Here is a 71,706-nt window from a genome sequence, read left to right on the forward strand (position 1 = left end):
TTGAGCTAGAAATTAATTCTATAGGTGAATCAGAATCTCCTTCAATCATCATTCTATTGTTTGATTTCTCCATGTTTTTATGAAATTTGAAGATTTGAATTCTCTGAAATTTGAGGAAATGAAGTGGTTGAAATTCGATGAAATGAAAGCGTTCGAAAATTTCAGTGAATGACGGCGCTCGAAATTTTATGAAAATGATGAAAACGAAAAAATTCAGACAATTTATAAAATGGCGCGCGGGCTTTGGTCGGGTTGATCAGGCCCTCGGCTTTTTAATTAAGGAGCCCGGACTCACGTGAGTCCAGTCTCACGCAAAATGCTTTGAGTTCGACAGAAATCCAAATGATTATCAAGTAATTTTGCCCAAGGCATGTTATCATAGATTGAACACATTTATATTGTGGTACGAAATTTGATTAATTAAAATGGCAAATAATGTATCATGAAAAAAAGTTTCTTGCTGCCTTTCAAAAAAAAAAAAAACGAAAAAAAGTTTCTTGCTTTTATATAATTATTAAACAAGTGTGTGGCTCGGACGTTGCATCGGGTTGTTACTTTAAATTATAATGTATGTTAGGCTTGTTCATTTCACCTTATTTTTTGTTGAACTTAAACTATTTTTATTGACTGAAATTCATTTTGTTGAACTTAAATTTTTACTAAACTAAAATAATATTTACTGACTCTTTATTTTTTATTGAAGAGACTAATTTTTCCTGAACTAAACTTATTTTAATATTTTATTGGATTAAAATTAATTTCAGTGAACTGAACTTATTTTTACTGAATTGAAATTATTTTTACTTAATAATATTTTTAAGGTGAAGTAAACCTGATCTGTAAAAACAAAATTAAAAAAAATAAAAAAGAAAAAAAAAAAGAAAGGAGAAGAGGATTTAATAGACTCTATGTTGTCTTGAAAGTGAACATAATTATTTAATCCTTTTTTTGAGCTTTCATAAAGATATACTCCGTATTTATTTATGTGTATATTTAGAACATTAATTACTATTGGCTAAGATGGTAGTAAGTGTGATCTTAAATCCATAAGTTTCAACGTTCGAAACTTGCGGTATGTTTTTCTTAATGTTGCAATGTCAGTGGTGATGTGGCACAATAAAATAATTGTTGCAATGTCAGTGGTGACGTGGCACAATACTAGTGCATATTTATTAGGCATATAAACGTTTTTAGGAATGCTTTTTTTTTTTTTTAATGGTAATGTTATATATAGCCCATAGGACTACATATAAGCATTAAATATATTCTAGAAAATTGTATAAAATTGAGAATTCATGACAAAACACGCGTAGATCAGTGTAATTAGTGTATTTTTGTCATGATTTTCTAAATTAAAACAATATTCTAGAGTATATTTAATGCTTATATGTAACCCTAAGGGCTATGTATAGCATTTTCCTTTTATAAGTAATGTATAGTTTAATAAGCGCTTTTTAATATATAAAAGGATTGATTAATAACTAATTACTAGCCCTTTATATTGCGATGCGTGCGGTATATTTATTTTAACTATCTATTTCCATTTCATCACACAAATACAATGGAAGAAAATACCTATCTATATAATCCCTCCGTATTTTATTACTTGCTCCACTTTCCTTTTACGGTTGTATCTAATTAATTGCTACATTTCCTATTTTTGGCCTGGAAACCTTATACAATATTTTACTAATTAATTCTTTTTTAGTGGGCCTCCAACTATCAAACTTATATTCTCTTTCCTCCAAACTATAATACTTTATTTTTATACTAACCCCACTTTTTTCAAATTTTATTACTTTTTGGAGAAATGAAGCAAATAATAAAATATGTAGGGTATATAATACTAAAACAGACACCCGTCACTTTTTGGTCATGTTTCATCCCTCCAGAACCTTTTGTTTTTTTTTACTAATGCTATTAAATACTTATTGTAAACTATACACAATATATCTATCTACCAAATCATATAATTGTGATACTCCCTCCGTGTTTTTTTAAGTGTTACAATTTGACCGACACATAATTTTAGACAATTTAATTGACTTAAATAAAATAAGAGGTTAGTGGGGGTAGTTGGAGTATTAAAAAATTGTAAAAGAAAGATGGTGGGGTTAATAGTTTATTAAAAATTTATAAATATGAGAGGGAAAATATTATAAAAAAGTAGTAGTGGGCTTGGGTGGGGGCCATGAGATGAGAGAGATATAATATTTTAATGTAGATTTTTGCCAAAAAAGGAAGTGTAATACTTATTAAAACACGGCCGGATTTGGTAAGTGTAACACTTATTAAAACACGGAGGGAGTAATTTTGATTGACGTATTTTCCATTTTCATTAAATAACATATTTGTCATATCTATTACCTCACATTTCGTATATTAGATATATTATTATGCCATATCTTTAACTTAAACACGTGTTATATCCATATTAAAAATTTCTGTCTTTTTTCATTTTCTTTTTTGGTCAAATTTTCATGCCATTATAAACTACAATATTTTCTTTCTAATTTCTATTTTGAAAATCATATTTAAGTTATATACACTTTACTAGAATATTTTTCTTATTAAAAAAAATTAGAATATTTTCACATTTTTTATGTACTATAATAGGTAATTATTTTTTTCAAAAAAAATAATACTAACATATATCACGCACTATATTAGAATAATATTTTATCCAAGATTATTATAGTACTAGATGTAAATCTGTGCGATGCATGATTTTTTAAAATAAATATCACGAATATAAAATTTTTGTATAAATTTTGATTAATTTATTATTATTTGTTAAAGATAAGTTCTCTTAATTTTAGATAATTTATTATGCTTGTGTGATTTTTTTTTGTTTTTAAATAATTTAAAACTCCCAAGTCTTAGCTCATGTGGTGATTAACAGGATGATTAATAGGATAAAAAATTTAATGTGAAAAGATGATTTTTTTTAAAATTTTAAAAATAATTTAAATGCTAAATCACTATTTATAGATTTATTTTAACCTAATTGGCGTGTAAAATTAGATAGATCAAATCTCATTCTATAATTATTTTTTTCACATATAAATTTGTATAATTTTAGTTTTTAAATATTTAAAATTTTAATTTTTAAAGATATATTTTAGTTCTTTTAAAAAATAGACATTTTTTAATTTTTAAATATATTTGATGTTTTTAACTATCTATGTGGCCAAATTCTTAAATCTATCTCATACGTCACTTTTGCTTGGATGGTAAGTGATTTTTTTATTCTAATTTTTAATTGATCAAAATAATATTAATACCTTTGCTTATGTGGCGCGCTAAATGTTTTTAAAAAAATGTCTGCTTTAAATATAGGTAAGTAGTATTTTTAAATAAATAATAATAAAAAAAACATGTATATTATTTAATCATCGAATCGTCAACTTCGTTCACAACCATACCTACTACATCTAACAAAAGTGGATAAATAGAGCACAAATATGTTAGCAAAAGCAAAGTTGATATAAAATTAATCTTTACAATTTTATAAAATAAATTAATATGTTTACCAGGAAGAGAAAAATCATTACGAAATTGATCTAAAAATTATAATTGTACAAAATCAAATCCATGCATTGGAATTTTTTCCTATCATCCCCAATCACCCAAAAAACTATTTTGGAAAAATTGAATTATAATTTTGTTGACAACGCGATATTATTTATTATTTAGATAGATTGACGGAAAAGTATCTAATGGAGTAAATTTTTCCTTCAATCAATTGGACGAAACTACGAAAGTGTTGAACAAAGTTGTCTTTAATTGAGGCATGAACTTAATCACACTGTAATTAAAAATAAGAAATTAAGTTTATTTAATAACTTAATTAAGCACACAAATCACAAAGTTTGTGTTTTTTTCCATGAATTTAATTAATAAAAAAACTACAAAGGTTTATAAACAAATTTAATGAACACTAACAATTTATAAAAATATAATACCTCCTCGTCTAATAAGACCATATCCTATCTTATTAAGCTATATTGTTTGAGGAAGTTTGTGCGTCAAATAGGTTAGAAACTCGCACTTTGATTTTCTAATCACTTTTGCTCAAATTTAATTCTTTAATCAAATTAGATTTGTATGTAAAAACAAATTTAATAAACAAACCATAAACATATTATCGTTAAATACGTTAATAAATACAATATAATTAGTAATGGAAAATGGCAAATAAAAATTTAAATATGAATTTGAAAATTAAGCTAAGAATTACCAACCGTTAATGATCTAAAACTGATACAAAATTACTAACACAAAATTTTTTTGATTTGATTTTGTATTCATTTGAAATTTAGTTGGTGTCGTATAATACGTCAATTTATAAAGGTAGGTATCACAAATTTTAGTTTAATTATAATTAAGTAACAATTTTTATTAATTTTATCCTAAACACTATCAAACTTTGTCTTATAATGGTTAGTATCTAACTTTATTGTATTCATTTACTCCCTTCGTTTCATAATGTTAGTCTCATATACTATTTTGGGCGTTTCAAAATGATCTATCCATATTGAATCTATTTTTTTTTTTTTTTATGTTATTTTAGTTTCCTAATCCGGTCTTATAATTTCTAATCCCATTAGTGGATTGATGACATGGCAGTAATTAAAAATTTTGATTGGTCATCAATCCACTTAGTGGATTGATGACATGGCATTTGATTGATATTCCTCACCTTAAACAAGCATTGTAATTGATGCTTTCCAAAGAAAAAAATCAGAATATTTAATAAGATAGAACTAATTAAGCAATTTTTGTACTAAAATGTAAGATTCCAAATATTATTCATTCTCTTATTTTTTGTAATTGATTCCATATGGCACTTACAAAGTGAAACGGAGGGAGTATCATTTAAATATAATATTATTTGTGATATGATTTTAATCTAACATTTAATTATCAACTCAGTCATAGGATGTTTAAATAAAACCATATATATATAAATATCAAAAGATAATTTTTATTTTTTTAATAATTTAAATTCTAATATCAAAATATAATTTACACAATTGTTTTCATATAATTTAAATCCTAATATCTAAAAATGATGTTTTGTCTCTTTTTTTTTTTAATTTTTTTATAAAGATAATATTTTGTTTTTTTGAATAATTAAATCCTAATAAATCACCATTCGTTGTTTTTTTAGCCACGTGGCAAAATTCTTAAATCTCATTCGTCAATTTTGCTTAGGTGGAGAGTGATTTTTTTTTTAATTCTAAAATAAAATACAATTCTAATTTTTAATTGTTTGAAATAATACCTTTGCTTATGTGGAGCGCCGAATACTCTCTAAAAATGCCAATTTTGATATAGATAGTGTTATGTAAAAGGTGTATATCCCTTTTGATTAAGGATATTTTACGTCGAATACCATTAAGAAATAAAACTCTAATCAACTTTTCTATCTAAAATTCAACTTTTTTTATCTTTAAAATATATCTTAAATTTTCTTATCTAACGTCAGAGGTATCGTATTAAATACTATATGTTGCTTACGTGGCACGACACTTGGTGAAAAGTTGAGACGTCAAATGTTGTTGTCTCGTGGCCTGACTAAAAGTTTAGGTTTATATATTAGTTATATGATATTAGATTATCAATAATAAATTTTTTTTTCTGCAGCTTCATTAATTTGACAATATAGCATATTTCAATTAAAACATGAAATAATTTAAGTAGGAGAAAATACAAGTTTATGACCTTGATAAACAAGAATACTTTATCAAGGGGTGTATATATAAATTACATCTAACTTCCCATCAAAAAAAAAAAAAACATCTACTTTGATTAATTTTTTTTTTCTCTCTCTCTTATTTCGACCTTTTGGTATTTTCTGGTTTTCTCTCTCATCCTCCAACCTTTTGTTGTTTTTACTCTTCTCCTACAACCTTCACTTTCAATGGTGAAAAGTACACCTTTGCACTACTTCCTCCGTGTTTCAATTAGTGTTACACTTACCAAATCTGGTCGTGTTTTAATAAGTGTTACACTTCCTTTTTTGGTAAAAAGCTACATTAAAATATTATATCTCTCTTCTCTCATGGTCCCCATCCAAACCCACTACTACTTTATTTATTTATTTATTTTTATTTTATCTTTCCTCTTACATTTATTACTTTTCAATAAACTATTAACCCCACTATCTTTCTTTTACAATTTTTTAATTTTACAACTACCCACTTACCTCTTATTTTATTTAAGTCAATTAAATTGCCTAAAACTATGTGCCGGTCAAACTGTAACACTTAAAAAACACAGAGGGAGTATATAACGTTGAACAAGGCGAAATCAATGGAAGGGGAAATGCTTATCTACCTTTTAGGGTTAACCATGCCCGTTATTTTCGCTTTATTGTTTGGGTTTTCGTTCGCCACCGGAAACAGTGGTGCGAAGTCGAATTTAATGGAGGAAGGAAAACTCAGCTACCATTTAGGGTTAATCATGCCATTAATTTCTCCTTTTGTTATTAGGGTTTTCGTTTAATTTCATCAGCGGAAATGGAGTCGAACGGACTTGAAAGAGAAGGTGAAAGTGGGCAGAGATTGGAGGGAGAAGATTAATGTAACACCCTAGAAATTTCTTTCCTTTAAAATACCTGTTTTGCTCTTTTAAAAACTCAAAATAGGAAATTCTAAGATATTACCGCCACCGTGAAAACGGCTAAGGCAAATATCAAAGACACACAGCGGAAGACTAACTTCAAAACCATCCAAAACAAGTCAACTCAAAAGCCAACCAAACGAAAGTAAAGTTAAAACCAAAGTCAAACGAAATCAAATAAAATCAACCTACAACTTGGAACCGTTAGGCCCTTATTAAAACCAAACCAAATCCAAAACTTTGCGTTGGTTTCACACATAATAATAATATCATAAATAATCAAAGCAATAAACACATCATAAACTAATGGAAACTAGCATCATTCGCTCTTCACTCATGCCCCGTCATAAATATGCTTCAATACCTGAAAAGCTTATCCCTACTTGTTTCCACTACTCTCCACTAAAAATGGGTCATGATAGGGCCAAGGTAAAGACATGGCCAAAACACACAAACACACACAACCAACAAAGCTGAGTACATAACCGTAATTAAACACACTAACATGCTTTCACCTAATCAACACACACTTACCTCAATGCACTTGTATACAAGCACGCACAACATGCACTTGTACCTTAACTAGACACTGAATAATTCATATAGCGTTGATTACGCATTGAACGGGTTTCCAACACTATCTCCCCCAAATAAATTGAGGTTAACTGACACGGGAGCTAACCGTGCCAGCGACAAAACCACACATAGGTGGCGGAATTCCAGTGCATAATAATAATAAAAAGGAATGTACAACGTCCTGTACTCCGTTATAAGTTATGATCAAATATAAAGTCACATAACTCCCCCCATATGTTCATACTCAAGGTATATACGTTCCAAGAGTTTTGGTGCGTAATCTCTTTCACTTTATGTTATTTACATATTATTAGACTTGGTGATGACTCTCAAAGCATAATAATTCAATCAAAAATAATAATTCAATCAAAAATAATTATTCAATCAAACAAACATACCAATTTAATTCTTGAATAATTAGTGACAACATAATATTTAATGTTGAACCCTTTTTAAATCTAGCTCAGTGTCAAAGACACCTTAAACGCATAAAGCACCACAAATCCTATCTCTCGGTGTTAAAAACACCTTAAGTACACTAAGGCACCAACATACAATTTATTCTTCGTGTACATAGACACTTCTATAGCTCCTTTCCCATTCTTATAGCATCAATAAAAATTATATGAACCATAATAAAATTCATTTTCAATATTCCAAGCCAAATTAAACATGTAGTTTAATTAAACTTGCATTCTAACATGCCATAAATAAAAGTGTAGTCCATATAATCATGCCAAAATATAACTTTCCAATCCATAAACCATTACAAATAAATCATGCTTCACTATTCAATCACCAACATCAATAATCCACAATTCCAAACTTATACCTTAGCATGATACTACTTGTAATTGATTTAAATCAAGCCTAGCATGATACTACATCATTAAAATATTCTAAGTACGCGAACGTACCTCAATTAAGCCATTAAAATAACCGAGTACTCTACAACAATTCCCGAACCAAGTATCCTACATAAAGGGACAATAATACTAAATTAATTACCCTTGTATACACAATTTCCAGCAACTTAAACTCACTTTAAACTAGTTAAAATAATCTGAAAATTATTTAAAAAACCCCTAATTAAACTCCTTTTTAATGAGTAATCCCACCCTTTTATTAAAATCACAATTATACTACTTTAAATAAAATTCCAGCATTTTAAACTAATCAAAGACCCTTTAAAACTTCATCAAAATACATCTTTACACTTCAATTATCCATAGAAACATTAAATTATCTCTTACCCTTTAAACTCAAGGATAAAAGTTAAAGCATAAAAAAAAACTTTGTTAAAAATCAAAAACTGGCCGAAAATCATATTTAGAGGCTGAATTTGGCCACGAGAGGGTGGTGCACACTACCAAAGGTAGTGAATCTTTCTTAAAACGTTGTTTCCACATGGAAAACACTACTTTTTTTTTAAATCAAAATCGGATGAGTTCAGAATCTGGTCGGGATTAAAACGGGATTAATATTAAAGAACGGAAATCTAAAAATTAAAACATGAATTTGCGTGTTCAAAATAATCTGAAATTAAGTTAAACTAATCAGTAGTTATAATCACCAAAATTTCAAAACATTATTACTATAAAAACCCTAAATCAACTGTTCATAAAAACCCTAAAATCATGATTTTCAATAATTAAAAACCCTAGGTTATAAAATTTACAAAATCTGAAAATTATGACATTTATTAAATCTGAAATTATAAAGTTTAATCATCAAAAATACAATTTGATACTAATTAAATTAATTTTAAACAATAAAATCAAAACCCATAAATCAATAATTATAATTACACAAATTAATAAAACAAAGGAGAAAGAAAATAAGACGAATCTTTTGTGTGGAAAATTTTGGGGATTCATGGGATATTTATAGAGTAGAGAGTGTAGGGTTAAATTTGGGCTTATAAAAATGTAGGCTTAAATTATAGGTTTTGGAATGGGTTATTCCAATAAGAGTATGTAGGAGTAATTTACATTGCCCAATAATTAATAAACGTTTGGCCCAAAATATATATTGCTTTTATAAAACTTTATATTTAAAATAGTTTAACCCTTTAAAATATTTAATTAAAATACTTGAGCCCTTAACAATACATTTTAATAATACTTTAATACTTTATAAAAATACATAAAAATACGGGGTATTACAATTAAGGTGGGTGGGAAGAAAAAAAATTTGAATTAGAGGAAGAAAATGAACAAGAAGAAGAAGAAGGTGGGAGGAAGAAGATGATGAATATATAGTAGCTAACGGAGAGTTAACAGTGTTAACTTTGAAAATCTGTTCAACTTGTCATAGTGTCCCACAAACAGTACAAATATATACTTCCTTTGTTCTTTTTTACTTGACCCGCTTTGACTTTTACACTATTCACCACTCCTCCTTTGATTATGTTTTGTGAATTACATGTAAGGAAAAACATATTCATGTAGCATGTTTTTGAATTCATCTTAATAAGTACTATAATAATATATACTCCTTCCGTGTTTTTTTTAAGTGATACACTTTGACCGGCACATAGTTTTAGGCAATTTAATTGACTGAAATAAAATAAGAGGTAAGTGGGGTAATGGAGTATTAAAAAATTGTTAAAGAAAGATAGTGGGGTTAATAGTTTATTGAAAAATAATGAATGTGAGAGTAAAGATATAATAAAAAAGTAGTAGTGGGTTTGGGTGGGGACCATGAGAGGAGAGAGATATAATATTTTAATGTATTTTTTTGCCAAAAAAGGAAGTGTATCACTTAAAAAAACACGGCCGGAAATGGAAAGTGTATTACTTAAAAAAACACGGAGGGAGTAACCTTTATAATTTTTACTTATGTAGATTTAAAGTTATATCGTTAAAATTGTGCATTGGCAAGCGTGATAAAAGAAACATATCAAGTAAAAAAAACGGAGGAAGTATTTTTTAATCAAAAAACACAATTTTCAATGCAACTTATTTACGTACAAAAATGTCATTTGATAAACATAATTTGTTTATTTAGGTTTATAAACTGGGGCTTCCTCTTAAAGTAGCATATGTAAATGTATATACTTTATTATTCTACTCTTAAAATTCATACTAATAATATAGCACTTCAGTCTTCGTTCCCTCTAGGTTTTCTCCCTGGGAAGGTTTTTTAGTTCCTTAGGAGGGTTTTCCTAGTCTCCATTACTAGGTTTTATCATTTTTTTTGTAAGGTTTGCTACTCTCTTCTCCCTTTGCTTTCCATATATACCATCTCTTTTCTTCTTGCTCTCAGTTGTGAATCTTTGTAAGGGCTTTCACTGGTGTTCTTACTGGTAATAAACCCCAAAAACCTTTTAATTGCTTTTAATAAATAGATCTCATCCTTGTGATCATGATTTTTCTTGAGTTTATTTATTTATTTATTTATTTTAATGTTTGTATAGCGAGAATTGAAGATTTAGGGTTTCATAATCACTACAAGAATCTGGAGGACCACATGAGTATTTCACTCAAACGGCTAAGCATCAGTGGATTTCAAGTCGAATCAGTGTGAACTCACAGATTGTATTGCTTCGGATGAAGTTTTTTATTAATGCGATTGTTGATCAAATCTACAATGTATTTAGTTTAAGGTGTTATGTACTCCCTCCGTTTTTAAATAGTTGCTCCATTTCTCTATGCGCGGAGTTTTAGGAGAAATTGGAGAAAGTAATAAAATATGGAGTGGGGTAGTTGAGAAAATAAAAAATTGTAAAAAGCAAAAGTAGTAGAAGAATAGGAAGAGAGAGAATATTATATTGGGTCCACCAAGTGTGAGAAATGAATTAAATATTGTAAAAGCTTTCCAAAAAAGGAAATGAAGCAATTATTTAAAAACGGTCAGAAAAAGAAAGTGGAGCAAGTATTTAAAAACGGAGGGATTAATTGTGTTGGAATTTTTGATTTCTTAGGAATTATATGTAAGTGCCGTTTGACTAAATAGTATAGATAGTACTTTGAAATTTTATTTTATTTTTCTCATGCAATACTTCTCATTACACACTTGCCAATTCGTGATTTCAATCATTAATATCTTATATTAATAACATGTAAAAGTTACAAAAATTTGATATTAATAAAGTATAAATTGAGACGGAACTAACAAAATCCAACATGACTTAAATCATTCCTTAATTATAAATCATCAACAAAGTGGTATATATGAATAGTGTAAAAGTTTAAGTATTGCATTTAAAAGAAAACGAGGGAAGTATATTGGAGACACTTCGTATTTGAAAAATTACTTTTTCGTATTTTCAATTAATATACTTCGTCCATTCCAAATTAGATGGCATGTCAGTGCAAAAATTTAATTGAAAATATCTTAAATAATACTACTGTAAAAAATGTTAAAAATTGAACGTTAAGTACACATTGAAACAAATGTAACAAGGTCCCACATTAGTATGTATTTTCATATCTATAAATCACAAATGTTATTATGTTACATACTCAAAACAAAGTTTATAAATAGTGTTAAAGTCAAAATGTGTTATCTAATTTATAACGGAGTAAGGACCTGTTCATATTTACTTAATTTCAGTTCAGTTCAGTTCAGTTTAGCTCCAATCAGTTTAGTTCAGCTCAGTTCAGCTCTAATCAGTACAGTTCAGTTCAGTTCAGCTCCTAATTTCCTTCTCTCATAAAATATTTATTTCAGCTCAGTTCAGTTCAGCTCTAATCAGTTCACTTCAGTTCAATTCAGCTCAGTTCAGTAAAATGTGAACATGCTCTAAGTATATAATATGAAAAAATAAACTTATAAAATGCTTAAATTCCTTACAAAATTGGAGTATTTCACAAACAAAGAAAATTGAATACGTTGCAGCCTCTTTCTGACTTTTTTAGTTGTTGTCGTTGTAGTCTTCATTCTCTTCATTTGTTCCTTTATCAAAAATTAACTATTGATGTCAATTTTTTTTTTTTTCATTTTTTAAAAAAATAATTAACTAAACATTGGATTGTATTCAATCCCTCTCCTTAAACAGTTGAACCAAATAGTAGAGATACATCTTGTCAAAAAAAAAAAATAAAAAAAAAAATAGTAGAGATACATAATTACTTTTTTTCTATCCTTCCCTTGGTTTCTATTCCCTTGTCTTTTCCTTCACCAAAAAATATGCAATATTCAACTATTTGAAGGGCAAGAGAGGATTGTCTTGATGTTAAACATGTTTTATTAGGTTTAAAGATGTTAGGGTAAGATGGTTGGATCGGAGACATGCAAAATTATAGAGACGTATAAAGTTTGGCGAGAGGGAGAAGAGAGTAGGGATCCTATCCCTAAAAATATGTCCGAGAGAAGTTGTGATTTCAAGGTCACAAATTCAAATTCTTAGTTTAACTTAAATAAGAACAATACGAAAATAACCGGGCACATAATACTCCAAAAACGTATATATAAATTATACCTAAACTTAGTGAAATCTCTTAGGAATTATGTTGTAGCTCCACGCCTCCACTCATCACTCCCTTCTTCATATTTATTTATTAATTAGCCTACTCTAGTGTTAGTCAAATGCATAATAGTCTAGTTCAATGATGCAAATAAAAAATTATAATGGAAAAAAAATGAAACATTTGGCATCAAATACACGACGAACTACAGTACATAATATCAATAAGTGTACATGTTGAAATGCATGTGACAAATCCTTCCATCCAATATTATTTGACAAAATTCTCTAAACATGGGACACTCCTCTTTCACGGGCCTTCAATTATGTAATAATTGCACACCCATTAATTTAACTCACTAACTACCAAATAACACTGTTGAGATCCATCTTATTTTTAACACAACGAAATCTCACAATTAGGGGTTCGTACTATATCACTATTCATTTTTTAGGTTTTGGACTTGAGCAATACTCTTAATTGCTGTAAGTGTATATGTGGCTGGCTACACATTGTGTCCAACCATATTAGGGGTTACTTTCGGTCAGTGTTGTAGGGGTTACTTAGTCAGTGTTATAGGGGTTTACTCAGTGAGTGTTGTAAGGGTACTCAGTCAATATTACAGGAGTTTTCCGGACAATGTTATAAGGATTACTTTGTTCTTTTATACCGGCCACTTGGTGTGGCTAGCCGCACACAAAACAGGCTGAAATCGCTTTTATTTTATACACATCTTGTGTATTTTTAATCTGAAAGAGGTTAAAATTTTAATGTTTAAACCATATTAGTTGTTAATGTTATAGGCAATATAAAAATCATGTATATTTTAAATTTTATTGTACACATACATAAAAAAAAGAAATGTAAACTTAAGAGTCTGCTCACATTTACTTAATTTCAGTTCAGTTCAGCTCCAATCAGTTCATTTCAGTTCAGTTTAGCTCCAATCAGTTCAGTTCAATTCAGCTCTTAATTTCATTCTCTCATAAAATAATCATTTCAGCTCAATTCAGTTCAGTTCAGTTCAGTTTAGTTCCAATCAGTTCAATTCATTTTAAATTAGCTCCAATCAGACCTGTTCAGTAAATGTGAATAGGCCCTAAGTGAATTTAACAAAATCTCACATGAATCCAAAAAAAACCCGAAAACGAACCGGACAAAGTATATGGAGACTGTTTTCATTCAGTGACAGAAGCCCCCCCTTTCTCCTGCTAAGAATTTATGTCATTTAAACCGCCCTTTGTCTTTGCTCATCCAAAACACAACTATAACTCAACCACATATCCCACTCTTACTCTCTCCATCCTCCACCATGGGGTGCACATGTTAACAATACTTATGTGCTAGAGGCCTTTTTGGTAGACTCGGAGCGCGCAGCGCGCAGTTGTCAGACAGACACTAATCCGAAAACCCTGCAAAACCCGAAAACAAGGATACCATACTAACAGTAGATGGGGGTGTGTTCGAGCAGGCCGAAAAGAGGGAACTATGCATGGGAGAATGATCCAAGAATGTTTATACAGAAAATGAGGCTACTGCAGCAGGAGATCAATGCAATATTGAAGCAGAGGGAGGAAGAGACCGAGGTTTACGAGAAGGAACTGATGGTGTTTGCGTTCAGGGAAGCGGAGTGGAAGAAAGAGCGAAAGAAGCTCAAGGAAGAGGTAAAAGGGCTAAAGAAAAGCTTAGAAGAGCGCGAAGAGAGGATCAGACAGATGGAAGAGGAGGCCAAGGGATGTATTGGTCTTGTAAGAAACAGCGAAATTTCATCTGACGGAGTGTCAACAGATTGTCGTAATAGTAGTAATATTGCTGCTGCGGCTGCTGCTACGAGCTTGTCGCTGATGGAACAGATGAGGGAAGAAAGAGCAAGAAGAGATGAAGCTGTTGAAAAATGGAAGATGTTGTATCTTGCTATTAAGCATGAACTTGATGATCTGATTCAAAGGACACATGAAGGTACACTTTTTGTGTCTTAATTAAGCATTCTTTCTTATCATATTCTGTGAAATTCACAAGCCTAATTAATGTTGGGTTCACGAAAACAAAATTAGTAGTAATAAATTAGCCTGATCCTCTCAATCATTAGTTATTTATTATATAGTGAGCTACAAAGGGGGTGATTATGATGAGATTTGATTTCGGGTTTTGAGTACCAACTCGCAAGACTTTACCAATAACATCCACTGCAATGATAAAATTGATAATGGTTTTAATAAATTGTTCTGTTTATATGATGAATGTGAATATCATGTCCAACTCTAAACTTCAATTTAACTTGTTAAAATTTATATTTTGAAAATCAGAAGTTACAATTTTACCTGTTACAATTTATTTTGGTTTTATCAGACTGTAAATTAACAGTTCTTAAATTGTGAAGCAGGGACACTAAACTGGAGAGCAGACGAAGAAGAATTGATGGAAGATCTTCAACGGGAGTTAAAGGCGAGGGACGAAACGATTCAAGTGTTAAAAGCACAATTAGCTTCAATGGAAGATGAAGAATACAAGAGGAAAAGGGAAGTGGACATTCTCAGACAAAGTTTAAGAATAATGAGCATTAATAGTAATAACAAGGTAGCAAATTCTTCTGCTCGTGTCAACAACCTCTCTAAGCCCTCAATTCGCTTTGCTAAGCTTGCATTTGTAAACTAGAACATTATATGAATTTTGGAATGGAATGTCTTAGATTGTATCCAATCAAAGCGATAATGTTTCTGTTAATACTAAACTTTACTCATTTTTCGGTTTTTTCATCTGTAAATCTTTGTTGCTGTTTGCTTAGCTACCTTTCAAACTCCTGAATTCAAATAAAAAGTACAATATCTAGAAAATTAATGGTCAGAGTGGTGTAATACGAAAGTCAAAATGGTGCAACTATTTCTAAACAAAGTACTTGAAGTTTCAAGTATCCATACTCGTGCTGCCATGTTAGATTATCGATGAATAATATACACGGGTACTTAAGATAAATTGAAGAGTCAAGTGAAATCAATGAATAATTTGCATTCCCTCATTTCCAAGAGAGAATTTCTAAGAAAATGAAAATAAAAGTGGGAAGGAACAGGGTGATAGATTTGCTTAATCAGAAGTCAAGAATAAAATAATGTGACAAGACAGAAATAAAGTACAAGGCCTTTAAAAAAGAGATTAATATGAGAAACACCTGTTTTTGAGCTTAACCATTGCCAGATGGACATTCACTCAGGTTATATGAACACAAGGTTGCGCAGCTCAGAAAACCACTGAAGCAATGCAGTGCCGAAAGCAACTCTGATTATGCTGTTTGAATTTATTTATTAATCTATTTGTGTCGCTTACTTTTTTTGTTACTACTATTATTGGAGGGAGATTACTAAATGACAAACAACTTAATGTCAAGGTGATATTCACTTTTAGACTGTGTTGCTCGGACTTGGTCGGTTATCCATATCTGACACGGTGTCGTATGTGCTTATAAGTGTCCAACTTGGCTATTTTGTAATGTAGGTGAAAAAAAATATGAAGGGTCAAATGTCCTACCCATGTCTGAATGCCAAGGATCCATAGAGGTACTTAAGGTAGTGAAGAATTCGAGTAACATATGTTTGAGATGAGTGAAATAGAATGGTTTGGTTAGATTACTGAATTAAATACATCAAGAAAAGAGGATTACTGAATGAAAGTAGTGTTCAAACTTCAAAGAATAGTAGCCACATTCCTTCTAAAAGCAGTTGCTTAAACTATTTTTCTTACAAGGGTGGCATATCATCTGAGCAGCAATTTTACATTCAGAACATAGACCGACAGCAGAAGGATAAAATACGTCATAATAAGCAATATACAAGGACAGACACCTCGAAAGAAGTTGGCTCAAAGAGTCGAGAGCAGAGACATAGACTGTTGCATAATTATTTCACAACAAAAGAAGTCACTTATATTTCTTAAAGATACATGATATTTACTACGTGCAATTGATATATACAAATATCTTAAGTTAAATAAATATACATCAAGTAGTATATTTACAGAGCAGACATGAGGAGGATGATACTAAATGTCAAATGCTCGAGAAAGTTGAGATGCAAGACAAAGGAGGAACAACATCCACACTCAAATCGTAAGAAAACAGTTCAAGTGAAAAATCATTTACTGGGTAGCCACTGAACAGGACCACATTCTGATAGTTGGATAGCCAAGAACCATGTACAGCCGAACAGCACATATACAGAACTTCTATTTGTTGTTCTATATAATCGCATAGATATGACCCCTCTTGCTCTTGCTGCTCTGGTGTATTTTAGAATAAATTCTAAATACCAATATTCTAGATAGCAAAGTGGAAAAACCAATGTCAATTTATGAGGTTCCTGCAGACACCATAGTTTTGGAGTATTTGATACAATGATTCATGAAAGTAGGCTAATTTGAAACTTGACAGTTACCAACCATCAAACAATGTGCTGTTTCAGCTGACAGATAAATCATCTCCTTTCTTCTTCACAGGCACAGTAGCAGTCTGATAATTTGACTTCACACTCTGTCACATATAAGGAATTAAACAGCAGCATTATATTTCACAACCGTTACCATCACAGCAAAAATGATCAAAAGACCAAAAAATAATGATCCAAAATGGATCCCACTATTGGCCATGATCCTGGGAGGCTTTTAATAACTCATAAAAAAACCCTGGTCTAATAAGCAATGAATGGGAGCAGGCAGGGAGGATATTTCTCAAAGAATAAAATTTGAGAAAAGAGCATCACAATAGTACATATCTGAGGACTAAAAGGAACACAGGTAAAAATAGCTCGCATGGGTTTATTAAACCCTAAAATCTAAACTATCTAATAGATACCATAAAATCATCCAAGTACCATATTAAAAAAGAATAGTATTGTACTCAATCTATTCTTTTGTGTTTAACACAATTGTAGGTATCTCAATTAAAAAAAAAATTCATATAAAAAGAGATTGCATGTAAATGTAAGAAAAGATGGGTGATTGTAAGAAAAAGTGAATAAAAGATTGTGTGGAAAGGTTTAAGTATTGTGTAATAAGAGGAAAAATATGGAAAATGAGGCATGCCTAAAATAGTACGAAGTATAAAACAATGTGAGTAGAAAAAGAAAGGGACAAAAATGAAAGCGAGTAGAACAAAATAGTAATAGATGGAGGGATTTATTTTCATTTGATTATTCAAACATGCAAAAATAAGATCAAGATCGATTATAGTTGTACTGGTTCATGCTATTAAATCATCAATGATGGATTAGATAGAAAGAAATGGAATAACGGAATAATTGCCTCCCTTTTAATCTTTCTAATTCTAACAAATTGCTCTTATAAGCCTGAATTTCACTTAATACGAACCTTACCGACACATTTAAGCTACATTCCCCAAATACCCTTCCCACATAACTATATCGAGCATAGGCCATCCTCAAACTACGGTTGGGTGGGGAAAGTTGATGCATTATAGTGCTCGTTCATATATGAATTTCTTACCTCCATTTCAAGATTTTTACTAACTCCGTCAATCCCAAGCCTAGATAAAGGAGGGGGGTTATGGTAGGCCAGGGATAGCCAGTGTAAAACTTTGTCACATCGCTTGACTTGCGCCACAATGATTGAGAGTAGTACTAGGATGCGTGACCTCATGGGAAGTTCTCATGTTGGTTTATGTAGACAACCCCACTTATGGAATTAAGGCATGGATTAAGGCATTTAAGAAGAAGAAGACGTGTTTTACAACTTCAAGGTTTTATGACTTCAAGTTTTTACATTTTTTTTATTTTTTATTTGAAAGAAAGGTTTTACAGGAAAAGAAAGTCCCTAGTACCACTATTAGTGCACCATATCTCTAAGTAAATATTTTAGCTGATGGTAATTTCGAACCATGGATAGCCTCTAGTATTAATGGGCTTGTGCTACCAAAGCTGATCTATTGACAATTTCCTCATATCTTTAGCTCACACGAATTACCTTTCAATAAATAAATTTAATCTTTTCATTCCACTTAAGTGGAAGTTCATTGGTTACACTTGAAGGGAATTTGTTAGGTAAAATATTGAATTGAGCTTTTTGTAGCAGTATATAAACATTTTCGCTGGCCTTGTGCCACCCATTTGTTGGTGATTTCCTAAAAAAATTTGGTTTATAGCCAAATTTTAGCCTTCTTATGGACGTAGCTCTTAGAGTTAATAGGGTTAAGGGAATTCCTTAAGCTTTTTGCCAAGGAGGAGCTTGGATCATATTCGAAAATGCAATACAAGCAATGTTAATCATTGTCATAACTGTGACAGGAAAGTAGTAGTCTATAGTCATACAATTAGGACTGTTAACAGCCATTTCACATAAAAGTATAAAACATGGGGTGGAAGCCACAATTGACAGGATACATAATTTAGTACTCGAGTAATCTAGCTGGATTGGATAATGATAAAGATAAAAGGGAGTGATTCAAAAGTCTGTGTGTTTGGGGGGGGGGGGGGGGGCTTTTTGCGTTCCACCTTTTATGTTTATCCAGGATTTTCTCTTTATGGACAACTCTTTTCATGGCCCTGTCTATGAATGATTTGATTTACAATCAAGCAATGTCTTAAATTTGTTTCTACTTCTGATTTTGCACATTATTTTAGTCATGAAGGTAAAATAATTTCCTTACACTAAAGAATTTTAACAAGTCAATCAACACTTAACCATATCCATAACAAAAAATTCAGGCTTATATAATTTTGGCTTGATAATTGCATATATTTTCAGAAAATATTTTAATTTTGGCTTATTAACACACAAATCAAGGACCAATTGCATTCTACATAGTTACAAACACGAATACATGTATTTCTATCATGCAATTAAGATTTATCTAAGGTAGGGCCAAAAGAATAAAAACATATGATGCATGTTTGTACTTACATCCAAGTACTGCCTTTCATCTTTCAATCTGATTACGAAAAAAAGAACTTCTTTATCTTAAAAGTACTGACTGCTTAAACTTTATTTTTATGAATATTACAGGTTACTTGCATTTAACAAATCAGAATGATTCTTATATTTATATAAAACATAATGAAAGACATCCTTTATTATCATGTAACAGGTTTCACCAAGGTCAACTCCTGATTATATCATTCCCTATAAATACGATTAGCTAGGTTGATATCTATCAAGTATAAACCTTTACTCTTCCAAAGAAAAAAAAAAAAAATCAGCATCAACAATAGCTATACATGTTTTAGCTTTCAGCTAAGGTTTTATCTTTATTCTAGCTCTTCTGCCATGAACAATCAAAACCTCTAAGCAATTAACACATTACATCCCGTCAAAAAAAAAAAAAAAAAAAAAGAAGACCAAACAAACACACACACACACACACATTACACACACCAAACATAACCTCGCTTTCAATTGAACTCACACAAGTGACACAACTTGAGTATAGATCAGTGGCGATTCCAGTATGGGTTCAGTGGCAGCTGAACCCATACTGGATCCGAAAAAAATCGTATAGGTTTTTTGTACAGAAAAAAAGGTTAAATATAAAACAGTGTAAATTATATCTGTATATGCACAACAGCCTAGTGGTTGAGGTCTTGACTTTTTAGACAAAGGCACTGGGTTCGAAACCCATTAAATGCTGAAGTACTCCTTCCCCCAAATCCCAATGCTACATATATACTAGCTTTTTTTTTCTTCTTTTTTGACAAGATACTACTTCTAGCTTATTTCTCTCTCCTCACTCTCATTCTCATACAAGAAGATTTGATTATTTCTCTCTCCTCACTCTCATCCAAGAAGGTTTAATTTGAAATTTTTGAAGTTTTAAAATTGTTAGTTAAGCTTGTAAAAATGTTGATATTGAAGACTTGAGGTTGTAGATCGAATTGTTGAGTGAAGTTTTCATATACCAATATTGTTGATTGAAGTTGTGAAATCATTGATTGAAATTGTTAATATATTTATTGATTAAAGTAGTTAATTTGTTGATTGAAGTTGTAAAATTGTTAATACTTCATATTAAATTATTTAATGGATAGTGTGTAAATGACGTGAAAAAGTAAATGTCAATATTGATATATTTTGGGCTTTTTATAGTTTGGAGATGAAAGGTTTAGAGTTTTTTTTTTTTTGGAAAAATCGTGAGTCAAAATCATAAAATTGTACGCTTATTCCTCCCCAAATTAAATTCAAATTGATATCTCCACCTTAAAATGAACCTCAAACACTTCAAATTGAAATGTATTATGCACACCCGAATTATCAATGTATACGATTGGAAATTTCGAACCCATAACAGCAAAGTCCTGGAATCGCCACTGGTATAGATCCATAGTAGACTAATCTACAACAATTAAAGTGCTCAGCAAAGAAACTACCTCCAGCAATGAGATATAGTAGAAATCCTCCATATGTTGCATCAATGCGCTTCCATCTCTAATGGCCCGGAATAAATTTATCTCCGTCTGCAGTATCCTGTCCACTAATTCTCTCTCACCTTTCATCTGCATAATATGCAAAAATATAAATAAAGGGAATAAAAGAAATTGATCAATATACAAACAAAAGAATATTGGGTTAAGATGGATTTTGTAATTTTGTTTTCTCAAGCAGGTTTTATTAGTTCCATTAAAGTGTGTGCATATAAGCTAATAGTACCACTTCACCACACACACAATAACATCAATCAATATATACTGTAAAAAATAAAAAAAATAAAAGAATTAAATGCTATACAAATCAGAGATATGTTTACTAAATTGCTGAAGCAGAATACTAGTAAATTAAATACTAGTTTCAGATTCCATGTTTCTAACATAAATGGTACTTGGCAAGTTGGCAATCTGCTTGTGCTGATCCACATAAATCGTACCAACTATCTGAGATGTACCTAAAATACTGGACAAATGTTCACAATCTAAAGTCAGCAATGAAGAATGGTTTTAAAGTTAATACACATAGAATCCAGTTGTAAAGGGTACTGGGCATATACTGGCATACACAAAAGCAATGCAAAAAATTGAGTGCAGTAAATAATAGTTTGCAGAACCAAAACAGCTGATTCTAACTTTGGTAATTTCCTACTCTAGTTACAAGTGTTCTGATTATAATTACTAAAAACAAAAGATGCCACAAGACTGGTACAGAATTTGTGGAATGACCTAAGCAAGCGTCTGGACTCTGGAGCAATCACTGGCATTCATTGTCATGTTATGTTAGACGCATTTTTTTCAGAAAAAAAACATTGATTGTTTAGGTATGTATTTTTGAGAAATATTGAACTGCATAAACATAATCATATACTAAGATCTCCCATGTATCAACTAATGCCATGTTTGGATAGCAGTTATGGTGGAAAGGGGAAGGGTAAGTGAGATGAAGGAAGGGAAGGGGAGAATTTGCATTTTTACTTACAAACCTTTCCAATAATATTAGGATATGGTTAATAAAAAACACAAAAGGAATATTGATCCTTCAGATTTCTTCCCTAATCTCTCCCCATTCCATAGCCAAAAAGCAAATACAATAGAGCCCTAATTCTCCCTGATTTTCCTTTCCCTGTCCTCCAAATTCCTTCTCATTGCCTTTATAGGATGCTTAAAAAGTTTCAAGAAGCTCTTTAAACTATTGCTTCATCTCCCAACCATTCTCAAGAACTGAGAGCCATTTGGGTGCTGGAGAATGGACGAAAAGATAAATCAGTTAAAAATAAAAATAAAATAAAAAAGTTGCCCATTGGGCTTGCTTCTGAATTTGATTCCTCTTGTGTAATAACTCCAGCTTATTTCAATTCCATGCCAGATTTCCAGAGGAAATGGAGATTGTACCCATAATACAACCTTGTCGTATGTAGGCTAAAGGGCTAATAACAAATTGTTATCTCATTAATATTGTAGAGTAGGCTAAAGGGCTACCTGAAGTCTGATCTGATCTTGTCATGTGTTTGTTTCATCCCTGAGATATTACTAACATGAAACTAGGAAATAGACCAAGCTTTGCATCCAATATCCAACCAAGACCCCACCTTAATCTGTCAGTTGTTGGGTGACACCTTAACTTTTATGACTATCGCAAGATGACAGTTTTTGTTAGTTTCCACCTGTGACCTGATGCTTCAAAGGGGGGAAATGAGAGTAGCACTGCAGACCTGGGAATCAATCTAGATCCAGCATCTAATGAATTATTAAAGGGAGCAGTTTAGCATCTATAAAACTTCATATTCACCATATATTTGCAAAGAAAGGATGGTGGATGCACCCTAAACTTTAATAGGCGTTTACAACTTTCCTCTTTTATCCTTTAACTTCAAATTTCTTTTTTCATTTTTTTATTTTTTTATTTATTTATTTATTTATTTTTATTTTTTTATAGAGCTTTTAGTAGTAACTTTACTACTCAAATTCTGATTTCTGCATTTATCATCATTCTTATGAAAAATAGTACCATATATATTTCAACATATTTTATGAAGTATATAACACCAAAGATTCGAATATGTACTATCTCCATTCCTATTTGTTTTCGACATTTACTATTCTCACAAGAATTTAGGCAATTGGCCTGGAGAGAATGTAGTTGACGTGGTGAATGGATAGGAAAAAAAAGGTGGGTGGATGAAAAGAGAGAGTGAATGAAAAAGTGCAAAAAGAAGGTAGTAAATGGGTTTGCAAAAAACAGATTAAGCAAAAGCGTAAAGAGCTTTAAGGAACAGACTAATGGGGAAAATGTTAAGAAAATTTAGGAATGGTGGTAATGGGAACATTGAGAGTGTCACATAAGACTAAGACTCACCACTCACATGCCAAAATGTGACCACGTTGTTTCAAATGGGTTGTTTTGTAAAGTATTTTAAATCGACAAACCAAAAATAATCTGGTTCATGTGTATTAAAAATAAAAATAGAAAGACCTCATCAAAGTCAAACATTCCAACCCCAATATGCCCTCGATTGAATATTACATTCCGTATTTCACTTTAAAGTTAATTACTAAACAGAGGTACATGACCTAAGCCTCTTATAGTCTACTCTAATAGCATATAATTATTATCCATCTTAAATGACTTTATTAAAATCAAATTTGCATCATGGCATGTTCTGTGATTGACACATCACTTCCTTTCCTGCAGCACTGCGATTGCTACATAAACCTTATCTTTTAACCATCCTAAAAGCTTTTAAAGAGCATCAGGAAAATATGGGACATGTAGTGTTTTTGGGAAATAAAATGTTGTAGGTATTAATTTTAAATAAATAGATAAAGAGTTTAAAAAGCTTTTCCAGAGATGAATACTCCCTCCGTTTCATAATGATGTTCCTGTTTTGCAAATCAATGCAAAATTTTACCCATCTTTGATCGCAAATATCTTTAATCTCACGCTAGCAAAAAATTAAAAAAGTTAGATATTAATAATCTACTCACCAAGACGAATCAAACTAGATCCCACATGACTATATTTGCTCTTATAGAAAAAGAGAAATTTAGAAGATTCTCTCTTTCTTAAAAAAGTCAAAGATTCAAAACAGGGACATCATTGTGGAACGGAGGGAGTAACATGGAGTATATCAAGATAAACCAAAAAGTTTTCCATAAATGAATAACATGAATTATATCACAGTGTCCAAGTATAAATTTTTCTACATACGTTGAAGATTTACAATATTCATACCATTGATTGCTCAAATTAAAAATAAGATTCATAATTCATATACTTATGCAATCTACAGAATTTTAGGGGATTAAGAAGAGGATAATTATATCATGAAAATTTTAGGTGCACCTGAGGGCTTTTTTTTATTTATTTATTTATTAATTTTTTTTTTTCCCTTACTAATTCGATAACTTTTACTCATCAGGCCTTTTTTACCCTCATCATCATGTTAGATCTCCAAATGAGCGAAAATTGGGCAAATGAACAAAAAATACCTTCGGTTTCACACTTAAGCCTAATTCTAAATTAAGTATGATTATTCTACAATTTATTACAGTATAACCCCATGCATTGAACTTTTTATTAATCTGGTAAATACAAATAAACAAACAAAATTTGAAAAAGTAAAACATAAGTAAAGGCGAGAGATAAAACAGAACATACAAATTCACTGACTAAAACATCGGGTGTTGCTTCCCCAATCACATCCCCTTGATAGCCATCTCCAGAAAGCTTGACATGTTCCTGAAATGTTGCATACATATGAACAATCATATAACCAATAATGATGCCTGAATGCTAGCAGTCATATTTTACACGTAAATTGGTGTTAAGTATGTAAAAGGAAAGCATCTCCTGCCTACAAAAAAAATCTGTAGAACTTAAACAGTATATGAACGTACTGGAGCATTCTCCTGATTTCCAGCAGTCAAATATATAGGCTGAGCCACATGACAATAACCCATCAAGCGAGGGACAGTTGGTATAATGTCTCTGTGGTTCACCACCCTCCAGCTGTCTTTCACTCTCTACAAAGATAATGTCAACAATGTACAAGAAAACATCAGTCGGAATTCAGATGGCAGCAGACTAACAATTAATAATGAAACTCTAAACATATATTGTTTATAGTATTGAAAAAACTTGTATGAATTGTATTCACTTTTTTCTTTTTTTAATTTGAGGGAGAGAAATTATATCCAGCTGAAGTCAATGTTTTGTTAGCAGACACCAGGAGTTTCAGAGTACAGAAAAGGAACAGACTGGAAAATGAGAGGATGCTGCTAACTAATAATCACCATGAATTCATTATCAGCAAGTAATAATAAGATATATTGGACTGCTTGAATTAGTTAATAGGCTAGTTATGCGTAACATACAATGCTTTTATAGTGCAAGATAGAGATATTTAAAGTCTGAACTTCTATCCAGCCAAATTGATACCGTTAAAAACATATTAAATGTCCTCGTTATAGGCCACATCAAGTTAGTAGTCTATTTAAGCACTTCGCTAAAACAAATAAGAATATTAGAAATCATCCTTAATAATTTATACAAATGTTGACAACAAGCCCCTAGTTAAGATACTAAGAATCAAATCATCATTTATAATACTCTAAAACCTGTGGCGTATAAAAGTGGAACAGAAGGGTAAAATTTTTGCTTAAAACAGATATTCATGATAAAGTTTATGTTATGAAGCTTGCTTTTATCCTTTTGGGACTAAGGCTTTGTTGTTGTTGTTGTGGAGCTTGCTTTTATTCCATAGTGATATAATGACCTCCGTGCAGCTTAGTGTCCTTTGATAATGTTGAGTTTTGAAATGTTATAAACATGTATTAGCAAATACTACAGAAAGGTTGGACATCTTTAATGATTGACTTTGAGAATATGAAAAAAATAACTAAACAATAAAATAGTAATTTGATTTTCCTGCTTTTGTGAGGAAACATAATAACACATGGTAGGTTTTTCCTTGCACCTTTTGCTCATATGTTATACTTATTGAAATTATAATTTTTGTCATCTTTGTAACTAATTTAGAGATCTATTCCCCAGATTGCATTACATGTTAGAATTGGGGTACTTAGTCAATGGTCATAGAATTTTCTTATTTTTTGTTAGTTATCTTACAAATAAAAAAAAGGATGGTTCCACAAATCACACAAAGTGACTACAAAGCTCATTTCAGTCTCACTATCACTCTCTTACCTCGAATAACTTCAATTTTTATACATTATTATGTGTGCCTCGTAATACATTTGCGGTTCATTGTTTTACTCCTTTTGCAAGTTTTTCATGAGTTTTGTTATGATTGAATGTGGAATGTTGGATATGAAGGCTTCGATGAGTCTGTTTTATTGAAGTGGTTGGTTTTGATTTGCCGTTTGTTCTAGCTTAAGTTTGCCTACTTTAGATTGGTGTTTGGTCTTTTTCCTGATTTTATGGCCTACTTAGCCTAAAATTATTGCATTATGATGCATATTACCTCACTTCTCACCCTTATACATGTGCATTAGAGAAATAATTTTTCCGCATGGCTTGGTTAATTAAGATGCTTTGGTCAATTTAGTTGCCTTGTGTGAGTTGATTTGATCTAGTTGATTGTTTGATTTGATGATATTGATGAGTTTGATTGGTTGATGATTTGATGTATTATGCTCCCTTTTAATCCAAACCCTAAAAATTTAAATTGCTTCCTTCATAATCTAAAGCCCTATACAAATAATAAAATCTAAACAGATTTACCTTTTCATGTAGTTTTTGTTAGTGTAGTTCTTTGTTTTAATTGCTCCCCTATGATGATATTAATGAATGGATGATTAGATTTAATTTTATTCCTTAACTATGAAAGTTTGAGAATGGATGGTGTCTTTGGCTGAGCTTAGAAGCTAATTTATTGTAGCTAGTAAGGGAAAACCTCTTAGAAAATGCATAATTTTGGGTTGGAGTATTGGGATAGGATGGTGTAGCTTTCTCTAGTGATGTGCCAACGTCTACTAATTGAGCCTCTGCACAATTTCATGCGTGGTTTATTATTTCTCATTGAAGCCATCTACATCAAGAACTCGCATTGTTTGTTCTTGAGAAAGTGCCTCAAACAGTGATTGAGGAAAATTTTCATTTTATCTTCATAGGAGTTGGTTTTCTTTGTTGTATATAAGACTGTTGTTTAGTTTGGCATTGTTACCCCCCATTTGCAACCTTTTGCCTTCTTCATATATGCATTACAAGCCAAAGTGTTAGGATCCAACCTTTCTTTCTATGTATTAGGTTCCCTTCTAATGCTTTCTTAGAGTTTACTTTAAGTTTTCTAGGCTTTAGATGCATTTATTGTATTACTTTCGTTATAGTGTTTACTAGGGATTCTATGTAAATGCTAACTAAAGCTCTTTAGAAGGTGAATGATTGAATGAAATAAAAAAGGTGTTAGAATTTTATAGATATTGTGTCTTACTTACTTAGCTTTCTTCCCCACTAACTTGATGCACTAAGAAATCATGGTTCGGACTCGCTTGTACCTGCTTTGAATTATCGACTGTCACAAGCCCCAACCACCCGCACTCCGTCGCGAATGGACGCTAGCGCCCTTTAGATTTAATTGCTCACTTGTGTTTCTTTACGCTCACAAGCCCCATTTCCACACAAGGCTTGCGTCCTTGCCTTTTCCCAGACCGTGACAGTTGGTATCAGAAGTCCAAACCTAGTCGTTAGACACCCGTGTAGGCACCAATGGAGGGCTACACCAGGATGAATTTAGAAGAATGACTTGCTTGGCTCAAGGCATATCGATGGTCCTAACTTGAAGTAATTATGCTCAAGCAGCCGAACAAATTGTGAATTTGATAAAGGACCGAGTTGCGCGTTGCTCAAGAACAAGCCGATGAAGCACTAAAAAAAAGTTATACCCTAATGTGCATTGCAGGCAAAGACGATAGTGGTATTGGAGCGGCGCTAGAGATGGCAAAAAAGTTGATAACTTCCACTTTGACATGGAGCAGTATTTTTGCATATGTTAATTGGGTGACGACCAGAAGGTAGATACAACAATCATGTAATTGTTCGAAGATGCTAGGTTTAGGTGGCGCACCAAGCACGTAGACATCGATGCAGGAAGAGTTAAGATACATACATGGGCAAAGTTCAGAACTCAAAGAACAATTTCCTAACAACACAAACTTTGATGCTAAGAAGAAGTTGCAAGAGTGCCTAGTATTTATTTGTCCACTTATCATGGCATTTTTAACACGATTTTGTAGTCTTCTCCCATACTTTAATCCCTTTCTAACTCCTTTTGTTTATAATTATAGCTTTTGGTATTTTCGTCCCTCTTTGTGTGTTTTCTCATGTTTTGTAGGTACCTTTGACAAATTAAGGATTAAGCCAAGGCAATAAAGAACCTTAGTGCAAACAATGAACAACAAGAGCGGGCATGCAACCCCCAAGGAGAGGACGCTCCTTAGAGATGAGCGGGCACACTATACGAGGAGCGCGTGCTCCTCTTCAGTTCTTCAACTTCTGCCTTGTTGTGCCTTGCTGTGCTATTGAGGAGCGGGCGCGCAAATTATCCTGGAGTGGGCGCTCCTACATTCTGAAACTTGTTTTTTGACAGATTTTACAATGTAATTCCTGGGAATATAAATACCCCCTCGGCTTCATTTTTTGGGATCTTCTTCCCTTTTAGACTTCTTAGGCCCTTAATTTCTTATAAATCTATTTAATTAGCTTAGTTTCTCTCAAAACTCAACCATTGTAATCTCTTTCCTCTATCTCTTACTCTTTATTTTCTGTTTTTAATTGGTCATTAATTGGTCAGAGATGTTAATTTCTTCTCTAATCTTGATTATTTGTTGCATGTTCAATCTACTTTGTTCTTAGTACTTCTCTCAAATTGTTAAATTAATGTTGAATTTAGACATTGTTATTAGTAAGTAGTTTCTTAGCTAGAGGTTGGGTGAAGACTGAACCAATCTATGGGTTGATTGATATTTGTTCTTACATGTTCACTTCGGGTTGTTAATTGATTATTAAAGAATCGTGTAATTGGATGGCCACTTATTGATCATGTTTTCACTTCTGTGCTTGCATTGAAAGATGAGGACTAGTTGTGACCCTTTTCTTATATGATTGTACCGAATTTCTATCTTCATTACGGCTCCTTGCTTAGATGATATTGTAGTCTTAGTTGCAAAATTTAGGTGAGAAATCCCAAATTACTTATGCCTTATTGCTTTCTCAAACCGCTCGAAATACAAACCCCAGTAAGTAGTCTACTTCCCATAGTTGAATCTTGGTTAGCCTATCATGTAAGTTGAGTTTGGCTTAGGAATGCTTAGTATTGTAGCTTCGGAAGAAGACAATGTTGAGTGCCCTTTTGTATCACCCATTGTGTTCATGTTTGCCTATTGTATTGATCTATTGGTTTAGTTGGTGTCAATTCTTAATCCCCCCCTAGTTTTGAAAACCCCAATATATGACCGAACTAGATTACAATCGTTTCATATTCTTGGTGTACTCATACTCATTCCCTCTAGATACGATCCTTTACTTACCCTAGACTTGTCTTAGGTTGTTTTTGGTAGAAATAGTGTTTGACTTTAGGGTGTTTGTCTAATGACCGATTACACTCCGTCGAAACGGCGTCGTTGTCGGGGAATGGCGTTGAGCATTGAGTTACTTATGGAATATGTGAGACTAGTTCATTTTTATAGCTTAATATTTCTTTATTATTTGACTAACCTACTAATCTCCTATCTAATTCTCTTTGTTTTATGCCCAAACGCAGCTATAGAGCCCTATCTCTTATGCCCTTGAATCCTGAGCTCGAAAGAGTTGTAAGGGCAAATGGAAGAGAAAAGAGGGAGAGCACATATATTGCTATTTCAAGTGACATCAAGTAATCATTGAATCCGGTAAGCATTCTAGTTCTAGTGACTTTAGTAGAGACACCACTCCGCTAGGATCACCAAAGGCTAATTTTCCAACTTCTTCACCTCTCCATCAATTTCAAATGGCTCTTCTAAATAAAACCTTGAGACAGTTTGATGTTCCTCCACCTTATAAAGAAGTAAGTGGGATTGCTACTCCCACCAACGAAGCAAATAATTTTGAGATAAGACCCGCCCTTATCACCTTAATAGAGGGTCACCAATTCTCCGAGGCAAAACATGAGGATCCCATTGCGCATCTCAAGCAATTCACACGATATTGTAGCACCGTAAAGGTAAATGGAATTTTGTTGAGCATGTTCAAGTTTTCTCTTACGGGCAAGGCAAGTCATTGGCTTGATAGGTTGCCTCCCAAGTCATCAAACACATGGAATGAGGTAGGAGGTTCATCCCTCTTTGGAAAACGGTGCAGTTAAGGTTTAAAATATCAAACTTCCAACAAGATACCAACGAGCCTCTTTATGATGCTTAGGAGAGATTTAAGAACTACCAACAACAATGCCCACACCATGGCATGGAGAATTGGTTTTTACTCCATGGGTTCTCTAGGGGTCTCTTGAGAGTAGATCGCATATTGTTGGATGGGACATTGGGATGACCAATCATGAACAAGCCTCGAAATCATAGTGGATGTAGTTCAAAACTACATAAATTGGATTCCAAACGAGAAAGCATTTCTAAGAAGGGAGGAAGGTATAAGGTAAAGGCTATTAAATGATTAATTCAAAATTAGATGCTTTGTCTTCTAAGTTTTATCAATTGCAATCCTCTTCCCTTTCCACTTCCTACGTCAAAATTCACATGTATCTGGTTCATCTAATGAAAATGTTTTAATACAAATGATGTCTTGTGAAACGGTAGAGGTGATGATCATGTGACTTTCGAGTATTATTTACCAAATGATTCATGCTTCCCCTCTCCTCCTTAGGAACAAGTTAATGCAATCAATAATGGTCAAACCAATCCTAAATATGACCCTTATTTTTAATGAGGGATGGAAACATCACCAAAACTTTGGTTGGAAAGAGTGTTGAACCTAAGGAAATGGTCAAGGTCAATACAGTGACTAAAGGAATGTTTAAAATAACTAAGGAAATTATAAAAACCAAGGTTGGTAACTATGTGTCAAATAACCGAGCAAACCATCAAAATGACAATAGGTACCATCAAAAGGGTCAATATTCTTCTAACAATAACCCACCCGATTGTAATGGAGGAAATAGACCAACCCTTGCTCCTATCCCTCAACCACCTCTCCAAATTCAAGATCCCCCTCTTAAGTCGAGTCTAGAAACCACCATGGAAAAATTTGTTAACACGCAAACAAAGAAAACCAATGACTTAAAGGAGAGTATCAAGCAAATGCTAACCCATAACAAGATGCAAGAAACCCAATTAACTCAAGTAGTTAGTGCGCTTAAGAGTAACACTTCTAGCACTTATTTGCCTAGACAAGCTATTGGTCATAGAGAACATTGTAATGCAATTATGACTAGATGTAGGACTACCATAGAAGAGACTCCACCCATGAGTTTGCAAAGAGAGAATGAGAGTGAGGAGATTAAGGAAGAGAAACAATGTGAGGTGTCTAAGTCAAGTGAGAATGAAATGGTTGTCATGAGTGAGTCCACCACATTGAGCTTAACTGAAAATTGTAGTGCAAATATCAAGAACCACTCACCCACTAAACTAAAAGACCCCAAAAGTTTCTCTATTCCTTGCCTTATAAAGAACATTTCTTTTGAAAATGCCCTATGTGATCTAGGAGCTAGTGTGAGTTTGATGCCTCTTTTGGTTTATGAGAAGCTTGGCATAGGTGGTTTGGTGGCATAGGTGGTTTGGTACCCACCAATGTCAACTCTTCAACTTGCTAATTGATCTACCAAATTTGCTAACGGTAATGTTTAAGATGTCCCACTTAAGGTGGGCAATGAAGATGCCCACACCCCTATCATCCTAGGCCAACCTTTCTTGGCAACAGGTGGTACCATTATAGATGTAATGGAAGGAAAGCTCACATTAAATGTGAATGATGATGAATTTTGCCTTACCATTGACCCCACCCCCCATGAAAGTTTGCATGACCTTAGATGCTCTTAGTGATAATGATTTGCATGACTTGAGAATGCTTTGTGCCACTAACCCGCTTTTTGATGTTCATGAGCTATGTATGAAAAAGTGCGCCTTAGGCGCTAATGCGATAGGCGTTTGGGGGTAGGCGCATCGAAGCGCGTGAAGCGCAGTAGGCGCAGAAGCGTGCTTTTGTGCGCTTTAATAAAAAATTCCTTTTTTCAGTTTTTTTATCTTGTTAAATGTGTTGTGGTCCACACCATATAATATCCTTAATACTAAAAAAATAGACAAAGAGTATAAAAAAAGGGAAAAAAGAAGAAAAAGAAAGAAGAGTAGAAGAAGAGATGCTTCAGCCAGCCCTAGTTATTTCGACTTTCGACAAATTGAATCTCGAAGAAAACCCATCAGCCATCTTCAGGTAGGTATTCATCACTTTATTTTTCCTTCTCTTCTTTGTCTTTCCAATTTTTTCCCTTCTTTTATACATTTTTCTTTCATTTTTTCTGGGTTATGGTTGAAATCTTCTCCATCTCTCTGAGTTTATTTTTTTTATTTTTTTTTTATTATTGAAGAACTCCATCTCTCGTAGTTTTTAGAGGGATGAGAGCCATATCCTTTTATAATACTGTTATTATCTTTAAAGTTCGCATGCAAATAAAATGTACAATTAATGAAAATATCAACCATTTTTATTAATTATATAATCTATTTTTTAAAAGACTGACATCACCACTAACCAAAACATTTAAATAAAAATAATTTATTAATTATATAATCTATTTCATTTATTTATTTAGCCTTTTTTTATTATATATTGACAAATGCGCATTGTTTCAGATGATGATACAAGATTACAAGATGACAGATTGACATATCCTTTTGAATTTATTATAATATTTATGGGAAAGCAATATTGTGTTCTTATATTTATGTGTTTTTATATTATATTTCAGTAACATAAGTACAAGAACCTTTAATTTTACAAAAGTGCGCCTTACTTTGATGAGGCACGCGCCTTGCGCTTGCGCCTTACGCCTAGGGTCTAGCACCCTTATCGCCTTATTGCGCCTTGCGCTTTTTTATACATTGTTCATGAGTCAAAACAAGGAGTGGATAGGTTTGATGAGGTGCCATGTTTGCTTGCCTCAAGACATTAGTTGAAGAAAATGTCGAAGAAGGTGAGCCCGATGCTCATAAGGATGAAGGGGATGACATTAAAGCTTCCAAGAAGAAGAGGAAAGGAAAGGCAAAGAGAAAAATGAAGATGACAATGAATTCAAAGGAAGTTGTGAATACTGGTGTTGTGATTTGTGTGAAAATTGGGTGAAATTGATATTGTTTGTGAAATTCTGTGTTCGGGAGACATTGTTTGCTTGTGTTGTACTTCCTCATTTTCTATTTGCATTTACTTGACCCATAGCCTTGGGCACAATATTTAAGAAGAGGAGAGAGAAATTGTAATTTTGTGGCCCATGTTGCACATGGCCTACCTTATTACCCCTTAAAGTTGCCCCCATGTGCACTTTTTGAGGGTATTTTAGAGAATTGATCCACCAAAAGCTTACCATATATAGTATGGGTCAAGTAATATAACATTTCCATTTAAGGAATGTTAGTGAGGAAGTATTATATTGTGAAACAAGTATTTGGATTTTTACAGGAGTTTAAAGTTAAGGGTGTGTGTGATGTTGTTGGTTGTTGTTGAGTATCTTTAGTAACCATCCCCTAATTAAATAAAATGAAAAATCTTTTTGGAGGAGGTAAAAAGAGAACCCCAAATGAACCACAACCATCCCCATCTTCTTCACAACAACACAATCCTAACCCACCACCACCCATAAGAATCCATGACCGAAATAAAAAATCACACGGTGACTTTTTAAAGCGAACAGTTCTTCCAACCCGTATCTATCATAAAGAATCAATGGAGCTACTAGGGATCGATGAAGGAATAAAAAGAGTAGTCAACAACTTCGGTTGGCTAAACTTTTTAAATCTTAAGGAAGAAACGTATGCTTCCTTAACACTTTAATTCCTTTCATCGGTCACTATGAAGCGCATAAATATTGAGGGTGAGTCATTAGAATGTGAAATAAAGTTTAGGATGTTCAATACCGAGAAGGTTCTAACTTAACTAAATTGAATGAAATCTTCACATGGCCCACCTCAAACCAAGTGTATTACTTCAATGGTACTTACTTTTCTAACTACAAGGAGAAGGGTGGTGGAACACCAATGCGAGGTATCCCAGTTTCACGACCAAGTCTAGTCGTGCTAGCCACATTATCTATCCCGTGCTTTGAATCTTCTTGAGAATCATGGGCTATGCTTGTTTCTCTAAGCAAGACTTAAGGAAACTAACAAAAGAGGAGATCTAATGCCTCTTCATAACCTCAAAATTCGAAGGCAATGTGGAAGGAAACATGAACATGGGATACATGTTCGTTAAAAGATGCATAGACATGAGGTTGAAAGGAGAGATGAATGGTGAGATTAAATGTGGGGGAATGATTTCAATTATAGCAAGGAACTTAGGATTTGGTACCTTACTAGACCAAATAAGGACTTTATGATATGAAGTTCCTTGTTGAAATTCCGGGCTAGGTCCCTTGCTTTAGTTGGAGGTCAATGGGAGGGATTATTGCACTCCCAGTCATTAACTCCGTGGGAGACACGTGGAAGAGGAGGATGAACCATCTCCCCTAGATCGGGAATGGAGGATGTACGAATACGACTAGGTATAGGCACATCATCATTAAGGTCGGCCATCCCTTATGGGAGTTGATCACGTGCCACGTGCCACGTGTCTCCCACGGAGTTAATGACCGCGATATTTGGGAGTGTGCAATAATCCCTCCCATTGATCTTCCTACTAAAGCGAGGGACCTAGCCCGGGATTTCAACATAAAGTCCCTTGATGTCAAGGCGGTCAAGCAAGTTCGAGCCATGGACCAAGACCATTTGGTCTAGAAAGATACCAAATCCTATGTTCCCCGCTATAATTGAAATCATTCCCCACATTTAATCTCGCCATTTATCTCTTCTTTCAACCTCATGTCTATACATCTCTAAACCAGCATGTATCCCATGCTCACATTTCCTTCCACTTTGTCTTCGAATCTTGAGGCTATGAAGAGGCATTGAATCTCCTTTTGTTTTAGTTTCCCTTGAGAAACAAGCATAGCCCATGATTCTCATGAAGATTCGAAGCACGAGGTGGATAATGTGGCTAGCATGGCTACACTGGGTCGTGAAACTGGGATAACCTGCATTGGTGTTCCACCACATTTGCTCCTCGTAGCTAGAAAAGTAAGTACCATTGAAGTCATACACTAGGTTTGAGGATGGCCATGTGAAAATTTCATTAAAAGTTAGGACCTTCTCGGTATTGAACATCCTAAACTTTATTTCACATTCTAATGGCACACCCTCAATATTTATGCACTTCATTGTGACCGATGAAAGGAATTCAAGAGTTAAGGAAGCATACATTTCTTTCTTAAAATTTAAGAAATTTAGCCACCAGAAATTGTTGGCCACTCTTCTTATTCCTTCATCGATCCCTTGTAGATCCATTAATTCTTTGTGATAAATATGGGTTGGAAGAATTTTTCTCTTAAAAAGGTTATTATGTGCTTTTTTATTTCGATCATGGTTTCTTATGAGTGGTGCTGGGTTAGGATTGTCTTGTTGTGAAGGAGGATGGTTGAGGTTCATTTGGGTTTCTTTTTTTACTCCCTCCAAACAGATTTTTCATTTTTTTTTAATTCATTTTAGCATAGATAATTTAAGTTTAGTAAAATAAAAAAAATAAAAATTAATTTCAATACACGTAAAATAATTTTCATTCAGCATAAATAATTTCAATTTCGTAAAAACATAAATAATTCAACAAAACTAAGGTGAAATGAATAGGGTCTTATTTGTGAATCATGCTTTATGATAAAATCGAATTAGGAACTCACTCCTAATTGTTTGGACCTTGCTACCTAACCTTGTTAGTTGGTTAAGGAATTGCTTAATGTGTAGCTTTGAAAGAAGGCATTATTAAGTTTCCCATCCGATCACCCATTTGTATTTATGTTTTACCCAATTTGTTATTTCGTTGGCTTGGTAAATTCATATCCAATACATCCCTAGAGTTTGTTTCCCATAGTAATTCCCTTAGTTTGATTTAGTTGTCTTGTAGCCAATCTTATGATTGAGTTAGCTTGTAATTGTTTTGCAAATTTGTGTTGTCATTCCCTACGGATATGATCCTTTTTTTCCATATACTTCTTGTTTAGTAGCACAAGTCTTTGACAGTGTTTAATTGTCCAACGATCGATTTACAAGCTCATTAAGCATAAATTCCCATGGTGACATTATATCATTATACTCCTCTAGGAACTATAAAGATACTTGTTGGAGCAACCTGAATCCAAAATCCATTCATCTTTACTCTTGACTTTCCCATGAGTGGCAAGTTGGCAACCAATGCACCACTATCATTATTCGTGTTAATAAAAGTAGATTCAATGGTAGTTTGAGGTTCCTTCCCCTTTAAGTGTTTACTAACACCATCTCCCGGTTGTTTATTTTGCCACTTCTAACACTCCGATTTGAAGTAGTCCTTGATGCGACTAAGTTACAAGTCTTACACGATTAGGGTTTGGTGGTAGACTTACCCTTGTTCTTTTTCCCATTACCATTACTAGCAAACCTCTTCTTAAAAGTTCTACCTCTCACAAAAAAACACCTTGCAAGAGAGAGTTAATGAACGTAACAAGTTAACAAAGAAGAAAAAGATAAAATCTGATTACACCATACAGCAACAATCTACATTGTTAAAGAAGAAGAAGAAGAGATAATATAGAATTGTAAATAACACTAAAAAGGTAATAAGATATAAAATAAATAAATAAATAATCATATTGGAACAACCAAACATGAAAGTAATTAAAGTATACAGCGGAATAATATATGAATATTATAGTGAGCAAAGGAAAGAAACAAAAAAGTATACCTCATTGTAAGCTTCTGCAAATCTTTTATTTCCGACTCTAGGAGATCCAAAGTTGTACATAGTAACAGATATAGCCCCATTTCTAGAGCAAAAAAATAATAGTGAAATTTTAACATACTAGATTATGAAGATATTCAATAGATAATATGCTAGTTCTCTATGGCAATTAGTTGAAAGGAGTTATTACTCAAGATTTTAAGTAACATCAACAAGAGCACTTCAAAATCCTTAAAATAATACAGGCTAACATCCAAATGAGATAGTCATCCTCTAAATTAGTTATTCAGTTAGAAGCACTATCCAAAGTAAGAAGAATGTGCCCACATTATTTTTATGAACATAGAGACAAGTCTAAGTTACTAGTAGTTAATATACGGTGATCAGAATTGCCATAACGTATCAACAAACCACTCAAACACCGTATGATTTATCATCAAATTCAATAAAGATCTGCAAGCATGCCATCTTATGAAATACCGGCATCTATGATACCATGGATACATGACCTTCACAAAGAATATAGCATAAAAAGAGTGAACTCACTTTGCCAATTGAGTTGATGAAAGCTCGAGAGAAAGTAAAGTTGCTAAAGCACCACCAAGACTATGACCAGTGCAATAAATATGCCATTTATCTTGTGGTTGTTCATCATCATCCCTGCATCACATTGAATAATCGTATAAACCTGAGGAACATCACTGCAATCTTGCTTACATAGCTATGAGTTGCATGTGTACCACTGAAAGAAACAAGCAACTGACTAAGAAGACGAATAAATAATTTTAATTCCCCTTTTAGCAATTAGACATCAAGATGAAGACGTTTTTGAATGACTTACATGATACCAACAGCTTTCTTGATTAGAGCCATAATTCTGGTTCTAACTGAATCATATGCACTCAGAAATCCGCTATGAACCTAAATTGACCATTCAACATTAGCAAAATATGGAATGATCAGAAGATCAGGCAACCATCTAACAGCAAGAAATTAAAAATGAGTCATACTTGAACTTCTTCCTTAAAATCTCCACCAATTCTTTCAGGATTTAACCTGTAAGAACAGCATTTTGAAAATTAATCATCTCAAATGCATTCATACTGAAAGTCATAAACCCTCCATGAGAGGACACGAACAGCTAAATATCACACAGATACACACACAAAACCCCACTTCACTGCACCGCTTCGAAGAATGGCACTAATACGTTAATCAAAAACTTTACCCAGCAGGAGCTAGCATTAGATCAGTCCGCAAGTCCTTCCATCTTGCCTAAAAGTTCAGCAGTTAGATTAATTAAATCAAGAAATACAATGCACTTCAACATGAGCAATTATTAGTAAACAACCTACTTGTTCAGTACCCCTGAATGCAACAACTAATCTTTTCCTCGTACAATCACGCCAAATTGCTACCTGCAGCTGCTTAACTTTATACATCCACAGGAAATCATACAATACTGAGTTCTAATCTATTTACTTGGCAAGCTTGAGCCAGAAAATTACCTGTGTATCTGTAGTTGAATTATCCAAAAAACAGAGCTTCTCAAAATCTGATTTAATTAAACTTGGCTTTCCTAATGCAGTGGCGAGCATAGACCAAGCTTCCATGGCAGTTTCAGCAGTTGAAAAAAGCGCCCTTGTCTCTTCAGCTCTCTTTTCATCCAAACCTGCAAGCCCTTCATTCTTCAAAGAAGCTGAGACATCATCATTCTGTTTTGGTAAACTGTCTTTTTTATCTTCAAAATGCTCTCCATTCAGTGATTCCTTCTCTAATTGAGGGCTAGCAGCAGACAAAAGCATGAGTGCACTGAAAATAGAATCTGTTTGCTTCAATATGTCCTCAGTTGCCTTCCTAATATCAGGAAGTGAAGACTGGATCTTGCCAATGTTAAGTGGGCTCGAATCCACACCAGAATCATTACTAGAGTCCTTTTCTGGAGTTGCAAGCCCTGATTTAATATAGCCCGCTTCTGCCACTTGCTGTGACTGAAAGCCCATACTTTTTATTAAGTCAAAAGCATCCCATTTCATTTTATCAGGAACAGGGATCCCTACTTTCTGAATCACATTTTGATTGATAACATCAGCAAAACTTCTCCAAAAATCTATGTTTGATTGTGTAATGTCACTAGTATCATTTGATGAGAAATCCTCTGCATAGTTTGCATCACTGAAATTTGGACTTTCCAAGGATCCTTCAGAGAGGTTGTTTGATGATGATGGTGCATCAGACTCACCAGAAGATTCACTTGACCCTTCAGCTTCCTCATGCTTAACAATACTTGAAAACCAATCTTTATGCAAGTATGAATCATTCAAAGATTTTAACTGACCAAAAGCAAATTGCACAAACTGGCGTACTGGCACACTTTCAGATCCAGCAAGCATTTTTATAGCTGAGTCAACACCCTTTTGACTAAGAAATTCAGAAAGAAAAGGTATCTGCCACCACTTTTTATCTTCATCAATTTCACCAAAACTCCTATATTTGACCTGAAAAGAATGACATGTGAAAATAAGTTCTTGAATGGACTGACCCTACTCAAATCTTGTCCATATATGACTCTTATGGAAAGTGTTGGTGAAAAAATTTATAGTCATGTAAAACAGTAGCCAAAGGTTATCCCTACATAAAATTAATTACACCCAAAAACAAAAGCTTCAGAAATGATAATCTTTCATTCTAAAATATTTTCAATGCTGCGCATTAAAATTTTTATTTCTTTTTCCCATAGTATGTCTGTTCTTCCCCCTTTAGATATCATTTCTTCTTACTCTCCTAAATTGATTAACTACTAAAACTCTACAAGAGCTACTCTAACAGACAAAAAAGTTCATGGAAACCAGACATATTAAGATTATCCTAAAGTGATCCATACAACAATGAGCATCAAATTGAAGCAATAGAAAACAGGAAATCCTAGACATGAAATGATTTCAGTGTGAAAGTCTTTTGTATTAGCAAGTAAAGCTATGCGACAAGATTATAACTAAGAAACACAGAGAAAGCGTATTTGTTTTCACCAAAGCCACCAGCTTCATTGCTTTCCAATCTAAGGCACGGGTATCCTACCACCAGCATATACAATTAAATATCTCATAAAAGAGGGTACCTACAATGGCCAGCATTGAATTTGCAAATGACACGAAACATAGTACACACAAGTGCAATAAAGAAGCTCTTAATATCCGGTCCAATTTTTATGGTTTTTTCTATATGACATTTTCCTATTCAATAAAGTAAAGAGTTTCTCTACATCAGTACAGAATTATTTAAACCTGATATATAATTTAACAGGAACAATGGTAATATAAAAGATTGAATTGTTGAACATAGATATGATGAATAAAACACTGAATAAAAGGTGTAAATCTTTTCATATCAGTGGCCAAAAATTAGTCGTTACTGTAATTTTTTTTCTACAACCACATTGTTTAATTGCTTCCTAATATTAACACTTACCTCTAATTGTATCTTTCCACCACCTCCTATGCCTTCCAATTCCAACAGCAACTCATGTGAATTTCCTATCAAAATATACTATTATTATCTCACCACTAAATGAAGTAAATCTCAATCCTTTACTCTTACATTGTCTCTTCTATTAAAAAGATTTGCCTCCAACACCACTTTAAAATCACCCAGATACTTCATACTGGTAGTTGAAAAGAAGAGAGAGTTATTCCTTTAATGCTTAAATGTTCATTAGTAATGGGGACAAATCTAATTGGACAAATTTTGCAACAACAAAGCCTAATCCCAAACATTATATTCTTAAATCAAACAAAAGCAATTCCAAACAAACAAAACATAGCATATTACGGCCAGAAAACATTTTCTTTTCGAAAAAAATCAAAATCTATGATGCTAATTAATGTATAGTTTAAGAGGAGCCAGACAAGACTCCAGTTTAAATGAATGCATTATAAAAGCCAGCTTATGGAAAGAAGAACAACAAATTAGAGTTATATTCTTACCATCACATAAGGCTCCTAGATCAACGCCTGCATTTCCCATACGCTTGTGTGGAGTAACAAGATTAGCATCCCAAGCTGCCACCTAGAGAGTTCACAACAAATGTTACAGGAAAATAAGTGAATTATACTAACGCTTTCCTTAAACTTGCACAGCTTTCTAAATCTTACTTATTGTTTTATTTATCCACTTTTTGGAGATCACTGCTCAGAATGCAAAATCACATTGTTTGGAATGTGGGAATGGGAGTTCGGGGTTAGAGAGTGGGATGGGGATTAAATTTGGAATTCATAAAAATATAGTCAATCCCTTGTTTGGTGTATTGGGGAATTTATAGATAATAGATATATGTTTCTAAGAGACGGCATGCAGCCACTTAAACAATCTACCAGCTTTATGAACTAAACTAGTCCCTCATACAACTCCTCCGATACTTCACTGGCAAACAACCAGGTGATATCCATTGATCATCATAGAGCTTATTCATTTCCATGAGAAGAGAATAAAGTTGATAAGATGTAATGCTATATGAGAAGAAGCTAAAGGATTGACCCACATGGGTTAAAGTAGACAAATTTATATACTTTAGGCTATCAAAAGTTTGATGCATTTTTCTGGAGTAAGAGGTGCAAGCAGCAAAAGAAGTCACCTAAATTATAACTTTATATAAGTTTGAGAAAACCTGATGCTGGACACTCAAGTAGATAATATTTATCTACAAACATCTTAAAACAGTAGTCAATATCAATTATTTATCCAGATTGCAATGATTCCAGCAAAGTTGTTCAACATTATCCCTACATAATTTTAATAAGGCAGCTTCAAGTATCTTTCAATAATAAAATTACATTTAATTCAACACCAGAAAAACAGTAAATGATCTTCAGTGTAATTTTACCTGAAGAAATGCATTGGGTGAAAGCTTGATATTTACAACAAATTCCTCGTTCCATGTTGGATCTTTTGTGCTAAAAACATCAAAAAGCAGAATAAAATTAAAGTTCTCAAACAAGTAGTCATATATAAAGGCCATTAATTATTAATATTTGTAGTATTAGTGGTATATGTTCTTTCATACATATCAATCCAGGTGTTGCATTCTAAAAGAAACATAAAATCAATTGCAACAATTCACCAACTCCCATATCTGAAAAGATGAGGCTATTAGAAATTTGCGCTGCAGAATAAAAGAGATCATTTTGAAAGGAATTGACCTACCCCCATTTTGTTTTGCTCTTGAGCACTTGACCGTCAAACTCAATGACAACATATGGATCGCTAGTTCCCTGGCATAAAACAAATGTGTTGAAAGAGGTGGGGGATGAAGTATGAAGAAAATATTATCCAAAAACCGAAAAGAAACATAAAGCTAAAGGAAAAGGCACATAGTACATTTAATAATAAAATAAATAAATAAAGTAAAATAAAATAAATAAAAAAACATGGAATTTGAAATACATATTTATAATTCACAGATAAGCCAAAGTCACAAATTAAAGCAGAAGTGATCAGAAGATTACAAACCCATGGATCCATGGCTGGTAGATTACAGCCTTTCTTCAACTTTATGAACAACTGTCCATCATATATTTCCCGAACAAATGATCTGCAATTATGAAATTTCTTACATTTCAGTTATTTGATCAAAGTAAATCTTTTTCCTATTTCTTGTGAGTTGTTCATTTATAATACATAAATTGTTGCAAGGGTATTCTCCTAAAAAAAGTTAAGATAATTGGCTCTTTCATATGCAGTTTGAACCCATATTACAGAACTACACCACAAAATAAATTGGTAGCAGGGAGAAAACTGCTTTCAAGTAATCAGAAAAGTACTTTAATTCACCAATATACTTCCTCACTCAACAAGTCTATTTGTGCCTTCAATTCATAATATTTAAGCCATTCTCAACGCAGTGGTGCTTCAAAAAAAAAACATTACTGCATTAGTTTTCTAACACCAAAACCTTGTTAAAACAACAAGAAATCCTACAAAAGTTGAGAGTGAAACAACTGAGCAACAATCGTGAATTAGTGAGATAGGTACTAGCACAATAAATGAATGAAACTGATGCTAAAGTCACAAGAGAGATTGAGAATGGTAACAATAACAATATAAAAGACACCGACAATATGACCATAAGTAATAACAAAGAGAGTAGCGGACTAGTATAAGGCCCTGTTCTCTTCAATTTTAAAAAAAAAAATATTCAGTTTTTAGTTCAGTAAAATAAACTAAGTAATAATATTTAATCAATAGAAGATAGTAACTTTAAAGAGAATATAATAGAGAATCTCGGTAAAATAATTTCAATTCAGTAAAATTAATTTAACATCAACAAAAATTATTTTACTTGGGCAAAAAATAAGGGGAAGAAAAGAGGGCATAAGTTAACATTAAAACAACTGGAAATATCATCTTCTTGAGGATATAGTTAACAATTGACTAACATGAGCAATCATTCAAGCAATTAGTCTCTTATACAACCATCACAGAATAATAAACTCGAGAAAATGATCACGCACTCGGAAAGATAAACCGTCGTACAACCAGCAGCATCGGTTTCTCGTCGTCCAATATTATCCTACACAACACAAAAAATTTCAATCAAATTAAACATTCCTCCACAAATTTAGAATTTCAAATGCATCTTATCCAAAACTACCTAATCAAATTTACTCAACTTAACAAATATTGTACTTCGTATAACTGCAAAATTCCTAATAAAAAATTATGTAACAAACTAATACTACAGAGGTAGTATAATAATATAATTGGAAGAAAATTACAGGAGGAGAAGTATAAGCTTCGAAAGCAAAACCGGCTAATATGACCGCAAGATTAATATCAAACGCAGGACGCTCAATTTCCTCCACAATCTCGACCTTATCAACGTGCAAATTCGATTTGCAAGAACAATACAGAGTGCAATTTCGCGCTCTAAAATTCCCAAATTCGGAGCCAAAAACCCTAATTTTAGTGGAAGGAAAAAGAGGTTGAAGTTGAAATCGAGGAAGTTTAGAAGCTGTGATCGATCGATTGCGTTGGAGTTTGAAGGAGAGAGAAAATGGATAGTGAAGAAAACGGAGGTGTAAGGAAGCAGCAGTCATGGCTGACAATGGACTGAATGGAGGTGAGTGAGTCAGAGCCACAAAATTGATTAGCGTAACGGTCAAAAAATAAGAGGGGGAATGATGGACCACTAGCCACTACCCGGTATAGGTCGCCTCGCCCAATACCAAGTGACGTCAACTTTATTTATTTATTTATTAATTTATTTATTAAGTACTGTTATTTACCTTAAGCTAAATATCTTTGATAAACTAATAACAGTACCTTGAATGTAAATAACAGTTTACACAGATTATTACTATAATTCGATTTGATAATTTATATGACTTTTATTGGTACTAGTTTTCACTACTCTACTATTTATATATTAAACAAATTAGCTTTTATATTTAATAGTCCACCATGCTTCGTAATATAAAATGTTTTACTTAGAGAGTTTTGACCAATACCTGAACTTAGTCGACAATGGAACTTCCGGCATTCTGAGCTTCCGGCTTTACCAAGGTAGTTAATCCCAACCCCATCTTCCTTAGATCAGGCAAAGCAGAGATCTAATTCGTTTCCTACCTTAGATCGTAGTCTCTTCTCAAACAATCTATATTGTATTTGTGATGGTACATAAAACTAACTCATCTGTGACATAAGTTTTGAGAGGATAACGTTCCCTTTTGAAAGGAAAATTTTATGAAATTGAAAAGATTACAACACTCATTTATTACAAAATTAACAACAGAAAGTCTAACAATGACAAGAAATAGCGTTTTTCTCTACTTTAAGAGAGATGGAAAACCAATATGTCTCTTAAGGTGAGGATTTTCTCTAGAGAAGTTTTTTCAGAAATGCTCTAGCCAACTCACTTCAAGCCTATCTTCACTTCTTTGCCTAATGCCCTTTATATAGGGGAAAGCTTACAAAGGTCACCGACACTTTCTATGGCTTACAGGAAACTATGACTCGGCAAGTGGATATCGTTCACTACTTTCCTATAGATTTTTTAGAACAAATAAAACGTGCTTCAACAGTAAAAGTAGAATACATTATTGCTGGTGTGGGCTCAAGACTCCATCATAGTTTGTAGACCAGCTTCGTTGTCCTTACACTCTTTATAATGGACTTACATTTGGTTGTCTTCTTCTATTCCGAGATCCATCACACATTTGGCAACATAGGATTCATCCCATGTGACAAAGATCTCAAATAAGTGCTCTTTTCCCTCTAAGGATAAATATCTCTCAGCTTCAACTTGTTCAAGATAATCATACACTGATTCACCATGTATCACTCCTTCTTCTAAATAATTTTTTAACCATTCGGGTGCTACTATTGTAGTATTTCCCACATGTATTATGACTGGTGGCTCTTCCTTTATTGCTATAAATTGGTTAAGATACTGAGTAATTTAGAAAAATCCATATGCCCTAGCCTCCGTAGGATCCCTTACTCGTCTCTGCTGGATATATATTGGATCTTTGACTTTGTGATGAACATCTTCAAACATGATCCGGAAATGTGGAGAGCTAACTTTTCCTTCCACCATTTCAATGTTTGCACTTTGTACTAGGACTTGTTCAACTCTTCCTTTGTATCTTGTTGCACCATAAATTCTCCTAAATACATACTTCTGGAATTTTGTGAGCTTCTCAATGAAAGTAGTATTGTGATCAAGAAATGGGACAATGCTATGAACCATTCCATAATCCCAAGCTTTGTAGTGCTCCGCCACATATGGTGCCCTCCATTCCGGAGAATGTGGTGAATTGACACAGTACCCACTCTGGAATTAGTGTTGAACACTATTCTACTTCCCCATAGATCATAAACATCATACAACTTGTATGACCTTGATACAACTAAATTGTTCTAGAATTTGAAATCGTTATCGTTTATTTTATTTAGTGTTATATCTTGAATATCTGGAATGAGTCGTAGGATGATGACCATTACTTCGTACATTAGGAACCTTCGAACTGCTACATGACAACTCTTAATCAAACCATCTCGTGATCTCTTTTTTGATGAAATAATCATGGCCTCCATCAAGGCCCAAGTGGAGGGTGAAACCCGCTCCATTGCTTTGTTTGTTTCTTCAATAAGAGTTTTTCTCTCTGCCTCCATCTTTTCTAGTTGATGGGCAGAAGGTTTTTCTAATGTCTTGTGCTTCTTCGCCATTGGCTAATTCTCTGGTCAAGCTATCTGCCAAAGAATTCTTTGATCCCTGTATATGTTCATCAATAAAAGAGAATTGGTTAAGCCATAATTGCTAACGTAGGGGTCTCCCTTGCGCTTGCATATTTGACAAATTCTTTTTAACAAAACCAAGTATGCCTTTGCAATCTGTTCTTATTAAGATCTGTTTAGGGGCTAAGAAGATTAAGAACTTCTCGATCCCTCTAATAACTGCAAGGATTTCCTTTTGCATGGTAGAATAATTTAACTCGGCCTTATTAAAACTTCCACTGATATATATATCTACAGAGTCTTTCTCCTTCTTTGACTTTTAATACAGCACTCCAGTGCTCATTACTAGCATCTGTTTCAAGGATCAAATCATCTTCACTAGTAAGTAGTGTTAGTATAGGGAGATCTTTACACATTGCTTTTAAATTTTTAACAATTTTGGAATCAGTTTCTTTCCAGTTCCAAGCTATTTCTTTCTTGAGTTTTTGTTGTAATGGTTTTCTTAATAGAGCAAGATTTTCTATGAAGTCAGAAGCATAGGTTAAACATCCTAGAATCTTTCTAGTTGTTTTCTATCTTCAATTTTATCTGGAAATTTTTCAATCTTTTCTAGGATATGTTTTTGCAATACTTTTTAACCTGCTTTAATCTGTAATCCTAGAAACTCAATTTCTTGTTTAACATATACACATTTATCTTTTCCAAGGATTATACCATGCTCAGCACATTTTTGAGTTACCGCTTTAAGATCATTCTTATGCTGCTCTAAATCTTTTGAGAAGATTAAAATATCATCTACGTAAACCAAACAACAATGATTAAGTTCTCTTAAAATATTATCCATTCTACTCTGAAATATTTGTGGAGCATTTTTTAATCCAAAAGGCATTACTAACCATTCATAATGCCCTTGAGGGGCACTAAATGCAGTTAATGGAATACTTTCTTCTTCCATTTTAATTTGCCAATATCCACTCTTACAATCCATTTTAGAAAACCATGTGGCTCCTTTTTTTTTTTTTTTTTTTTTTTTTTGGACAAAAGCCATGTGGCTCCTTGTATTGTATTAAACAACACAGTTTTATTAAGAATGTAATAGCCATCAAAAACAATATTGTCATTTAGTTGTTTATAATTAATGACCATTCTAGCTTTACCTCTTTTTTCTTCTGCATGATTTCTAACCATGAACGCTGGACTATTATGAGGACTTTTGCTATTCCTAATTAACTTCTTATTCATCAATTCTTTTATTTGTTCATCAAATTACAATATATCTTGGTAGGTATAAACCATTTGTCTTACTCTAATAATCTTATTAGGATTTGTTAGAGTTATCTTAGCAAATGTCTTATCCTTTTCCCAATGATCTAATGGATTTGTTGAATATAGTTTTTCACATAATTTTTCTTGCTGCATATTTATCTGATCTATTAATGATAAATCACACTCAGAAATTCTAAGTGCAACCTCTCGTTGTGTAGTTGCACTGCATCAATACAAATATAACTATAATTTCCTTTTTCTTTATGGTTTTTAATGCTTTTCCAGTTTATGATATTGATTTATGTTGCTTTCTTTTCATAATCCTCGATTACTATAATTCCTTCCATTTCTTCACATACAAATTTAGTTCTAGTTTTAAAGAAAGAAGTTTTAAATATTTTATCTTTAGTAATTTGGGGAAAATTCCAACTTTCTTTGTTCATTTGGTCTAGGTATTTATCATCAATAGAATACTCAGCTCTTTTTAGTTGACCTATAGTCATTTTACTTTTATCCTCATCGTCATCTGATTCCGAGTTTTCTAATACTTCTCCTTCCATCATATTATTTATTTCTTCATAATTTTCAACTTCAAACTCATCAGTATCTTCAGGTTCTTCATTATACTCATTTTCCTCTTCTATTATCTCTACTATTCCTTTATTATTACTTAAAGCTAATTCTAAAGCCTCTTCTGGTATTTCTATGTAATCCCAACTTCCTAAGGCTTCCATTAATTTATGATTAGCTTTCTTACATTCATTAGCATAATGTCCTAATTCTCCACAAGACCAACACTTGCATGTTTTCTTTTTCTCTGGCATATGTTGCCTTTCCGAAAAACCTACTTGGTTTTCTATATTTATGTTTACTAGTTGTCCTCTTGCGCGCAATGCGCGCGATAGTCCAGCGTGTTTTTGGTATCGTTATATTAGTTATGTGACTTGTTTCGAATTTTTTTAATATGTTAATTCCTCATTATCTAATAGTGTATGATTTTAGCTATATGTAAATGCCTTGGATTTAATTAGGTATTGGCTTTTGTTTTGGACAAAGAATTAGCTATTATGTTAAGAAATGTTTTAAAAAATTATGTAGGTAATAAGGGATAGATACCCTAGAGATAAGTGCCTAATGAATGAGGGGTAGTTATTTAAAATGTTTTTCTTTTGGAAATATTAATGCAGTATTTTATTTGCTAAATTGTTAATTTTATTTTGGACTATATATAAATGTAGTATTTTATGAGAAATCTTAATTGTCATAAATATAGAATTTGATACTTATTATTAAAATGGTTATAGTATTTTATGAGCAATCTTAATTGTCATAAATATGGAATTCGATACTTATTATAATATTATTTTATAGGGAGTAAACATGGTCTTTTTAAAAAAAAAAAGAAAAAGGGTATAATTGGGTGTATTATATTAATGTAACAGTAGGATTACTTTTTTATTCATTTTTACCCTTTTTTCCCTCTATGTACTTTCTTTTCTGTTCCCAGTTTTTTTTTCTTTTTTTTTTTACAATTTTAGGTTTTTACCTCTTTTTTTTTTTTTTTTTTTAAAATGGCAGATGAAATTATTGATTTGACTATTGAGGATGATAGCGTATGGACTCCGGTGGCTGGCCTGGGGAGAATGCCTATAAGAGTTACTGGGCTTGGGTTCGGCGTCGTTTGAAGGAGTTCATGATAGAGCTTGAGGTGAAAGGTAAAGAGGCGTTGAAAGAGCTGGAGGAAGAAGAAGCATCAGCAGCAATTGAAGCTCTGAAAAGGAAGGCCTCAGGCGAAATTTGGTCCATGGTTGCTTCTACCTCCAATGCCAAGAAGCCAAGGTTTGAAGTTGAGTAGATTGTCTAGAATTTGATTTTAATTGTTGCTACTATGTTAATTGCTAGAAATTTTAGACTTTTTCTTTCATTTTAAGTGGTAATTTGTATTAGTTTATAATTATTGTGAAGATGATAAGGGTAAATTTTTTGGGTTTTTCCTGGGTCAGAATTTGAGGTCTATATATGATGCTGAGATAGTTGCATGTTAGGTATGTGCTGTAATGGGTAATGAACTGATGATATTGTAATATAAGGCCTTTCTAATTGAAGTATTATTTTGAGTTTTTGTTGAGTGACTTGTTGGGTAAATTATTGTAATGTTACAGAATTAATTTATGAGCATAGGTGTTTATCAAATTTGAGTGGTGAGTAATTGTACTATGCTTATTGCTATCTTGATTGATAATTGAGATAAATTATTAATAAAAAATTGTAAGTTTGAATTTTAGGTCTGTAAAAATACAATGTGGGAGATTTATTGGTTCAGGTAGATGGAAGAGAATTTTGGTTACCTATTCGTAGATCAAAGCTCGTATAGTATCAAATAAATATACTGTAGAATATGAATCAAAGGATAAACAATTATAGTTAAATGCTATGGAAATGATATTCGTATAGTATTATGATTAGTGTTCTATTGTTTGAAAAACTTATAGCAGTGGTGTTGTTAGATAGTTTATTTGTTTAACTAAACAGAGAGTTTATGATGGAAAACAAAATATAAAATTTCATCAACCTCTTTTGGTGGAGTTGATGTAGACCAACTCTATTTGTGTATATGATGGAGCTTTAAACTATTGTCTTTGGTCAATGGATTTGTAAGTTAGCAATTAATTTGTAGTTCTATATGTAGATAAGTTTAACTGTAGGGTTAGAATAGTTTATAGTGCAGATGTCTGATGAGAATCTTGAACAGTGTTCTTTTTTGTTTGATGTTAGTGATTTTTTGAACCTGTGGTGGAAAATTAAGTGTACAATCCTTTTGAAGATTTGTTCAGGGATTCTTTGTCTGGAATCTTAGGATACTAAATTGGAATTACAGAGCATGTTTAAATTTAACTTTAGGTAAAGCCTAATCTGGTTAAAGCTAACATAGTGGTGTGTCATGGTAGTTACCTGTGTACATTGTAGTTTGATAAGTGTTTTATTTGTCCACTTATCATGGCATTTTTAACACAATTTTGTTGTCATTTTCCCCTCTTTACCCCCTGTCCGACTCCTTTTTTGTGTATGATTACAACTTTTGGCTTTCCCGATCCTTTTTATGTGTGTGTTCGTGTTTGTAGATGCAAGGAGAAATTGGTTATATAGCATGAACATGAAGAACTATATTGGAAGCAAAGCACAAGAGGAGAGGGCGTGCAACCCCTGAGGAGAGGGCGCTCCTACCCCATGCACCACAATCTGCCTCTCTTTATTCCCAGCTAGGAGAGGGCGTGCACCATTGTAGGAGCGGGCGCTCCTCCCTGATCTTCCACAAACTGCCTCAAATTGCTGCAGGAGGAGAGGGCGCGCAAGAGCCAGGAGAGGGCGCTCCAGCCTGAGGAGCGGGCGCTCCTACATGCAGACCTGACTTTTTGGGCGAATTTTACCATGTGATTTCGGGGTGTATAAATACGACCCTTGGCTTCAGTTTTCTGCATCTTCTTCCTTGGAGAAGATCACCTTCTTCCCTTTAGTCTCCTTAGTCCCTTAGCTCTATAAACTCTTATTAATTAGCTTAGTTTCTCTCAAACTCTATCATTGAAGTAGATTAATTGAAGTTTGTATTCTCACTTTCAATATTTTCTCAACCTTGAAGCTTCATTAGTAATCTCTTTCCTCTATCTCTTACTCTTTATTTTCTGTTTTTTTTTAATTGCTTTGAATTATATATTTCTCTCTTAATCTTGGTTAATTATTGTTGCATGTTCAATCTACTTTATTCTTACTACTCTCTTCAATTTGTTAGATTTTATTTTGAACTTAGATATTGTTGTTAGAATGTTCTTTACCATGTTTAGTGAGTAGTTAGTTAGCTAGGGGTTGGGTGAAGACCCAACCAAGCCATGGGTTGATTGATATTTGTGGTTGCATGTTCATTTTGGATTGATGATTGATTGTTAAAGAATTGGTTAATTGCATGTGTAATTGGATGGCCACTTATTGCTCATGTATTCACTTTTATGCTTGCATTGAAAGATGAGGTCTAGTTGTGAGTCCTTTCTTGTATGATTATGCTAAATTCCTCTTGATTACGGTCCCTTGTTTGAATGATGTAGTAGTCTTAGTTGCGGTAATTAGGAGAGAAATCCTAATTATTTGTGCCTTAGTACTATCTCGAACCGATCGAAAGACAAACCCGAGTTAGTAGTCTACTTCCCATTGTTAAGACTTGGTTGGCCTATCTTGCTAGTTGAGTTTGGTTTAAGAATGCTTAGTGTAGTGGCTTCGGTAGAAGACAATGTTGAGTGCCCTTTCTATCACCCAATTTGTGTACATGCTTGCTTATTGTTTTGATTCATAGGTTTGGTTGGTGTCGATTCCCATTTCCTTCCCCTAGTGTTTGTCTCCATAGTAGTTATTTAATCAAACCCCAAACTTGTGACCGAACTAGATTACAACCGTTTCATATTCTCGGTGTAATACCCATTCCCTGTGGATACGATCCTTTACTTACCCTAGACTTGTCTTAGGTTGGTTTAGGTAGAAATATTGTTTGGCTTGAGGGTGATTGTCCAACGACCGATTATTCCCTCTACCATAGTTCATAATTGATAATGTTTATAGTATTGAAGGTATAATTTTTTTTATTTATAAAGGTATTAGATAGTTTAAGTCTGTGTACTTTGTGCAGGGTAATATACATAGATTAGTTATTTATGATTTATTTGCATTTGATGCTTATTGAAACTAAGTTTAGTTATTATGTGATTACTTAAGTAAATGAAGTAGAGTTATAATCGTGTGAATGAAGTAGGGAAGGTGTAGAGTAAAGTTTCACGGGAGCCTTAGCTTCATCAATTAATTAGTCTTTAACAAATGAAGAAGGTTTGTAAATTAATTGGTTTCAACGTAAAGATTCTAGCTAGCTATATGATTGCTTCATTGCTCGGCATATATCATTTAAATTTTGAATATAACCAACTATACTTTTAGGCTTAATGTTAAGGTTTTTTTATTAACACAATTATTACTTGCATGATCTGTCTTCCTTGACACTAATAAAGATGATTGAACAAAAATTGATCAAATTACAAAAATAAAACAAGTATTGATATAGTAGGACTTTAATTGCTTACAATAATTGAGGTGTAAGAAATGTACAAAATATGATTACACTATAGAATTGCAAGGATGATAATTATTCCTTCTTGCTTTCTCACTCCTTCAAAATAATACTTTTTTTTCTTCCATTTTTTCCTGGTCTTTCTGTCGATTTTTTTTCCATATATCTCTAGAGATCAAGAACCATAGTTTTAATTGTAGAATTTCCCATTTCTATTTGTCATCTTTTTTCTTGATTTCAACCTCTTCCATATATTCTTACAAAAAAAAAAATCTCTTTCATATAAAAAAAAAATCTTTTTCCTCTTACGCCTTCGGTGGATAATTTTCACCATCTATTTCATCTGCCATGGGCTGAATTACCTTGGCAGGTGTAGCTGGTGATTAACTGCCACCGGCGATTTCATCTGCCATGGGCTTAAGTCCTTTGGCAGATAAAGTTGGTGACTAACTGGCACCAGCAATTTCATCAGCCATGGGCTTAAGTCCCCTAACAGGGAGGATCTTTTCTAACATTCCCAATTCCTTTGGTGGAGTGTGGTGTTATTTGTGAAGGATGGCCATTTCTTTCACATAAACTCCAACCTTGCGTTGTGTATCATTGAACTTGGGTGTTATTTAGGTGTATAAATGTCAACAATTATATTTTAATTTTAGTTGACATTGCACCTAATTTTAGGAAAACGTTAGCAAAAACTTTGCCACCGATTCCATGTATTAGCAATAACTTTGCTACCGAATGTATAGGTTTAATTCTTGGTAATGGAATATGGAAATAAGCACGTATTGTTCACTGGTTGATAAGAGGGAGGTAAGAAGTATTTTTGGGTAGAGGTTTTTTCAGAGACATGCTGGAACTTAGATGATGAGAAGGAGATGTGTGTTTGAATTTACTATATTGTGAGTTTTTTCTTTCTTAATTGCTTTTGGTTAGTCTATAGGTGAGACAAGAGGTTGTGTATTTATAGCAAAAATGTTGGTACAATTATTAATCAGTTAAAAATAAAAATAATGTTGTTGCTTTCCCCATTTTTGAATACTGTCAGTAATAGTGTATGTTTAATGGACTAAGGTTGTGATGTATTATCACAGTTGGTCTGTGGCACTGTGAGTTTTTGGCTTGTAGTTTAGTTTGAGTACTGGTAAATTTAAATGAACTTTAACAAAACAAAGCTGTAAAGCAGATTCAAGCTTATAGTAGGTAAGCTTCAATTTAGTATCTAATTTAGGCTTCAATAGTAGGTAACCTTCGATTTGGTTAAGTAAAATTATAGTAGGTAAGCTTCAATATAGGCATAATGTTAATATAGGCCAAATACTAATGAGATGCTAATTCCATATTTCGAATTGTAAGGCATTTGTGTTTTTTCCCTTGTCTAAACTATAAGCTTACCTACTATACATTTCTCTACAATATGTTCATCTATTTTGACCAAGTGTTCATAAGCGTTAGAGGTTGTTCATTTTCTAATTATTGTGTCCTTATCTGGTTTGCGTGGGGAGTTATTATTCCGAGGAGTTTCAAATTTGTTATGTTTGTGATTAGTATTGTATCTATATATTGTAATGTTCTGTTGATCATGAACCTAGGATTAGAATTACTTGCTTTGTTGGTTAGGCATATATTTTAAAGGATTTAAACTACATGTAATAATGGGTGTGCTATACCCTAGACAGTTAGTAGAGAAATGTAAAATGGAGTGAGAAGTCTTAAAATTCAATTACATAAGTTTTGGTTACACCTAAGCATGATAAAAGCTATATTACTGCAAAAGATTGGTAAGCACCCTAAAAATATCTAGGATCGATTTGTGATGCAAAGCAACAACTGTTATATTTAAGCTAACTTGATCAATGCTACTGAAATAATAAGGTACTTAGTTTTCTTCTGTTGAATGTGGGCAGGCTTCATTTGCAACTGGGTTGCTGCTATATAGAAGCTATTCAAAAGGCCTGGTGATTCCTATGAACTTTGGGGCATTTTACAAAAGCAGCAGCATTAAAAGCGACGGATACTTAAGTCCAGCTGACATCCTTGAGAACCCATGACAGAACTTGTTTCTTTGTTAATATGTATGATGGACCTACTGCAACATAGAAGTCATTTGAGCTGAGGTCTCGAGTAATAGAGCCAAAGTCAAGTGTTCCCTGCAATTGATAATATGCAATGGTAAGTATCTAACTTTGAAAAGTATTCAGACTACATAATTGGTTAGGAATTGCATACTGTATTTGTCTGTTCAAATATTTCTATTATTGGCAGCTTAACTAATTTTTCGCAGTCTTCTGCAAAAGCTGTTAGGCTTAGTTCTCCAGTGTCAGCAACTGCATCAAATTTGAATATAGCCCTGGTGTAGACACCTAAAAATGTCTCCCCAAAACCAAACCTGATGATGAACACCTTTCACCGCCGTTATTGGTGGGTTGGTATTTAATCTTTGGAGCGCTTAAATCCATGTTTCTACCCAATACATTTCATAAACCAATCCATTTCCTAGCTCATTTCCCTAAACCATACCTTACTTTCCACTTTCCATATCCACATTACAAAACCGAGCTGAACTGATTCTATGGCTATATAATTTTGATCAAATTATTATTTGGTTGTATAGGAATTTCAATAAGCTTTCCAACCATATATCATAAGCCCAATTCCGAGCTATAGCGAAAAAGATATGAGCAAAACATTAAACTCGGCCCAAAACCGACACCCTTCTACTAAAACGGCCATATCTTAAAATCTACAAATTATTTTGACCTGATTTTAATTTGGTTGGAAAGTAGACTTGATAAGATTTCCAATGATATATTATATGCCTCATTCCAAGTTACGGATAAAAAGTTATGATGATTTTAAAAACGGGTAAAAACCTGGAATCACCGCGCACAGTGCAATTCCACCGTATTACGGGAAATTGCACCGTCTGACGGTGGGAATCCCCGTGACACGGTGCCCCTGCTGTGACACGGGGCTATTCCATGTCCCTTTTGCTTTCCTCGTACCTAAACTACTCCCGCGTCACGGCATTTTCCACCGTGTCACGGGAATTTGCACCGTCTGACGGTGGGATTCCCCGTGACACGGTGTTGTTTCCATGTAATTTCTGCGTTTCCCATACCGTGACACGGTGTACTGTACCGTGACACGGTGGATACTTCCGTGTCACGGTACCTGTGCCGTGTCACGAAATCTTCTCGTGTCTTTTCCGCGTAAACCCTTCGCGCGTTTTCACTCCCGTAGGTCAAACACTTCCCGCGTCACTCTAATTTTTCCCGCGTCACACCAATTTCCCCCGTGACACGGTAGAATCTGCCGTGTCGCGGTAGCCTTTTTTTAGGGTTTTTATCTTTTTAGGGTTCCGTGTGTTCCCTCTGCTCAATTTCCCTATAAATAAAACCCCCCTTTCTGCAGTTCGAGGCATCAAATCCTTCTCTCTTCCTCTCTTTTGACACCAAAAATCATTCTCTCTTTCTCTCTCTCATATTCTAAGCCTTAAACCTATATTCTTAAACACTATTCTTCCTTTAAGCACTCCAAGGAGTCCATATAATACCCGAGGTTCCGTCCTTAAACCAAGGTGTGAAAGGTAGAATTAACTAAGGGTTTGGACCAAATCAACTCTACTTTTTATTTAATTTAATTTCCATTTGATTTATTTTTTATTGAAGTTACTAACAATTTATTCATGATGTAGCAATTTAAAGGAACGCGCGGAAATGAGTAATTAATTTAATTACTTATATTATTTTATATTGCTAATATCATGATTATTATTATTATTTGATTTGACTAACGCTATTATTGTTAAATTGCTTCCAACATTAATGTTAATTCTATTATTTTTTATTATGATCACCATATTGCATGTTTAAAGGGAATATGTAATTGAAAATCACGACTAATAAGATAATTTGGACAATCGGTTTAGGTTCCTTTAATCTTGTTATTTAATCAAGTGATCACTAATATTTTAGAATTATGTGTTGCATTAATATTAAACCAATTTAGCATAATAATAGTTTGGAGCAAATTGAATATTTGTTTGTATTCCTTTGAGATCGCAGGAACTTTTCATAATAAGAATCGAGTAGAGGCCAATACGGGCGAATGTGACTTCATGACTCACTTCGTACTATCATCCCCGATCCTCCTTTCGTGGTTCCGAACCATATGGAGTTAGTAATCTCATGGATTATGAATGGGGTGCAACCTTCACGGGTCAATCGTTGTTGCCTATCGTTGTCCCTTAATCGTGGTTGCCTTAAATGATCCGTGAACGGTTTACAAATTCCTTAAAAACTTGTTGGCGGCTCCCTACTTTATTTGTCCCTAATCGTTGTCCTTAATCGTAATGTCAATTCCCACTTCCTATGAGTGGCAAGCATATTCACAACATGCTTTTAAGTAGGCGCACTTCGAGCAACGCCTAGACCTGGTAATTAGCTAGCAAACAATTTTGGATTCAGTGTCAGAAAATAAGTCCAACAATTCTTAGTTTACAACATGTTAAAGCATAAGTTACCTAGGAACACTTGTGCAGTCTAGTTTGAAGCACTTTTGGCAAGTCATGGATGAGTTCAGTGGTAGATCAACTCTTTTACCACATTTGTTACAACCCTCATACACAATCAGCCTAGTTTGGTCTGGCTCAGGAATTTTGACTCTAATCCAATGTATCTCTTGCTGAATTGTTTCAGTAGTCTAATAATATACAAGAAGTTAAATAATTATGCATGCATAAATCTTCTGTTCAGTGTTTTAAAATAAAGCATTTAAAGAAAGCAGCTGAAAATTACTAATAACAAAGAGGAAAAAGTAGATCATAAGTTATAACCTTTTTGTTAAGAACTTGTTCGATTGTTAAAATACTCTTCTCTGCAGTTGGATTCTTAGTGTTCAGTAATTGTATCATCTTGCTTTCAAGTTCAGTTTGATTTGCCATCACCCTTGTAAAATTTGTTATGTAGCAGAATATTAGTAGTAGCTATGGTCAATTGAAATAGATAAGTGTATAGGGAACAATAGTTTACCAATCCTGAAAAGCTATGAATTCTTCTCCAGTAGGGTTGGTATCAATGCTTGTGGAGAGGCTACTTGAGAGAGTGAATCCTGCATGATTTTAAAGTTATATTGGAGTTCAATGTAACTGGATAATAGAATAATTAGGTATACCTCTATTTGTTGCCACTCTTAATCCTAAGAATCCAGCTATAACTGGTTTAGTCTTCCATGAAAGCAGCTTAGAATCTTTAATCTTTGTGATATCATCCCATATAGAGACAGTCATTGGCACTGTGGTGCTGCAAAATTAAATATTTTGGCTCTGTTAGATGGAAATTTTGTGTTAAAAATTGAGTTAACATTATATATCGAAATATTATTGTTTCAAGATTTGTATTTACCTGTGGTCTATCACACTGAGGTCTCGAACTGGATGTTCAATGCCATGTTCACTTGTTATTGTTCTTATGTCACTGATAAATAGCACCAGACCTAGGATATCTGTTTTATCATGCGTAATATCTTAGTTATTTAAAAAAAATTCTGCACTTCTTATAAAAAAATTTAAGATTAAATAATGTATAGAATACCATAACGATCATCTGGATCACTCTCGTATGATACTTCAGCAAGAGGCACGTAGTGTACTTTGTTTGGGACTATTTCGGTGGTAACAGGTTGCACTATTGTCCGTCCACCAAATCTAATCGAGCACTCACCATCCCGATCTTTATATTTTGGGTTAACTGGTTCTAACGGTGCATTAGAAATCTGATAAGCATTATCTTTTTTGAATATGTCTCCATATTCTTTGATTTGATTCTCAAACAGAGTTCCTTTCATTTTGGTACCCTAGCAAAGACAATATCAAACAATATGTTACCTATTTTGTGAGAATTATGTGCTGTATCATTATTGTCTTTTCTAACATCTATTATATACTTTTTAAATATAAGATTAGGGAATACCTCATCATCTTTGAATGTGACCACCATAAATTTGGTTTTTTTTCTGTGGAGAAATAAGAACCCGAGATTTTTCAACGTTTTGGACTTTAACTTTGTAGTTCTTTGAATTAGGCTTTAGATCTTTTAAGAAAGCCTGATTAGATGATGTACCTTATTCTGGCTTCATAGTGATTTTCTAGAACATGTAAGGATGAATAAGGTTAGTGCTAAATGTAATTGATCAATATTAGATTCAGGATAATTAAGTATCATCTAACTGAACAGGATAAATGAGTACTATGTAAGTAATTCAAGATTTAAAACTCTTGACCATGTCATTTTTTGTATAACATAAAATCTATTCCTACATTGTGAAGGCTACTTAGGTTCATAATCGTAGGTTTGAAATTGGAGAGGTAAATTTATCAACAACTAATTATAACATACTCCAAACATATAATTTTCTTTTGAGGAATATACTGTACTATTTAATGCAGGTGTATATTATTTTTATGATGCATGGTTAAAGTTTCATAGAATCTTCTTTTCGTTAATGGCAGATGCCAAAAGAGTAGGTGTAATTCTGGCAACTAACAGAACAAGTTTACATTGAATGCAATTAGTTCTTGTTGGAGAATGTTCTCTATTCCTTTTAGGTGGGAATAATTAGTTTGCTATTAATGATAACTATAATGAATGCAAGACAAGAATAATATATTTTGAGCAAGTAACCTTAAATTCTTTTGCAGGAAAGAATGTACCGTATCAGCAGCAGTAGCAGTCAGATGGCACTCTCTGTAACACTGACTTTTTTTAGAGGAGTGTTTAATGCTAGTGTTAAAGAATGGAGTTCATCATGAGGAGGCTATTTATAAGGTGAAGCAAAGTGGCTAATTATATATTTTTTTTTGTTGAAAGCGTAAATTGTATTTATTTAATTGACATTGTATAAGCAATAGCTGTGTACATGTATTTAGTAGTTGGTCAAATATTAGCAATGCTAGAGAAGCTAAGTTTTTGGATTTTGGTAGAAGCTACAGTGTAAACATTTAATGCAAACCCAAAAAGTAGATGTGTATTCTCAAGCTTCTCCACATTATAAGGAAGATTGTATTTTATAGTTTTAAATTGCTGACTAAAAGTAAGTATGTAGATATGTAATAAGATATGATATAAATAATATTCCTTTTTAGTATTTTGATCATCATGAGAATTAGAGATATCCATTACGTTATGAAATAAATTTTGATCATCATGATATCTCTAATCCCTTTTAGCAAATTAGCTAAAAGGAATACTTACGTAAAAAGATATGCATTATCTCTAATTTTGATCATCATGATATGTCTAATTCCTTTTTAGTCATTTGTTTATTTATTAAATATTTCTAATAAAATAAATAAGATATGAGATTGTATTTTATACTATGCATAGATATGATACAATCATCCAATATCTATTTTAAATCCACATGAATTGATGATAAATTCTAAATACTGTGTTTTATTTATTTTATTTTTTTCGAAACGATATAGACTAATATAATCTAATTGAATTAATATATATGTTAAGTACTGTATTTATTAAGGGTGTCACGTCACTTATGAGGGCATGATTTAAGGAGCGTACTTCACATATTCTTTAAGAAGCATAAATCAAATCTTTTGTTCTCAAAATTTAAAAAGATATGATAGTACAAGCATTTAATGCAAAGATAGACATCCTATTCTAATTGTACAATATACTTTTTAAAAATTTCATAAATTTCATTTTAACACATGTTTTATATGTTAAATAAAGGTCACTTTTTTTATTTATGATGTAAAACTGAATAATATATTTTCATTTTAACAATCTATAATGGAAACAATTGCATAGAATTAGGGCCTGTTCTCTTACGTTGAAATTCAGTTCAGTTCAGTTCAGCTCAGCTCAGTTCAGTTCAGTTCAGCTGAGTTCAGTTCAGTTCTCCTCAATTCAGTTCAGTTCAGTTCAGTTCAGCTCCTAATTTCCTTCTCTCATAAGATATTCATTTCAGTTCAGTTCAGTTCAGTTCAGCAGAGTTCAGTTCAGTTTAGTTCAGTTCAGTTCAGTTCAGTTCAGCCAATGTGAACAGGCCCTTAATGTTAGATATTTTGAATATGATAATAATCACAATAGAAAAGGTACAAAATTTTTAAAATATAGCAATAATTTGAAATTGGTATACAACTTTTTTGGAATATAATAAAAGTAATCCTTTTTTTTAAAAAATATTTAAAATAATCTAGTACAAGCATTTAATGCAAAGTGAGCACATAGCTATTATCATTTCACACTTTATGATATCATTTAAGCATAGTCTATAGTTTGACAATGTGATTATATACTTATAATTATAAATATGATAAATTATCAATAAGTATATTGACTATTATATAGTTTATAGTTTTATGTCTTGTTCAAATTATTAGCATTGAAATTAAAGTTTATAGCCAATATATGTTTTATAATTTAAATAATTTAGTAAATATACAATTTGATATAATTTAGTTTTAAATTTTGCATGGGGTACATTAGGCTATTCCTTATGTAACTTACATTAGGCTATCACTGCAATGCTGATGTACTTAAGAAATATCATGTGTAAACCCTTCGGGGCAGAACAATCTCTGTAAGTACATTTTGAGTTATTAATGAAAGGCATCAGAGCCACCATTTCTATAAATATTTGCAATTTTTTATTCTTTCAATTTTTCTTTAATCTATCTACTCTTTAAGGGTTTTTATTAATCCTCGTCTGAAACCTTTGCCTTCAGGGCATTGGGTTTCAGATTGCTGACAAAATCGTCTTTCAGCTGAAGTAAAAACTTCAGCAAGACTTGTTCTCCAAGACAATGAGTCCATGGACAAATCTATGATATTGCCTTAGCTGAGCCTTATATCCCAGAGGGTCATTATCTGAAACATTGCCTTCAGTTGCCCTTGTGTTTCAAATATCCATTCTTTCAGATAGACAGAAAACCAAGAATAAATAGCAAAACTGTTAGAAATTTTTACTTAGCTTCGTCCGAAAGCAAAAGAAAACAAAAACCAACTTAGAAATCCAAACACCAAGTGCTCAGATTTCTAGGGGGGCAAGAGGCACTACAAGTGCAGACTACCTTCATTTAATTCTTCAAGCCGAAAGCTTTGTACTTCGCAAAATTTTGCGAAAATTTCAAAACTCAGAAAAACAAACAAGCAATGCAAGGCAAAGCAATTGAAGAAGAAGCATTAGATAGATGTGAATAATGCTCGGAAAACGAGCTACAAGTTCAAATGTTTCAAAATATAAAATGAACCATCGGCAGCCGCCCACAAGCGGAAAATTAAAGCTGCCGAAGTACGTACAAAGACAAGAAGTAAAGTTTGTACATCAAGGCAAGCTGAAGCAAAAAACAAGGCAAAAATGATTCAGAAAGTGGCAAGTCTAAAGTTAAGCAGACAATGAACCGCAAGATTCTGAAGACGACTGCCCGAGTTCCTATGCTTCAGCCAGAGAATCAAGCTGATCAGCAGCGCTGGGTCCCTCAGTAGTTTCAGCCCCGACAGCAAAGGAGGCAGGTTTGGCACTTAGCTGAGCCTCTTTTTCCCTCTGCTCAGCCTCTATCTCTCTCCTCTCGGATTCTTCTTCGGCTTCTTCAGCCTCTAGAATTTTGGCCTCGACGGGAGTTGGATACTTCATGTGGGGGTCTTCGGGATCCTGGACCCAGGCAGCGCACTTGGACCAGTCCAAGTTAGGCTCGGCGTGAAGGCAGACTCTTCGGCATACTCTAAACCCATTCTTATAACCCAACTCATATTCTTCTTGGGTGTAGATACGGACCTTGAGTAGGGCCTCAACATCAGCCAGCTTCTTCTGGGACTCCTCCAAGCCTTTCTTGGATTTCTTCAGCTCGTCAGTGAGCTTGGAGGAGGAGTCCTTTTGCTCGTTCAGCTCTTGCTGAACCTTTTAAGCTTTAGCCTGTACCTTGGACAGATCGTCCTCCTTTGCCTTCAGCTGATTCTCAAGCTCTTGAAGCTTAAGGTTCTGAGCCTCGGCAGCAGCAATTACCTCGGAGAGGTGAGCATCTCTGGCCCTGAGCGCTTCTTCAGCAGCCATAATGTTAGCTTCCAAAGCCTCTAGTCTTTGCTGCACTTCTTCAATGCGCTCAGCAGCTCCATCCCTAATTCGGCGCTCGATGGCAGCCTTAAAGTTGGGGATGTCTACGACCCCATGCTCTCGGAGAAATATTTCCCCTTCTAACAGTGGGGGAAAAATTTCCTTCTCCATAGCTTGACAGAAGGTCTGAATGGCCTCAGCAGCCTTCTTTTCATACTTTTCAGCGTTCTGCTGATTCTCCTCAGCTGCTAGCTGCCTCAGCCTAGCTAGCTTCGCCTCTTCTTCAGCGATCTTCTTGTCTTCCTCAGCTGCCTCCAACTTGTCTTGGAGGGAATTAATCAGCTCTAAAGTAAGAGCCTGATTGTGCACAAACTGGTAATAGAGGCACAAGTTAGTAAAAAAAAAACCAAAGAGTTGAACTGAAAAGGAAATAAAGGTAAGATAGAAAATTTATTTGCATCATCAGCAGCTGATTGGATTTGGCTGGGTTAGGGACCCTTCTGCTGGATTCGCCCATTCCAGCAGTGGCCTTCAGCGACCACGCTTTTTCCCTATGTACTTCGGACATCCCAGCAAAATTGCCGAAGTAGGCTGCAACTCCTTCTCGGTTCTGGCCCCAAATGATGTCCCAGATGTGATCTGGAATTGGATTACGGGGGGCCGAGAAGCCCATATATCTATATTGCAGCGTCTGGAATGAAGGAAAGGAGGACTAGGGAACTTCCTGAACCTTAGATGGTTCAACATCTTTCTTCTCTTCGGTGGAATCCAGCTGATCTCCACCTTAGTCGATTTCCACGACCTCCTCTTTTTCGGGGTTGAGGATTAGCATCTCAACCTCCCTTGCAATATCAGCTAAGAAACCCTCAGCAGCAGGTTTCTCAGAAGCTTCAGCAGAGTGCTTCACAGCACTCTCTTGGACCTCCTCTTGAACCCCTTCCTTCGGATCAGTAGTTCTTTGGTCCACCTCCATCTCGGGAGGTGGTGAAGGGGTTCGAGGAGGAGGCTACACTGGTGGTGGGGGAGCCCTCGGTGATCCACCACCTTCCTCAAGCTCTGTGATACTGATCCCAGTAGGCCTCGGCCTAGCCTGAAAGGCGTGGGGACCCAGTATGACCATCCCCGTTCTCCCCGTTCTCCTCCTCTTGATTAGAGGTTGTTCGTCCATATCAGATTCTTTGGATTCCTCGGGGAGCTGATCTTCAGGACGAATGGGAGCCTTGCCTTCTCGTTATTTTTTGCTCTCTTCAGACTGCAGAAAACAGGGGGGCAGTAAAAGTGAGTAAAAAAAACACAAAAAAAAGAAGAAAAAAGAAGCTGAAAAGTTAAGTTTGAAAAACTCACCGAAGTCTTCAGCAAAGCCTCGTCTTCTTCTGCTGCTTTAGCTGCTGCCTCGTCTTCAGCAGCCTTGGAGGTTCCTTCTTCTTCACAAGCTTCGATAGCCCGTGCAACCTCTTTGGCTGTATGAGCAGCTTCCTCCTCTTCGGGAAGTAGGCGATACCAAGGATCGCGCTTCTTCCACCAAGGGTTTTGCCTCTGATAGAGGGCAGCTGCCTCAATCTGAAGATGAGTGAGATGCAGATGCGCCTCTCTGTCTTTCGGATCAGTGATTGGAGGAGCCGGATTTATAATGGTCCTCTCAACGTTGACTCCGAGGAGCTCATAGTCAATGCCAACAGTGGCTTCGTTCCGCTCTGAACACAAAAAATGAGCAGAGGTTAGTTCAGCAAAATTAAAAACGATGGATAATTTATAGAAAAAATGCAAAGCGAAAACAGAAAGAAAAAGAAAAAGTAAAGGCCTCGGCCCCAGCCGAAGGAGCTTACCATCTCTTAACTTTCGGCTGAGGCCGACAGCAGCGAGCATGTTCTCTTGGAAGACATTATGGTTGTCCGGGAGCCAAGTCTCCGGGACAAACTTCATTCAGACGATCCCTCCAGGGTTTTCTCTCTTGCCGAAGATGTTGACCTGATTGAGATGGAAATCTGGGCCATCGTTTTCTAAGGGGGCCCAGACTCCTCATGTCTGGGTCAGGCTCGGAGAGATACCAAGGAGCGCTGAAGACGAAGGGATGGTCTGGATCTGTGGGTGCCCTAACCCAGATCCATTTCCCTCTCTAATCCTTATCTGAAGAGTCATTCGGTCACATTGTTAGGTACTGGGAGTGGGTCTCAATCCGATACCACCCAGCACCATGCTTGCCGTACCTGCTTTGAGCATTCGGCACCAGCCGATGGATCTTTTTGAAGTAGTGCAGGTTCGGCGTGTATCTAAAGAATTTGCAGACCCTCAAGTACGTCATCACCCTTCGGATGCTGACGGGGGTCAATTGGCACAGAGAAATCCTGTAGTGAATAAGGAGATCTCTGATGAACTCGTCCAATGGGAAGCGCATCCCAAATTGAAGCTGCCTCGTGTACACCCCCACATACCCAGGGGGTGGACGATGAATCCTGTCTGATGCCGTAGGCATTCGGCACCAGAACCCATCAGCTTCCATTATGCCGTAGTGCAGCTCAATTTGCTCGGCGAATCGATACACTTCAGCGTTCCTTACCCACCAAGAGTAAGGCATGTTCTTCATCATAGCTGAGATGGTCTCGGGATTGTCCCACTCTTCAAATCCAGGGAGAACATCCCAAAGAACAGCAAGGACCTCCTCGTCCTGCCCAGAAGTGCTCAGCCCCTCCGTTCCTTGAGGAGGCTCCGAAGATATTGGGGTTGCCCTAAGCCCTTCAGCAGGGTCAGGTCCTACCCTTACCCCATTCCTTGTTCCAGTCCTGTCCCGAGGATCTGGAATTTGTCTTGCTCGTCGTGGTGCGCGTGCTCTACCTCTCACACCTCTCACCATTGTTGTGTTTTTGAAGAGAAAAATCAAGAAAAAGGGGAGTGCGTTCAAATTCGAAGAAAATCAAACAAAAATCAAGGAAAATTACCTTAATCTGAAGCGGAATTTGCCGATCTACAAGTTCGGAGTGACGAATTTCAGTTTCTAAGCTTAATTCTTGGGGATTCAATGAAGTTTTAATGCGGATTCGAGGGTTTTTCGTGAGTGCAAATTTGTGTTTGTGAAGAAATGGGGAGAGATAGTGCGCTCCTTTTGCTTTTATTTCCAGAAATGGGAATTGTGGGAGTCCGTGCTTTAATTTTCTCTTAAATTCCTCATTAAGTAACCGTTTAACACGTTCCCTCCTAATTAACTACCCATTATCCGTCCAACTTCCTCAATTATCCATTCAACTGCAGTTATTTCATTAATTGCGGTTTAAATTCAAATTGTTTGGATTAATTAAATCATTTACTTCCCTCCTTTTTTTGGTTAATTAAACCCGACCTGTCATTCTTCCAAATCGGGTCTGAGGGGCAAGTTGTTTGGGTCCAATTTAGTCCAATTGGGCCCAGTCCATAAATGATCCAATTAAAAGCCCAAGGTCAAGGTTCAACTCTCCATTTGTGCTAAAGTCAAGGTCAGTCAAACATGGCAAGTTAATTGGGCTTAGGCCCACTTCTCCAATTTGTGCATAGGTATAAAAGCCATCAATTCCACCATTTTACATTCATTCACAAAAAAAGCCTCAAGCAATTAATTCTCTTGCATAGCTTTCCCTCTCTACACATTGTACTGACTCTAGCATCAGAGGGGTCTTCCTTGGCAACACCTCCAAGGCTAGTTTACGTGTGTTTGCTGTGCAGGACATCCTCGGCCCAACATCAGTTGGTCTAAGCCCAGTTTTCACCATTTCTCAGGACCTTCGGCAAGGTCCCATTGTTTTGACCCGAAATAATTTTGTCTTGAAGGCAATTTCAATGATTAGCTTATATTGAAAGTGATAAGAAAATTGAGTAATTAGTGTGATGAGAAAATCAAGTAGTAATCTTAGATGGTTATAATTTAAAATTATATGTAATAATGTAGTAAGTAATAAATAGTAGTCTTAGATAGAAGTAGTAGTCTTAAAGATCTCAAGTTGTAGTGTTAGATCTCAAGTAGTAGTCTTAACATTCTTGGTACATATAATGCTACTATTTATTATGGGAATGTGTAAGAGTACAAAAATAGGGTAAGATAGTGTAGTACAAGCATTTAATGCAAAGTAAGTGGATTACTTGTACAGTGCTAGAATTGTCTTACTTTGAGGATATTTGTTTCTCTATATTATGTATGCATGACTATTATAATAGATCTGTATTTATATTATTCTATATGACTAAATTGTTGAAGATTAATTGAATTATTTTAATCATTTTAATCTTCCAATAATTAAATATTTATAGATGAATGATTGAAAGTTAATCGTAATTACCTTAATCATTGTAATGCACCAATAATAAAATATTTTTAGATATCTAATATTTTAAATGTAGGCGGATATAGTTGTGTTAGGATAAGAGTTCTAATCAATATGTGTAGCATGTAACTATTAGAAATTTAACGGAAATCCAAATAATTCGATATTTTAAATTTGTATACTTGTACAATTTTGAATAAGCAAAGAGAAAAATGACTAATTAGTATGAAAAAATTATTAATTAGTCGTTTCAAAAAGTAGTTAAGCATTAAAAAAATCATTACATGTAATATTTCTATATTTTATTTTTAATTCTTAAATGTGCATGCAGTTCACATAGCCACCATGTAATTGTTCTGTCTTGCTACAGTAATTGTAGGATACGAAGAGTTGTCTTCCAATTTTGTTTCTAATTTCTAGAAAGCCTTTCCTCTGCAACTATTTATATTCTCCATGCTCTTTCACCATTAGCTACAAAACCTAGGTTTAACAGTTGAAATTTCCATCTTTTGTTCTCCTAATTTCTAAACACAGATCAATGGCAAATGCTTCATCAAGTAGGGTGCAAGTATACTGCGTAGATAGGCGTAGGCTAAAAGCGCTTGTGCATTTCCGCTCCCATTTAATCAAAATAGTTAAATGCTGGCTTGAATCAGAAGAGGGGTATAAAGAAATGGTACAGTGTTGCAATGACATCAGGAAGAGAATGCGACAAGTCAAGGATGATGGGGAAGGGAAGAAGAAATTATTGGTAGACTGTGAATGGTATGTGTTGTATCTAGAGCAATTGCGGTATGAGATGCAGGGAATGGTGAATGAGCTTCTGTTTGAGAAGGATAAGCTTGATGAAATATTGAGAGAAGAAGAGATGAAAGAGGAGATGGCAAGAAGGGTAAAACAAAGGGAAGAAGAGGAAAAAAAAGGAAGCAAAGGGAAGAGGAAAAGGCATTGTTGGAGAAGAAGAGAGCAAAGGCTAGGAAAATCAATCAGTGGTATGAACCTGACTCTCCAATTCGATTCTCTGAAGAATCAGACTATGATTCTAACAATGATAAGCACTCTATTGATCATTTAGACAGGATTTATGATGCTAATATATAGGTCTATTTATGTATTAACTTAGTTCTGTGTATGATGGATATCTTCTTTTGAATATGTATGCATTTTGCCTATATTTAGAACATATAATAGGTTCTCCTTTATCTGGAATACATCTTATGTAATATGTATAGTACATGTATTCCATACAGTGTGTAAACAATGCACCTTTGGTACAGTTTAAGGCTTCTATGTATGCTCATTTTGAAATGAAATGAATTTTTAATGAAATTCTAATGAAATTCAAATTCTATGTATAGTTACATATTGCTTTTAATAGTTGTGCTATACTCTGCCTGGTAAGTAGAACAATTTTAAATAGAGTGCGAAACAATTGGTTATAGGAAGTTACTATTAAACTCTTTTTAGATACTTGTCTTAAACACAGGAAGGATATCTTACAACGTAATATTGTTGAACTTGTTACAAATATCAAGGTTATATTTGTAAGGCAAAGCAAAAATCGTAAGCTTAAAGCAAATTTCATGAGCACTATTGAAATAGGCAGTGCTCTCTATACTGTATCATGATTCTTGTTTAAATTGCATTAGCTTTTGTTCCAAAACATGATTGCTATAAATATAGCAACTATATCTATGAGGATATATCATAGTACAAATAGGCCATTCCATAACAAGGAATATGAAATGACTATGATTTTTAAGCAGTAGTGATCTTCTCATATTAAGTATCTTGGTATTTTGCATGGAATTCAAATGCCCTCTTGTGCCATTTGTTCATATAATTTCCTGGATAATGATGCATTGGTATTTAGCAGCTTTCTTCACACCTACATGTAACCAGAGCCGCACTCTTAAGATAGGATGAATGTAATATTCCTTGACTCAGGCAGGCATTGTGCTGTGCTTTCTTACTTATATTAATATACGTGGCACACATTGAAAGATATACATGTAAAGGTGTAGATTATTTGCAAAAAGTATAGTGTACCACGTATACTAATATAAGTAAGCAAATATCATGATTTAGGCTAATAGTAGTAGTATCCATAAATATATGCTTACCAAGATGGAGAAGATATGTCTAGTAAAGAATTTTCCATTTGTGTCAATAATGAAAAGTTTTCCAAAATAGCAAAACTATGTGATACTTTGCTGTTCACACAGATTTCTGAACCTGCAAACAAAATGTGCATAGCTATTTAGCTTCAAAATTTAAATTCTAACCAATATGGCAAAGAAGGTGTCAAAGAGGAAATGGATGTAAAATATGCCTGTGTGGAGGTTATCCTTAAATAATGCCTGCCTTTTCGAGAATGCTGAATGCTACGACATTTCTCACTGTTGTTGCTGAAACCTGTTCTGTTGTTGGTTTAGATAAAACTTTAATTTGAGCTGATGGTTGAGCCCTAGATAAACCAATATAAAGTTGCCCATGTGAGAAACAAGGGCTGTTTAGATAGAGTCCAACTTGTGATAAAGTCTGTCCTTGAGCCTTGTTGATCGTCATAGCGAAGCTAAGTTTAATAGGGAGCTGCTTCCTTTGAAACTTGAATGGATAATTAAGCGCTTTAGATGGTCGTAGATTTATTCGTGGAATGAAAACATGCTCTCCTGCATGATGGCCAGTAATTATGGCACACTCAATTATATTAGGATAGAAATGCTTACATAGCATACGAGTACCATTGTAGAGACCCGATGCAGGAGCAAGGTTTCTAAGCAAAATAACAGGACAATTTTCCTTTAGCACTAATTCATGTGGACTCATACCACCAGGAGAAAGGGTATTTAAGAACTCAGTTGGAAAAATACTTCCTGTATCATCGAGCAATAAATCATATCTCTTATAACAAACTGATTCTCCAGGGAATTGATCAATTAGGCTACAATTTATGCTATCTACAGCAGTATTGAGAGGAGTCAAGATTGCTCTGTCAACAAACATTATTTCCTCGCAGCTTTTCATTTTTATTTCTGGGAAAACAAAGTCAATAAGACTATCAACAACATCTTCAGATTCATGAAAGGGCATCATCACATGTTGTCGTAACTGAATCTATGCAATTTCTGCATCTTGCATTTGACCGTTCCCCATGGCAAGTAAAAAATCAGCAAACTGGCTATCTGTCTTTGCTCTCATATTGTCAGTAAGTGTAAATCTGTGAAACTGGTTCCAAAGATTTGAAGACACTAAACTTGCTTCGACAACTTCATTCAGTGACTTCCTAGGTACAACAGGAAGGGCTTGCCTAAAATCTCCTCCCAAAACAACAACTTTTCCACCAAAAGGAATAGATGGAGAACACAGATCTCGCAGAAGGACATCGACAACTTCAATATTCTCTTTCTTTGCCATTGAAGCTTTATCCCAAATTATTAAAGAAGTTTCTTTTAGCAAAGCAGCTAAGCTACTCTGCTTGGGAACAGTACAAGAGGCTTAAACTGTAAGATCAATTGGAATCTTAAACCGTGAATGTGCTGTTCTGCCAGTAACTATATTAGATGCTGCTATGCCTGATGTAGCAGTCGGTAGAACAATCTTACCCATTTCCCTGGTAGCTGCATATAGTGCACAATACAGGTAAGTTCAACCTGTCCCACCAGGTCCGTCAACAAAAAAAGCACCTGGTTGTCCTGTTGTAATATGCTCCATAATAGAATCAAAAGCAATTTGCTGTTTAGAATTGAGCTTTAAGCACGCTTCTTTATATATATCAGGTATAGGTGCATCTAGGGCATCAACAATATCCCGAGTCCTTCTGATTGCATCTTCCGTCTCACACATTAGACCATCAAGCCCAAATTCAAGCAAACTCTTTCCCATTTCTTCTAAATACCTTTCAACAGAACGAACTGTTAAGTACTGAACTTGACCAGCCTGTTTCGAAGGATTGCTTGCGAAATCTTCAGATAGACTAGAATAAAATCTATTCCACAGGGAAAGTGGATTGCAAGGATTGCAAAAAATGAGAACAGTAGCAAATAGACGTCTTAAAGCCTTAGGCATGTGAGTTTCCGAAGCCTCTAACATACACTTCTCCACAGCATCATCTTCAGCTATATATGAGGACAAGCTTAATAGCAGGTTCATGAAAAGTTGCATAAATGTAACCATCAACAGTCCTAAGATCTTCAAATGACTTAGGCCCCCGAACATTTGCTAGCAAAAGGCGCAGGTAATAGCGTTCGCCTTCAGATGGTGCTACAAATGCCATCCTACTAATGTCTATTTTTCTATTCCCACGCCTAGTCCATGCCTTTGTAGTTGCTGTCCAAACAAAATGCTCTGAAAATTCTGAATACAAATACTGTGGTCCATCTGGATTTGCAGCGTTCATTGCAAAAAATTCTGTCAAAGCAGTTTTATGCCTCTTGATATCATTTACAACAGAATCTAAAATTTCATCTGTCCTGAACTGGACAGTTTGCAGATTAGGAAGATGGATTTGGAGAGGCAACACTGGCGGGTGCATTTAAAATAGGCCAAAACTGAATAAATGCCAAGCTGCTTCACATGAAGAGACCCACCGACCACATTGGAATTGCTCAATTTCATCTCTGGGTTTTGGATTTTCAGTAGAAGAAACATTGAAAGAAATCCGATCATGCCCCTTGTAGACATATTTGTAGAG

At 34.0% G+C, this 71,706-nt stretch overlaps 6 protein-coding genes across 13 annotated transcripts in view; 1 reads left to right on the plus strand and 5 right to left on the minus strand.

Moving 5' to 3' along the window:
* LOC110692438 (protein FAR1-RELATED SEQUENCE 5-like) overlaps window positions 1–73 on the minus strand; it is a 4,691-nt gene extending 4,618 nt beyond the window's left edge. Inside the window, exon 1 of the mRNA XM_021869431.1 lies at window positions 1–73. This exon is cut by the window's left edge and continues 15 nt beyond it. Within this exon, the coding sequence (XP_021725123.1) occupies window positions 1–73 (73 nt within the window).
* Window positions 74–13,705: 13,632 nt separating this feature from the next.
* LOC110692497 (intracellular protein transport protein USO1-like) lies at window positions 13,706–15,377 on the plus strand. 2 transcript variants are annotated; one of them, XM_021869515.1, is made up of 2 exons: window positions 13,706–14,573; window positions 14,995–15,377. In XM_021869515.1, the coding sequence occupies exons 1-2, from the start codon at window positions 14,066–14,068 to the stop codon at window positions 15,267–15,269; spliced, it is 783 nt and encodes a 260-aa protein (XP_021725207.1). In that variant the 5' UTR covers window positions 13,706–14,065; the 3' UTR covers window positions 15,270–15,377. The 2 variants fall into 2 exon arrangements, with proteins under 2 accessions (XP_021725207.1, XP_021725208.1); XM_021869516.1 differs by having other exon boundaries at window positions 13,786–14,573; window positions 14,998–15,377.
* Window positions 15,378–15,975: 598 nt separating this feature from the next.
* Window positions 15,976–44,290, minus strand: LOC110692495. Of its 7 annotated transcripts, none has more exons than XM_021869509.1 (19): window positions 43,823–44,285; window positions 43,559–43,617; window positions 42,558–42,639; window positions 42,252–42,319; window positions 41,932–42,001; window positions 41,036–41,117; window positions 40,521–40,585; window positions 38,561–39,550; window positions 38,408–38,476; window positions 38,281–38,327; window positions 38,063–38,108; window positions 37,894–37,973; window positions 37,599–37,712; window positions 37,056–37,137; window positions 24,932–25,057; window positions 24,693–24,773; window positions 20,978–21,103; window positions 17,043–17,133; window positions 15,976–16,963 (listed from the first exon to the last, which is right to left on the minus strand). In XM_021869509.1, exons 1-18 carry the CDS (start codon window positions 44,141–44,143, stop codon window positions 17,062–17,064), a joined length of 2,580 nt encoding a protein of 859 aa, XP_021725201.1. In that variant the 5' UTR covers window positions 44,144–44,285; the 3' UTR covers window positions 15,976–16,963; window positions 17,043–17,061. The 7 variants fall into 7 exon arrangements, with proteins under 7 accessions (XP_021725201.1, XP_021725204.1, XP_021725199.1 ...); XM_021869512.1 differs by adding an exon at window positions 42,869–42,954 and having other exon boundaries at window positions 15,976–17,133; window positions 43,823–43,842; XM_021869508.1 differs by having other exon boundaries at window positions 15,978–16,920; window positions 43,823–44,284.
* A 12,881-nt stretch (window positions 44,291–57,171) lies between these two features.
* Window positions 57,172–58,497, minus strand: LOC110692439 (replication protein A 70 kDa DNA-binding subunit D-like). The gene is made up of 6 exons (XM_021869432.1): window positions 58,245–58,497; window positions 58,056–58,155; window positions 57,826–57,953; window positions 57,684–57,762; window positions 57,488–57,599; window positions 57,172–57,354 (listed from the first exon to the last, which is right to left on the minus strand). The coding sequence occupies exons 1-6, from the start codon at window positions 58,495–58,497 to the stop codon at window positions 57,172–57,174; spliced, it is 855 nt and encodes a 284-aa protein (XP_021725124.1).
* Window positions 58,498–62,106: 3,609 nt separating this feature from the next.
* LOC110692440 (caldesmon-like) lies at window positions 62,107–63,697 on the minus strand. Its single transcript, XM_021869433.1, has 3 exons — window positions 63,563–63,697; window positions 62,593–63,096; window positions 62,107–62,544 (listed from the first exon to the last, which is right to left on the minus strand). Exons 1-3 carry the CDS (start codon window positions 63,695–63,697, stop codon window positions 62,107–62,109), a joined length of 1,077 nt encoding a protein of 358 aa, XP_021725125.1.
* Window positions 63,698–69,132: 5,435 nt separating this feature from the next.
* LOC110692441 lies at window positions 69,133–70,106 on the minus strand. The gene is made up of 2 exons (XM_021869434.1): window positions 69,374–70,106; window positions 69,133–69,248 (listed from the first exon to the last, which is right to left on the minus strand). Exons 1-2 carry the CDS (start codon window positions 70,104–70,106, stop codon window positions 69,133–69,135), a joined length of 849 nt encoding a protein of 282 aa, XP_021725126.1.
* Between the last annotated feature and the right edge of the window lie 1,600 nt (window positions 70,107–71,706).

Source organism: Chenopodium quinoa, unplaced genomic scaffold, assembly GCF_001683475.1.
Source record: "Chenopodium quinoa cultivar QQ74 unplaced genomic scaffold, ASM168347v1, whole genome shotgun sequence".
NCBI lineage: Eukaryota > Viridiplantae > Streptophyta > Magnoliopsida > Caryophyllales > Amaranthaceae > Chenopodium > Chenopodium quinoa.

What these genes read in the sequence shown, in the direction of transcription:
- LOC110692497 (XM_021869515.1), top strand. Translation starts at nt 14,066, where the DNA reads ATGGGGGTGTGTTCGAGCAGGCCGAAAAGAGGGAACTATGCATGGGAG. An exon ending in GATTCAAAGGACACATGAAG is followed by an intron (nt 14,574 to 14,994) that starts GTACACTTTTTG and finishes TAAATTGTGAAG; the next exon opens with CAGGGACACTAAACTGGAGA.
- LOC110692495 (XM_021869509.1), bottom strand. Translation starts at nt 44,143, where the DNA reads ATGACTGCTGCTTCCTTACACCTCCGTTTTCTTCACTATCCATTTTCT. An exon ending in AAGAAAGCTGTTGGTATCAT is followed by an intron (nt 37,713 to 37,893) that starts GTAAGTCATTCA and finishes AATGTGATGCAG; the next exon opens with GGATGATGATGAACAACCAC. An exon ending in TCATCAACTCAATTGGCAAA is followed by an intron (nt 37,138 to 37,598) that starts GTGAGTTCACTC and finishes TTTTTGCTCTAG; the next exon opens with AAATGGGGCTATATCTGTTA.
- LOC110692439 (XM_021869432.1), bottom strand. Translation starts at nt 58,497, where the DNA reads ATGAAAGGAACTCTGTTTGAGAATCAAATCAAAGAATATGGAGACATA. An exon ending in TGATCCAGATGATCGTTATG is followed by an intron (nt 58,156 to 58,244) that starts GTATTCTATACA and finishes ATGATAAAACAG; the next exon opens with ATATCCTAGGTCTGGTGCTA. An exon ending in TTCATAGCTTTTCAGGATTG is followed by an intron (nt 57,600 to 57,683) that starts GTAAACTATTGT and finishes AAATTTTACAAG; the next exon opens with GGTGATGGCAAATCAAACTG.
- LOC110692440 (XM_021869433.1), bottom strand. Translation starts at nt 63,697, where the DNA reads ATGGAGGTGGACCAAAGAACTACTGATCCGAAGGAAGGGGTTCAAGAG. An exon ending in TAGCTGATATTGCAAGGGAG is followed by an intron (nt 63,097 to 63,562) that starts GTTGAGATGCTA and finishes CTCTATTACCAG; the next exon opens with TTTGTGCACAATCAGGCTCT. An exon ending in AGGAGGACGATCTGTCCAAG is followed by an intron (nt 62,545 to 62,592) that starts GTACAGGCTAAA and finishes AACGAGCAAAAG; the next exon opens with GACTCCTCCTCCAAGCTCAC.
- LOC110692441 (XM_021869434.1), bottom strand. Translation starts at nt 70,106, where the DNA reads ATGCCCTTTCATGAATCTGAAGATGTTGTTGATAGTCTTATTGACTTT. An exon ending in CAGCATTCTCGAAAAGGCAG is followed by an intron (nt 69,249 to 69,373) that starts GCATTATTTAAG and finishes TTTTGTTTGCAG; the next exon opens with GTTCAGAAATCTGTGTGAAC.